The sequence below is a fragment of the Mustela lutreola genome, chromosome 10, assembly GCF_030435805.1.
Source record: "Mustela lutreola isolate mMusLut2 chromosome 10, mMusLut2.pri, whole genome shotgun sequence".
Taxonomy (NCBI): Eukaryota; Metazoa; Chordata; class Mammalia; order Carnivora; family Mustelidae; genus Mustela; species Mustela lutreola.
The window spans coordinates 75,383,178-75,455,266 of NC_081299.1; the positions used below are offsets into that span (position 1 = coordinate 75,383,178).

Here is a 72,089-nt window from a genome sequence, read left to right on the forward strand (position 1 = left end):
ATAATAAAAGTTTCCATTTTGAAAAATTTATGTCATTTCTTTCAAGTAGTATTATCTGAGTAATTCTGATGATCATGTATTGGTCATGTATTTATTAGAGAAGTATTTAATATGCACTGACTACATCCCATACTGTCACTCATGAGGGCTCAACTGGGCTCATTGAAGTTATTTGTTTTAAGTTAGGTCAGAAGGAAAAGCTGCCTGGAATGAGAGATAGTAGTGGCCTCCATGGTTTAGACAGAACCTGGACATTTGATATAGTTGCAGAGACAAAAGAAAAGATACTTTATCCTGGTGAGCAAATAAGGAGACAAAACTTCATAACAATAGGTAGGAACTGGAAGAAATTATTACTCTGTTATCCATGTGATAATTTATTTATTTATTTTTTTAACTTTTTATTTTTTATAAACATATATTTTTATCCCCAGGGGTACAGGTCTGTGAATCACCAGGTTTACACACTTCACAGCACTCACCAAAGCACATACCCTCCCCAATGTCCATAATCCCACCCCCTTCTCCCAAACCCCCTCCCCCTAGCAACCCTCAGTTTGTTTTGTGAGATTAAGAGCCACTTATGGTTTGTCTCCCTCCCATGTGATAATTTAAATTGAGCAATTTCTGCATCATTTTTTTTAACTTTATGATACATCTTGGAGATTATCTCATGATAGTTAAAATGGTGTTTTCTTTTTTATTTTAATGATTGTAGAGTGTCCATTATACATCTGTCCCATGGTTTACATTACCAGTGCCTGATGGATGGACTTCAGAGTTGTTTCAGTCTTTTGCCATTACCGCAATGCTGCAAAACGTATCCTAGTACGTTTGTCATTTTCCGCTCTGGCAAAGTTATCTATAGGATAGTCTTAAAGTCAACTTGCTGGGTCAGAGGTTTTTGTGCACTTAAAATTTTGATATATAATTGTGGCAGCCCCAAACCCTTGCTGACCTGATGTCCCAACAAACATGTCATCTCTTGCTGCTTTTATTTATTTTATGTTTTTTTTAAATTTAAATTCAGTTAATTAACATATAGTATATTCTTAGTTTCAGAGGTAAAAGTCAGTGATTCATCAGTTGCATATAACACCCAGTGCTCATTACATCACGCGCCTTCCTTAATGTCCATCATCCAGTTACCCCATCCCCCCCATCTTGCTGCTTTTAGAAGTCAGATAACTTATAGTTCTAATTTGCACATCTCCTTATCACCCCTGCAGCTTTATTTTCTTCTACTATTTTAGCCCAGTTTTTCATGCAATTGTTCTTTTTCTTAGTTTTATGAGGGTGTCCTTAGAGCGTGAAGAAATGATCTCCTTATCTGTTATAAATTGCAGTTTCTTCCATCTTGTCAGTTGTCTTTGTTTTGCTTATATATTTTTAATAAATAATTTCACTATTTTTATATAGGTAAATTTATTAATTTTTATTTTATGTCTTTCCTTCATGTAACATTTAAAAAGGACCTCTTTGGGGTGCCTGGATGTCAGTCAAGAGGCTGACTTTTGGTTCTGGCTCAGGTCATGGTCTCAGAGTCTTGGAATCAAGCCCCTTGCCAGGCTCAGTGCTCAGTGCTCAGTATGGAGTTGGTTTGAGGATTCTCTCTCCTTCTCCCTCTGTCCCCCCTGCCCCCACTGGTGCCTCAAGCTCTCTCTCTGTAAAATAAATAAGTAAATCTCAAAAAAAAAAAAATGAAAAAAATAGAAAGGACCTCTTTATTATAGTACTTTTTAAATTTTTTTAAATATATTTACTTATTAATTTTTATTTATTTAATTTGAGAGGGAGAGCATGTGAGTGGAGGGGAGGGGCAGAGAGAAGGGAAGAGAGAATCTTAAGCAGGCTCCAAGCCCAGATTGGAGCCCAACACGGGACTGGATCTCACGACGCTGAGATCATGACCTGAGCCAAAATCAAGAGCCAGGTGCTTAACTGACTGAGCCACCCAGGTGCCACTACAGTATTATTTTTTAAAGCTCAAATATATTACCTAGGATTTTAGTTGAATTTTTCATGTTTCAACTTGATTCATCTGAAATTTATTTTGTTAAAGGCATAAGGGAACTCAAACTTTTTTGCATATGGCTACCCTATAGTCCAAATACCATTTACTGAAAAATCCATATCATTTCATTAATGTAAAACACCAAATTCACCATATGTTGATTTTCAGTATTAATATGAGTCTATTTTTAAGCTTTCAAGACTGTCTTATTGATGTTTAAATATTCAGGGGTCAGTACCAGTGTAGAAATTGTTGGGATGTTTTAACATATGATTACAGTGAGTCCGCTTTCCCCCATCATTTACAAACATTTCCCCCCAGAATTGCATTCTTACTTTTGCTTTTTACATATATACCTTAAGGTAAATTTTTCTACGTCCCAAAAATCCTTTTTGCCATATTCATTTGAATCCTATTAAAAGTATACATTAACTCAAAAGATTGATATTTTAATTTCTAATCCTCTTTTACAACTTTTTTTCTCTCTCAATATTTGAACAATTCTTCATATAACATTATATATGTCTTGATTTTATTCTATAGTATTTTATTTATTTCAATGATATACGAACTTGGTCTGTCTTCCATTACATCTTCTGACTTGTTTCCCATTTATTTAAGTGAATTATTTCAAAAAACTTGCAATTTGTTTTCTGATTACGGGTTCTGATATTCTTTCGAAAATATTTTTATTTTTAAAACTTTTATTGAATAAGGGAAGCATAACATATATTTCAAAAGTGAGCCACAGCATTATGCTACCAAACCAGAAAGAAGCCTCATTTTGTAATCTCCTTAACAGAAGTTCTAAAAGCCTCTTTGATTTACGGGCTCAGAGTTTTCTTCCCTATACCATATAGCCTTGTCATCTCATAGTGAACACATTACCAGCTGCATCAGGAACTGTGAAACCCTCGGCTTTCATTGCTTTTAGTTGTCTCAGTCTCTTTTCAGTTGATTTATCTCTTTATTTACTCCTCAGATTTCTTTTTTAAATCCTTTATCAAGCGGTTCTTCTTGGGCTTCTCAAAGAGAAAAGGAATTCACTTCTGAAAAATCCCCAATTATCACGGTATGGGTTTTGTATTTACCGACTTCCACAGCTTAAGCAAGTGTGTCTGTTTCTCTACCACCTGAGTATTCTTTTATGAGTGTGTCTAATATTTTCATACATTGGGATCTAGATGCCAAGAATATTCACAGTGTGAATCTTCTGAAGATTCCCCACCAGGAAAGCTCACCCAAGCCTTGGTGTTTAGCAATTCTACTGTGAGAGACAACCATGGGTAGACATGTAGACCTCATGTAGCTGTTCTCAGTTACTCAGACTGAGCCCCCCCCCTTTTTTCCCTGATGCCCCTTTAGAAGTCAAATTGATTCAGTGTAGATTAAGACCCACACCATAAATCACATTATCAGCATAAACAATCTGGCAGTTTATGTGATAGTCCAAAACATAGACAAAACATTTTATTTCTTTATTATTTTTTTTAATTTACTAATTTAATTTTTATTTTTTCAGTGTTCCAAGATTCATTATTTATGTACCATACTCAGTGCTCTGTGCAAAACGTGCACTCCTTAATACCCACCGTCAGGCTTACCATCCCCCCACCACCCTCCCCTCCAAAACCCTCAGTTTGTTTCTCAGAGTCCACAGTCTCTCATGCTTTGTCTCCCCCTCTGATTTCCCCCATTTCACTTTTCCTTTCCTTCTTCTAGTGTCCTCCATATTATTCCTTATGCTCCACAAGTAAGTGAAACCATATGATAATTGACTCTGTCTGCTTGACTTATTCCACTCAGCATAATCTCCTTCAGTCCAGCCCATGTTGATACAAAAGTTGGGTATTCATCCTTTTGGATGGAGGCATAATACTCTGTTGTATTATCTTCTTTATCCATATCTTCTTATCGTATCTTCATATCATATCCATATCTTATTTGTCCATTAGTCTGTTGAAGGGCATCTTGGCTCTTTCCAGTTTGGCAACTGTGGCCATTGCTGCTTTGAACACTACATCTGTATATTTGGGGTAAATACCCTGTAGTGCAATTGCAGGGTCATAATGTAGCTCTATTTTTAATTTAAGGAATCTCCACACTTTTCCAAAGTGGCGGCACCAACTTGCATTCTCACCAACAGTGTAAGAGGGTTCTCCTCTCTCCACATCCTCTCCAACACTTTCTTATTGTCTTGTTAATCTTTGCCATTCTAACTGGTGTAAGGTGGTATCTCAGTGTGGTTTTGATTTGAATCTCCCTGATGGCTAACGATGTCAAACATTTTTTCATTTGTCTGTTAGCCATTTGTATGTCTTCTCTGCAGAAGTTAGGCAAAACATTTTAATAAGGCAAGATATTCCATGGGCTTATATATTTTCTTCCAGGAGCCAGTAAAAGGCTAGACCTTTCTTTGGAATGTGAAGGTACCCCAGACCTGAGTTAACCTTTATTAGACAGGCTATAAGAGTGAGGGTGGTATCATGAGAAAGGTAAAATGAAGTATTTGATCATATTATTGGAAGATGCCAATGTTCTATTATTGGCCTTTTAAAGTATAAGAATTATTCTTTCTCTGAAATGTATGACTCTCCAGGTATTACTAAAATATGCTATGTAATATATTTTTAAAGTTAGGTCATTTTATTTCATTGTGATGTTGTAGTTAATAACTTCCAATCTGATTAGCGCTTTTTCTTTCCTTTTTTAAAAAATATTTTATTTATTTATTTAACAGAGAGAGATCACAAGTAGGCAGAGAGGCAAGCAGAGAGAGAGGGAGAGAGAGAAGGAAGCAGGCTCCTGCCGAGCAGAGAGCCCGATACAGGACTTGATCCCAGGACCCTGAGATTATGACCTGAGCTGAAGGCAGAGACTTAACCCACTGAGCCACCCAGGTACCCCTGATTAGCACTTTTTCTTACCAAATATAGGAAGAGCATTTGATAAGGAAGATAATTAGTGAACCTTGAGAAGTTATAGCATTAATTGTAATCTGGACATTTTTTTCATGGCCCAGATTGGTCCAAAATCCTTTGGTCCAATATTGGGTTGACTGAGATTATTATTAAAAATTTTTAAACTCTTTTAGAAGTAAAGGAAGCCAAAAATATATTCTTCAGTTTATTTAATGTAAAATAGGGAGAAATGAATCATCTCACCTAATACTGTAAAAGCAAAATACCAAAAAATGGCCTTATTTACAGTGTTTCTCATGAGTCCATTTCAGGCTTTATAGAAATCAGTCAAGTGGTAATCCTCAAAACTCTGGAGATTTGGACTAAAATTTTTGTGAATGTTCCTGTTGTAACTGAAGATTTCTATAGATTATTTAAATAGATTATTTCACTGAGACCTTATGCTTCAAATTCCTACTTCCAAACCCATCACCCTCAAGCACTGTAACTGGTAGTTCTCATTGATTCTGAGGCAATAGTTTAGATGTCTTTTCCTCCAGGATGCTTATTCTAGCCTGGACTCTTGCTGGATGGGAATATGGGGAGAAGTGAAGAGATCTTTTTAAATTCCAGTTTTTTGAATCTCAGAAAAAGGCTGTGGCTCTTGCATCTAACTTCTTCTTTCTTCTGAAGATGCTTGAATCTCAACGAATTCAAGTGATCTCAGCAGCAAGTCTAATAGGAACTGTTCCAAGAGGAACATCAACTTTACATTTTTTGTCAGTCTCACCCATATTGAAGTAACCCAGTCTGAGAACACTGCCTTAGGATCAGAGCAGAGGAAGAGCATTGGTAGGTGGTGCTACTGCTGCTTCTGTGTTCACAGTTTTTGCCCATGAGACCCAGTAAGCTGCTTCTGTTTTTCCTTAATATTTTAGTAGGCCTGGCGGCACCTGCTCTTTATCCAGAATCTTACTCATGGACTTGGTGATATTTAGATATGCCAACCTGCAGTGATATTTAGATATGCCAACCACTGCAGTCAGTCAGCAGCAACAAGACACAGTGCCCTAATCAGATTTTTCATAGTTAGGTAAAGCCACAAACATTCTGATAACAGTGGGCCAAGATACAAGTATTACAGTTGTAGAAGTCTTTGTTGAATGCCTACTATGTTTCATATTTGTTCTTACTGCTGGAAATCGAGCAGATGAAAAGCCAGATAAACATTCTTACCATAAATATTTATGTCTTACTATGAGAAGACAGTAAATAAGTAAAGATATAGTTGAACAGAATTTAATACTGTGTTTAGGAATGAAACAAACAAAAAAGATGAGATAAAAAGAGGAGGGGCAGGATGAGACAAGATGGTGAGGGAAGACCTGTTTGAGAACTACATTTGTACAGAGGCTTGAAGAGAAGGAGCAGGTGGGTAAAGAATCAGGAGGCATTGCAGGTGTAAGACTGGGGTTGATCATTTCTTTTATTGTGAACATGATGACTTTCAAAAGAAAAACTCAGGTGTTATTTGATTTATAAGTTTGACTTTCAGAAGAGTATTAAGGCAGGAAATATCAATGTGGGATCAGAATAAAGGTAGCATAAGTCTGTGGATTATATGAGATCACGTCAAAAGAGGATATAAATAGAAGAGAATAAAGATCCCAGAACCAGGTCCCAGAAGGACTCACAATTCAGATGCCTGGAAGAAAAGTTGGAACCTCATAAAGTGACTGAAGAGATGATGGGAAGAAACCCTGAAGAATATGATGCCACAGAGGCCAAGTAAGGAAAAAAGCAGAGGTGAGGAGCAGGGGTAAGTCATCTATGAGATATGATTCCAGGCAGGGGACCAAGATGAATAGTAAGAGACATCCATTTATTCAGACAAAATGGAAGTCATTGGCAGCTATAACAAGAGCAGTTTAGTGGAGTATCAGGGTTGAAAGCCAGAAAGCCGTCAACTAAAATAAGAGGTGGGAAGAAAAGAAGTGAAAAGAGGAAATAGAAACAATATACTTTTGCCTTGAAGAGGAGTAAAAAGAAAAGAAAGGAGGTGTGTATAGTCATTCTTTCTAGGGACAAAAGAAATTAAGATTGAAAATTTTTTTTTTAAGATTTTATTTATTTATTTGAAGAGAGAGATCACAAGTAGGCAGAGACGCAGGCATAGAGAGAGGAGGAAGCAGGCTCCCCGCTGAGCAGAGAGCCCGATGCGGGGCTCGATCCCAGGACACTGAGATCATGACCTGAGCCGAAGGCAGCGGCTTAATCCACTGAGCCACCCAGGCGCCCCAAGATTGAAATTTTGCTGGTGAGAACTGGAATTAAAAGGTTTGTCTAATCTGAAATGTGGAGTCTCTTCCCTCAGGACGTCACTCACCAAGGATCTTTCCAAGCAGTTCATCAAACAGGATTATCTAGTATGACACACTTCTGCCCTAACCACAACCACCACAGCCTAGAAAATCTTCTCTTTTTAAAAAATTTTAAAAAGATTTTATTTATGTATCTGACAAAGATCACAAGTAGGCAGAGAGGCAGGCAGAGAGAGAGAGGGAAGCAGGCTCCCCGCTGAGTAGAGTGCCTGATGCGGGGCTCGATCCCAGGACCCTGGGATCATGACCTGAGCTGAAGGCAGAGGCTTTAACCCACTGAGCAACCCAGGTGCCCCACCTGGAAAATCTTGTAGAGAATCTTTTAGGCTTTCTGGTTCACAACAGATGCTCAGTCTTCTTTTACACCAGACATAGGAGGGTCCTAATCATGGATTTAGATATCATGGTAGCATGCGCAACCAGAACAACTTCCCAGGAAAAATAAAATCACAAGTCCATGTTATGCCTCAGGGTTATCCAAAGCACAGGTACACCAGTTGAGGTCTGGTGGGCCTTCTGTATTTTTCTGTGGCACAAAATTGTAGGCTAGTTGGTAAACAGCAGAGGACTTCCTCCATCTTTCTCCAATTCTCTGATGATGTCAGTGATGAAATGCAGGGTATTATCAATCTCCATTGATTATCTCCCATCATAAAAATAAAATTGAAATAATGCTTATTATGTATTGAGTGTCTACTGTATGCTAAGTTCTATAGTGTGTTCCTTCCATACCTGACCTCACTGGTATTTACAAGAACTTTGCAAGTTAGGGCATATTATACCCACTTTGCGAATTGGTGATTGAAGTTCAGAAAGGCTGAGTGCCATCCCCAGAATTATAGTTAGTAAGTGGTAGACCCAGAATTTGAAAACTGGATGATTTGTTTCACTGTGCCTTGCTTTGCTGCTGCTTCACTGGCAGAATAACCCTTTAAAACATTGATTATCCCATGTACTCCTTGATCAATAAACTACAGGGACTTTCTTTTGATACTCGTATACCAACAGCATGCTCTCTAATCAATAATGTGACCATAAGGGCTCCATTTATTTTTACAGAGTCTCTCATCCCACAAATTCAGCAGCTCCTTGCATGGCTAGTCCCTCATCAGGAGCCCCAGTTCATCTCATATTTTCAAAAGTATTGTTTTCATGTTTTGATACTGGACTTTAAACTTGCCAAGTATATTCATTCTTGTCTTCCTAAATTCTATTCTAGGCCTAATGATTTTCTTTTTTAAAAGAATTAATTTATAAATCATATGTATATAAAGAAAAGTAACTGAATTATATTCTTACTATAGATAATTTTCAAAAAGTAGCTATGTTCTTCTACCATAACCAAAGTCAAGCAATAGATTATTACCAAAACTCCCAAATAGCCTTGTCTAGCAACTCCCAAATTTCAACTCCTTCTGTTCTCCCACAAGAAACTATAGGCAGCTTTTGACAATGATCTATGCTTTCCAGTATTTAAACCTTTATGTAAGTCTCTCCTGAGTGTGGGCTTAAATTAGTTATCTTTAACTCTATCCTAACAAACAGAAGATGGCAAAAGTGATGGAGTGTCCTTTCATGATTACAAAGGACTGATTTCCATTTCTCTAGCACTCTCTCTCTCTTTTGTTTTCTTTTCTTGCTCACTTTGATGAAGCAAGTTGCTACAGTGGACAGGCCCAAATGGTAAGTGTTGAGATTAGTCTTCAGGCAGCAGCCAGTGTGGAACTTCGGCCTTCAGTCCAACAGCCCATGATGAAATGAATTTTACCAAAAACCACGTGATTGAGCTTGGAAAGGTGATCCTTCTTCTTTGAGCCTTGAGATGACGAGGCTCCCAGGAAGCACTCTGATTGTAATTTGTGAGAGATCTTGAAGCAGAGAACCAGTCTAAACCATGCCTAGATTCCTGGTTTCTAGAAACTCTGAAGTGGTAAGATTTGCTTGGGGAAGTTTGTGTGTAGTAATAGATAACTAATACACAAACTTTAATCTGACTTATAGCACCATATGTTACTATTGCCTGTTTGTATCTTCACATAAATTGAATTATACAGGATGATTTGTTTTATGTTGGCTTCTTCAACATTATGATTTATAATTTGTTCAAGTTGTTGGTTTCAGTAATAATTTATTCATATGTTTTGCAGTTTAGTATTTCATTTGATGAAGGTACTGCAATTATGTTCTCATTCTACTGCTGATGAGAACTTGGGGTGTCATTTATGGCACTCAGTACATATATAAGCATCTCAGTTGGACATTTATCTAAGACTGAAATTAGTTGATCCTGTAGTGTTCATTTGTTCATTTTATGATAGATAATATCCAACAATTTTTCAATATAAATGTCCCAATTTATACTCTCACCAGCATTGTATAAATTTCCAGTGCTCCATAGCCTCGCCATTGTGTAGAAATGCCAGACTTTAAAATTTTAGTCATTTTGGTGAGTTTGTAGTTTTAAATCAGGTTTAATTTACTTTTCTTTAATAGTGATAAGTAGGAGGTTGATTCATATCTGTTATTTATTGGGATAGCCTTTGCCTTGCATATTTTTCTAATGGTTTGTGTGTCTTTTTTTTTTTCCTTTGATGTGATGACTGCTTTATTTTCTTAAAGATTTTATTTATTTTAGAGAGAGAGTGAGAGAGCAAGAGAGTGAGAGCTGGGGGAGGGGCAGTGGGAGGGAGAAAGAGAATCTCAAGCTGACTCCAAGCTGGGCTTGATCTCATTTTTACATGGTTTGTAGATCTAAATGTGAATGACAATACAATAAAGTTTAGAAAATATTACAGAGATAATTCTGTAATAATAATCTTTATTACAGTCCTCCTGGTTTGGAAATAGGACACAAAAGCACTACCTATAGGTGAGATCATGACCTGAGCCAAAAATTTTCAGATGCTTAACCTACTGAGCCACCCAGGGGTGCCTGTGACAGCTTTGTATATTCTGAGGTTGAGTTTGTGTGTGTTTGTATTTGTGTACATATATACATATATAATAATGAATATATATACACACACAGATGTGTACATATCCATACATGTATATACTAGAAGTCTTTGGTTGGCCTTTTCTTTCTTTCACGATGTCTTTGGATGAACAGGAGATCTTAATTTTAAGTAGTTAAAATTTTTAATTATTTCATTTCAATTATTTATTTTTTAAAATTTTATTTATTTTAGAGAAAGCAAGAGTATACAAGTGGGAGGAGGGGCAGAGAGAGAGGGAGAATGGAAGCAGATTTCCCCGCTGAATGGGGAGCCCAATATGGGGCTTGATGTCAAGACCCTGAAATCATGACCTGAGCTGAAACCAAGAGTCCATGGGCAACTGACTGAGCCACCAGGTACCCCTGAATTTTTAATTTATAGGTAGTGCTTTTGTGTCCTATTTCCAAACCAGGAGGACTGTAATAAAGATTATTACTACAGAATTATCTCTGTAATATTTTCTAAACTTTATTGTATTGTCATTCACATTTAGATCTACAAACCATGTAAAAATGACTTTTGTGAATAGTGGGATATAGGAATCAAATTTAACATTTTTTAATGGATATAACATTGGCCTAACACCATCTGCTGGAAAGACTATAGTATTCCTAGTAGTTGACATGAAGCACCTCTCTGTCCCCATGTCAGTATGTCTCTGAGCTCTCTAGCTTGTTGCTTCTATCCGTTCCTTTATGCTGCATATTATTCCTGCATATTCCTGTGTAATTATTCCTTTGTGTCCCATGCCTACCTTACGTATTGTAACTTTATAAGTTTCTATATAGATAGAGCAACTTCTTTCATTTTGTTCTTCAAAATGGCCTTGCCTGTATTTGGCTTTTTTTGCATTTCCATATAGAAGTTAGAATAAGCTTGCCTTTTTTTACAAATAGATCTTTGGGAATTTGGAGTTACATTGATTCTCTAGATAAATTTGGGGATCAAGAAATAATGAGTCTTCCATGCTCTTTCTATGTTCCGCCATTGATTAGGCCTTTTAAAATCTCTCAGTAGGGGTGCCTGGGTGGCTCAGTCACTTGAGTGTCTGCCTTTGGCTCAAGTCATAGTCACAGGACTCTGGGATCTGTCTCCCTACTCAGCGGGCAGTCTGCTTCACCCTCCCTCTTTCTCTCCCTGCCTGTGCTCTTTAAAACCTTTAAAAAAAATAAAAAAGTAAAATCTCTCAGTAATATTCTACTCTTCAATGTATAGTTCTTTTTAAAAATTTTTTATTTTTTTTAATTTTTTATAATCATATAATATATTTTTATCCCCAGGGGTATAGGTCTGTGAATCGCCCGGTTTACACACTTCACAGCACTCACCAAAGCACATACCCTCCCCAATGTCCATAACCCCACCGCCCTTCTCCCAACCCCCCTCCCCCCCACAACCCTCAGTTTGTTTTGTGAGATTAAGAGTCACTTATGGTTTGTCTCCCTCCCAATCCCATCTTGTTTCATTTATTCTTCTCCTACCCACTTAAGCCCCCATGTTGCATCACCACTTCCTCATATCAGGGAGATCATATGATAGTTGTCTTTCTCTGCTTGACTTATTTCACTAAGCATGGTATGCTCTAGTTCCATCCACGTTGTCACAAATGGCAAGATTTCATTTCTCTTGATGGCTGCATAGTATTCTGTTGTGTATATATACCACATCTTCTTGATCCATTCATCTGTTGATGTACATCTAGGTTCTTTCCATAGTTTGGCTATTGTGGATATTGCTGCTATAAACATTCGGGTGCACGTGCCCCTTTGGATCACTACGTTTGTATCTTTAGGGTAAATACCCAGTAGTGCTATTGCTGGGTCATAGGGTAGTTCTATTTTCAACATTTTGAGGAACCTCCAAGTTGTTTTCCAGAGAGGTTGCACCAGCTTGCATTCCCACCAACAGTGTAGGAGGGTTCCCCTTTCTCCGCATCCTCGCCAGCATCTGTCATTTCCTGACTTGTTGATTTTAGTCATTCTGACTGGTGTGAGGTGATATCTCATTGTGGTTTTGATTTGTATTTCCCTGATGCTGAGTGATATGGAGCACTTTTTCATGTGTCTGTTGGCCATCTGGATGTCTTCTTTGCAGAAATGTCTGTTCATGTCTTGTGCCCATTTCTTGATTGGATTATTTGTTCTTTGGGTGTTGAGTTTGCTAAGTTCTTTATAGATTCTGGACACTAGTCCTTTATCTGATATGTCATTTGCAAATATCTTCTCCCATTCTGTCAGTTGTCTTTTGGTTTTGTTAACTGTTTCCTTTGCTGTGCAAAAGCTTTTGATCTTGATGAAATCCCAATAGTTCATTTTTGCCCTTGCTTCCCTTGCGTTTGGCAATGTTCCTAGGAAGATGTTGCTGCGGTTGAGATTGAAGAGGTTGCTGCCTGTGTTCTCCTCAAGGATTTTGATGGAGTCCTTTATCACATTGAGGTCCTTCATCCATTTTGAGTCTATTTTCATGTGTGGTGTAAGGAAATGGTCCAATTTCATTTTTCTGCATGTGGCTGTCCAATTTTCCCAACACCATTTATTGAAGAGGCTATCTTTTTTCCATTGGACATTCTTTCCTGCTTTGTCGAAGATTAGTTGACCATAGAGTTGAGGGTCTATGTATAGTTCTTAAATATGTTTGTTAGTTTGATCCCCAGATATGTTTTAAATAATCTTCTTGAGCATAAATATATATATGGAAAAGTGCATACCTTGTAAACATTTGTACACGTATGAATTTTTCAAACTAAGCACATCCACATCAACAGCCCCCAAATACAAATAATCGCACCATGACAGGACTCCCAAAAACATCCTGCCAGTCTGCTGTGTCACCTCCCACCTCTCCCAGCCAAGAATAACAACTATCCTGCTGTAGTACTATATTCAAGTTGAATCATAAACTGTGTAATTTTTAGTAGTATATTTTTTCAATATTACGCTTGTTGAGATTAGTCTATATTTTTGTGTGTAGCTGTTGATCATTTATTCTCATTGCCATTTAGTATTCCATTCTATGAATTGTCCATTTATTGACACAAGTATTGATAGACGTTTGAGCATTGTCTAGTTTTTTGACTATTAAGGATTTTTATTTAATATATCTTTTCATTTATGTGCACATTCTTCTTGTGTCTATACATAGAAAAAGATGGCTGTAAAGACATTCAAAATTAGAAGATACTACTAAATATTTTCATAGTCATACTGATTTCTCTTCGCACTAGCAACACAGCTCATTCCATGTTCTCTACATCCTCATCATCCTTGGTATTGTGGGCTTATCGTTCATTTGGCAGATGTGCATTGTTAACACATTGTGATTTTGATGCCTCATACAACTGAGTATCTTTTCATATGTCTATTGAATGTCTGATATCCTTTAGTGATTTTGTTACAAAAATGAAGTCATTTAGTATACACCTGTTTTTAATATTTTTTTTCACACAATTTTTTTGAGATCTTGTGTGTTAGTAAATGTATCCTTGAGTAGATTCTTTTTTTTTTTCCTTGAGTAGATTCTTAAATAGATTTGTATATAACTTTTGGATTTGATTGAAATCCACTTGAAAGACATTTAGTTGCTTTAATTTTTCAACCCTTTCAAAGACTACTCCTAGTTTTGGGCAGCACAAAATCTGTAGCTTATCTTCTAGTGCCAAGGGCCAATCTCATGCATGTAAGCCAGTCTCCAGGTCATTGTGTCTTGATGTTTTAGACATAGTGAAGAACTTAGAGCTGTCCAAGAATACGTGGCATGGACTTCCATTCCCTTCCCAAGGAATTCACTTTCAGAACTCTTTTTGTTTGCTAGTTCTTGTTAAACTTCTTCTCTCTGCTAAGGTCATTTATTGGAATAAAAACCCATTTATGTAATTCAAAACTACTGGCTCAAATTATACAAACTCCCAAAGGGGAAAGCATATTAAGGAGTGATTCCCTTTATTTTGCTGTAAGGTTTGGGTAGTTTCAAGGGCTATCAGAGACCACACTGGGTCATTGTCTGATTCTTGGCAGCATAATTTTTGCCATCTTGGGGAAGCTGACATCTTTCCTTTTAGATAGTAATTCAATCAGAAAGCGAGCCCCACTGCCAAATGCAAGACTATCCATAAAGCTCATGTGAGTTGTAATAGATTTTATTAAAGATCAGGAAAGACGTTTTTCTTCCCTAAGATTTCTTTGCTTCTCACAGCTTGAAGGGAGCCATAAACATTTCACTTCACTGAAGCCCAGCCCCTTTCTACCTTGCTGGCTTTGCCTTCTTCTGCCTCTTCTATTCTTCTGTTTACTCTCTACCTTGCTTTTAGGAACAATTAAAACTTACCTAACAAAGCAATCTAGCACCATTTTTTATTGCGTTGTTTTCACATCCTTGCATTCACCCCCTCTGCTCCAATGGCACGTCAGTGAGTTTTTACAATGCACGTCTGTCTCTCTATCAAGAGGATCGGATGTTTAATAAATCCTTATCTTTTTATATTATCCTGTATCTGTTCTGTTACAAGAAAGGAGGGCGATGTGAGGAAGGCTCTGCTTTCAGATAGCACCCAGATACCTTTGTTTTGGAAACTCGGTAGCAAAATGTATCACAAAAGAAGAGAGCCCTGCAGTTTAAATTGAATACACGTTTTGGATTACACCACTCTGGGGTTTTGGTGAAGTTCCCAGCCAAGCAGCAGTCCTTTAGTTCATGAATTCCTTCTGGCCAGTGAAATGCAGGTAGCCTTAGAGGAAGACTATGGTGTCTAAAGAGAGCCCGCAAAAGCACATTTGGGACAGTGGTCTAACAGAACACTTCTAACACATTTTGCTAGAGATGTAGATGATCAAAAAAAATAGCCTCTTGTTTTGCACATACAGAAAGATACTTGGTTTCCTGGAAAGAAGTCTGTTATGAAAGTATCTCTTCGTTACTTTCAGTTGCAATCTGAATTATATTCACAGCAAATGCCATTTTGAAGGGCCTTAACAGATCTCAGAGATTATTTTTCTGGGTAAAAAAAACCCCTGAATATTAGAACCTTTTAAAACCTAATGGTATTCGCCTTAAACTTACAAGATGTTCTGTGTCAATTGCATTTTGCTAAAGCTCGGGAAAAAAAGTAGTGGCTGGAAGTGTGTGCAGTTTGGAGGGAGCAAGGGGGAAAACGTTATGGCTAAGAGTTCCTGCACCTCTCCTGCACTTAGGATTTCAAATCTTTTATAGAGAGCTAGTAATTTTAAAAAACCTATTTTTAGGACTGATAGCATGACCAGGGATCATTTTCAGTTTCAGTTCAGTTCATTTTCACCCAGTCATCACAGTGAGTTTTGTAAAAGAAGTAAGTCATGTCACTCTTCATATAACCTTGTGGTTGTCATTCTGGGACCACAATGTCCTCCAATCTGCATGCTGCTGGCTCCTCTTCCCATCACAATTCTCTCCACTTTAGGGCAAGGACTTTTATTTACATACCGAACACACCTGACTCTTGTGGAATCAGGAATTTTGCACACAAACCCTCCATCTGCCTGGAACTCCCTCCCCTCATTTCTTCCCTAATGCCGCTTTTAATGAAAAAATGAATCTTCCCTCATTTTGTCAGGATAAGACGGCTGTCTGACTAATCTAAATCGCGTCTCCCTTCTATATTTACTCAAGGCACCCAGGATTATTCCTTTACAGTGCTTCTCAGACATTCAAGAATTACATTTGTGGGTGTCACTTGTTTTAATGTCTGATTTCTAAACTAAAAAATGCATGAGCACAGGGACCATGGCTATTATGCCAACCCACAGAATGCCTTCCCAGTGCCTTCCACAGTGCCCAGCACGTAGTCAGTGCTCAGTACATCGTTACTGAGGGACTAAATGCAGTCCTTTTTAAAAGTGCCCACCTTGCTGTCAGTCAGGATTACACAGTGCCTTTTGCTCTCTGCAAAAAATATATGAAAAATCCAGGATCAGTCCACAGTACATGAACTGAGAAGGCTGAGCTCTTGTCAGCACTGTATTCGTTGCTGTCATCATCATGATCACTGTCACCTACATTAGGCTTGCTTTGATTGGTCTGGGACTCAGAAAAAAACCACTCTGTCCAAGAGGCAATATATCATACAAAACCCAGGCAGTTGAGGGATTTCGCTTAGATTTCTTTTGTGTTATTACTGAGAGTTTGGGATTTTTATTTTTATTTCAGTTATTTATGTAACATTATTCTGAATAAAAAATAACAGGACAAAATACTGAAAACATTTAATGAACTAGGGCATACTTCCTCACCCACTGGTAAAGCAACAACAAAGACCCAAAGAAGTACAGGAAGAATCAGTGGGTTGGATCATGTTACTTTTATTTTCTCTACAGAGAGGGTCTAATCTGCTTCTAAAGCCATCTTTTGAGTTTTTCAGAAAAATTACTCAATTTTCACTTTGGAATTTCTATAAGCTCATTTTCAAGTACATTATGTAATCTTGTAGTTCACCATTTCCTGCAAATATTTTGAAGTTTTTCTTTTCTTTATTTATTTTTAAGATTTTTTTTTTTTTAAATCAGGTTACTGATCATGACCTGAGCTGAAATCGAGTCAGATGCTTAACTGACTGAGCCACCTAGGCACCCCTGTCTTTTATTTCTTTAAGCATAGAGAATTTAAGCTTTTTTAATGTGCTTTTTTTTTTTTTAAGATTTTACTCATTTTATTGGAGAGAGAGAGAGAGAATATGTGAGCACAAGTGGGGGAGGGGGAGAGGGAGAAGTAGGCTCTCCACTGAGCAGGGAGCCCACTTGAGGCCCTATACCAGAATCTCAGGACCATGATCTGAACCAAAGGCAGCCACTTAAATGACTGTGCCACTCAGGTGCTCCTAATATGCTCTGTATAATTCTATGTCTAAAGAGTTTGAAGGTCTCTACTTGCTTTACTTTGTTTTTGCTACTTCCTATTCATAGTGCATCCTTATACTGTGAACTTAGTTAAGGGTGAGCTGCTTTTATTTTTTCTGTATCAATATTTTATGGGATTCTTTGAGTCTCAGTGAGGATTTTGCCAGGTTCTTCCAGGAACATATTGGTTCTCTTGTCCAGTCCCACTTTATTTCCTTATCATTTTTTTCTTTGGATGCATGTTTTTATTTCTCTTGGGTAAGTAACTTGAATTGAATTGTTGGGTGATAGAGTAAGTGTATGTTTAGTTTAAAAGAAACTGTTGTAATTTTTTCCAAGGAGAGGTAGTATGTTATGTTCCCACCAACAATATATAACAGTGCCACTTATTCCACAACCTCACCAACGTTTGGTAGTCTTTTCAATTTTAGCCCTTCTGATGGATATATATTCTTAGCTTATGGTAGTTTAACTTACATAAATATGTGAATATTTTTTCATGTTTTTATTGGTCATTTGTATATCTTCTTTTGTGGAGCATCTGTTCAAGAATTTTGCCCATGTTTTTTAATTAAAAAAATTAATTTAATTGCCCATGAGCTTTGTATTTTTTAGAGCAATTTTAGGTTCATAGCAATGTTGAGTGGAAAACACATGTAGTTTGTACCCAAAGACAAAGATTTCTTTCTTCTCTAATCTTTAGTGAGCGCTGTAGGGGCCTGGTTAGCCAGAGGGAGCCATTTGGTTGTAAACTTGCTCCTCCCAGAGGAACTTACTTGCAAACCCCGGATATAAGCGGGCCAGGCAGGATGGTGACATCCAATCAGTGGGGCGCACATATATTTACTGTGGTGAGTTGAAATCTCATTGGCCACCTGTGTGTGGGGGCCAGGCTCAACCACCTCTATAAAGGTTAGTCTGTGAGACTGGGGTAGGAGGAGTAGTAGAAGTTAGAATAGCCATTGGGATAGTCCTTAGACTATCTGTTGGGATAGCCATTAGAGTAGCCATTGGGATAGCTGTTAGGGTAGTCTTTGGAGTGATAGTCATTGGAAGCCATTAGGGTAGTCATGGGGTAATAGTTGTTGGGAGCAGCGTCTCTGGGAGTGGCCCACCGTGAGTGGCCTCGCCACCCCGAGCCGCGGCCCTGCCGTGAGCAGCCTCACCAGAGCGGCCTCGTCTGGGGAGCGGACTTGCAGGGGAGTGGCCTGGTCTGGGGAGTGGCCTCATCAGTGAGCAGCCTCGTCCAGAGCAGCCTTGTCCGGAGTGGTGTTGTCCGGGGAGTGGCCTTGTCAGAGTGGCATCATGGGGAAGAGAGTCTGTGTGGTCAGGGTTGTTGTCCTCCCCATCATCGTCGCCTCTTTGTTGTCAGGAGTAGCGTTGTCTGGGGAGCGGCCTTGCAGGGGAGTGGCCTCTTTGGAGCTGTGTTATCATCCTCGTCATCATCACCTCTTCGTCATCAGGAGTGGCGTCCTTGTCGTCATCGCCTCTTTGTAAGAGATGGCCCTGACTGGTCGGTTTGATTTTCGATGCTTGGAGTGAAATAAAGCTTTGTTTGATTTTTGCTTTGTGTCAGTCTCGTTCCTTTGATCATGGACCCTAACATTGGGGGCTCGTTCGGGATCAAATGAAGAGCGCTGAGCCAGCATTGGAATTTATGGGAAAAGCCTCCAGAGGTGTTGGGATCTTGTCTGTCTGGCTGGAGCTCCAGGGTATGGCCCACTGGGGAGAAGCTGGTTGCAGCCATGCTCCCCAGGGCTGGTGTGGATGTGGGGATGCCCCATCCCTCTGATGAGGGTTTTGAGTCCCCCTGGGTCGTCGGGGGGGGGGGGAGTTCAAGTCCCCCTAGATGGTCAGGGGGTTTGGGTCCCCCTGGGCAGTCAGGGGCCTGCCGGGGAGTTCGAGTCCCCCTGAGTGGTCTCCGGGGGTTTGAGTCCACCTATGTGGTCACCAGGGACCGAGAAAATCTCCACCAGCAACAGGTTCTGGGTAAGGACCACTGGGTCTGTGTTGTCTGTTGTGTTGCTTGTTGTGCTTGAAGGAATGGGGCAAGCAGAGAGTAATGGGAATCTGACTTTCATCTCTCCATTCCTCATAATAGATGTGGGGCTTCTCCCTCACTCATTTCATATGTTAAGGGCTATAACTGGAGCCAACTGGGGTTAGTCACTCAGGACAGAGACTTTAAGGAATATTCCCAATCAGCTGCTGAAACTCCCTTTGTTTCAGGGAATTCCTTGCCTTCTCTGGCCCAACATGGACTGCCTAGCCCCTCCCCCCTGCTGGTGGGAAAGCATGGCGTCTGAAGTGGAATAGGCCCAGGTGGAACATGAGGTCTGTTAGCAAAGAGATGACTGAACTGATGGTTAATTGTCTGTCTCAGGTTTTTAATGGGTAATTGTTAAAGTAGCTTTCTGAGTCTTTGGTAACCTGAAGCTTTGAAGTTTTGCTTGGATGACAAATGGGATGAAGTGCTAGGGCGCTGGTTGTTGGAACTAGGTTTGTGCTTTTGAAATCTGTTGGTAAACGTGTTTTGTGCTTAACTGATATTGTAACAGTTCACAATTGGTTAATATTTAGTCTTCACTAGAGATTGAGATGTTTCTAAGAAAATGTAAATGGTTTTCTTTGTCCACCCAGAATTGTAAATGAGATCTCTTTGACTCATAAGGCTTTTCCCTGATATGCAAAGTTACTCAGGAAATACTGCTAAATCAATGATAAACCTTGGGTTACATTTGGGTAAATGCTGTAACTACTCCAGAGGTTCGATACATTTCCTAAAGTTTTAATGTTTTGATAAGGGTCATCATTTGATATTTAACTATATCTATTCTGAGTTTTTTGTCATTTGTAATTGTTTTAATTCTCTTGTAAGATGAATTCTGCCTTAAAGGAAATTCATGTGGGAGACTTTCAGAACAAATACAGGTCTTTGATATGTTGAAATTCTGGAACTGAATTTCCAGAAGTAAAAGTTGCACTTGGACTAAACCAGAATTAGTATGGTGACTCAAGGTAAAAGTGAGTCCCCAAGAGCTTTCCTAGAAAGGCTAATTGAAGCCTATAAAATGTATAGCCCGATCGACCCTGAGGCACCCGAAAATCAGAGGGCAATGAATCTTGCGTTTGTCAGTCAGTCAGCCCCAGATATAAGGAGAAAACTTCAGAAAATTGATGGATTTGAAGGGAAGAATCTGACTGAGTTAGTGGAAATAGCAGAAAAGGTGTTTAACAACAGGGATGCACAAGACAGACAAAAAACTGGTTAAGGTTTTGGCATTACATGAGGCGGGAGGAGACAGGTAGGGGATAGTAAATGGAAGGAAAAGTCTAAGCACAGAGAGGGCAGGGGGTAAGACTTAGATCAGATCAGTGCTCTTACTGTAAGGAAAAAGGACCTTGGGCCAGGGAGTGCCCCCAAAAGAAGACGGCAATGCTGGCCACTGGAGTAAAAATTAAAGTTGAGGGGGAATCAGTTGATTTTTTGGTGGACACGGGAGCCCAATTTTCGTCATTACTTAAACCTGGAGAAAACCACTTGGAGAGGAAGTCTGGGTACAAGGAGCAAATGGCACAGAGAGACATAAGTGGACAACAGAAAGGACTTTAAATTTGGCCTTGGGAGTAGTTAAACATCAATTTTTGGTTCTCCCTAATGCCCCACATAACTTGATGAGAAGTGATCTCCTCCACAAGTTAAGAGATGGCATTCAGTTCTTAGAAGGAGACATAACTGTAACTTTGAGACAACCCACTGTACAGGTGCTTATGGCAGCAGTAGATGAATACCTCCTTTACATGCCAGTCTCAAAACCAGAGGAGACAAAGTGAGGTAGCCTTCTCCAAAGGCTCACTTTTACAGTTTCTTTCTTGGGGTCTGGGCAGAAGGGAAGCCCCCTGGCTTGGCCAGAGGACAACCTCCAGTGGTGGTACAATTAAAGGCAATAGCTACGGCTGTTCGCGTCTGGCAGTACCCCCTTCCCTGGGAAGCAAAGGAAGGGATCAGAAAACACATTAACCACCTCTGAGTAGACGGGATCCTAGTTCCTTGCAAATCTCCATGGAACACACCTTTGCTGCCCATGAAAAAGGCTGAGATAGGGATTACTGACCCGTTCAGGACTTGTGGGAAGTTAATAAATGGGTTGAAGATATCCACCCGACGATGCCTAACCCCTATACCCTACTGTCCCTCCTGGGCCCCAAAAGAACTGTGTATACCATCTTAGATCTCAAGGATGTATTTTTCTGCATATCTTTAGCAAGGGAGTCTCAGCCCCTTTTTGCATTTGAGTGGTCCGACCCACAGGAAGGGTTCCAAGGCCAGCTCACCTGGACAAGATTTTCCCAAGATTTCAAGAATTCACCCACCATTTATTGACGAGGTCCTACACAAGGATTTGCATGAGTACAGAACCTCCAACCGAGGAGTCACTCTGTTACAGTATGTTGATGACTTGCTACAGTATGTTGATGACCCCCCACTCTGTAGCCGCTGAGGACTATGAGTCATGTTTGCGGGGGACAAGAGCTCTCTTACAGACTCTGCAGGAAAAGGGGTATTGGGTGTCAGCAAAGAAAGCACAGCTTTGTCAGAGCCACATCACTTATCTAGGCTTTGATCTCCATGAGGTAGTGTGTTCACTGTCTGAGTCCAGGAAACAGGTGATCACCTGATATCCGTGCCCCACCACGTCCTGACAAATGAGGGAGCTTCTTGGACAGTGGGTTACTGGAGGCTCTGGATACCATGGTTTGCAGAGATTGCCTGACCTCTCTAAGAACTGGCAAAAGGGGGGCTCACTATGGTAGAGTAGACAGCTGAGGCAGAAGAATAATTTCAGGAATTACAAACAGCCTTACTAAGTGCCCCAGCATTGGCCATCCCAAATGTTACCAAGCCCTTCCACTTGTATGTAGATGAAAAGCAGGGGTTGCCAAAGGAGTTTTGACTCGGACTCTGGGGCCTTCACAAAGGCCAGTAGCCTATCTTAGCAAGAAACTAGATCCAGTAGCGGCTGGGTTTGCCTCTTGCCTCTGCATAATTGCTGCTATGGCCCTCTTGGTCAAGAATGCAAATAAATTGACTTTGGGTCAAAAATCTCATCTTGACCACCACCCTTGTTATCAAGGGCCTTCTCCAGACTCCACCAGACCAATGGATGAGAAACACCTGAGTGACGGAGTATCAGGCCCTCCTCCTCAATGAACCAAGAGTGACCTTCTAGACCCGGTAGTGCTAAATCTACCCACGCTGCTGCTGGAGGAACTGGCTGACCATCCACACAACTGCAGGAAGGTCCTAACCCAAGTTGCAGGAATAAGGCCAGATCTCAGAGACATTCCCCTCCCAGATGCCGAGATGACTCTGTTCACAGATGGGAGGAGCTACATGGTCAATGGAAATAGGTATGTGGGGGCTGTGGTAGTTTCCCTTGAGCAGGAACTCTGGACAGCAGCCTTGCCACATGGAACCTCGGTACAAAAAGCGGGACTGATTGCACTCACTAAGGCACAACATATGGCCAAAGGTAAAACCGTCAACATCTATAAGGATAGCAGGTATGATGCCTTTGCTACTCTCCATATAGATGGGGCTATTTATAAAGAAAGTGGTCTATTAACAGCAGAAGGAAAAGGAATTAAAAGCACAGGAGAAATATTGGCTCTCCTCCAGGCTATTTGGGAATCAAAAGAGGTGGCAGTTATTCATTGCCCAGGACACCAAAAGGGGACTGATCTGATTTCAAAAGGAAACTACTTAGCAGATCAAGCCTCAAAGCAAGCAGCCCGAGAAACAGTGCAAGAACTGGTTACACTCCTGGCTCCAGCCCTACCAGAAAAACTGAACTATTCAGAAGAAGATTTAAAGTATTTACAAAATGGGTTAAATTGGACTATGAAGGGGACTGGGCTAAGACTGAAACAGGAAAAATAATTCTTCCTTGAAGACTAGATAAAAAGTTGGTAGACCAGATACATCAGGGTACTCATTTGGGGACACACAAACTCAAGGAGCTTACAGGCAAGCAGTTCCAGGTTTCTAAATTAGGGCATATGGTTCAGGATGTAGTTGATAGATGTGTTCAATGCCAGGCAGTTAATGTGGGAAGAATTAGAAAGGGAAGAAGGAAAAGAGAAAGAGGTAAGGAACCAGGAATTTATTGGGAAATAGATTTTACAGAGATGAAACCCAGAAAATATGGGCACAAGTATATGTTAGTTTTTTAGATACCTTTTCAGGCTGGGTAGAGGCTTTTTCACCAAACACAAGACAGCAGGAGTGGTAGCCAAAAAGCCACTAGAAGAAATAATTCCCAGGTTTGGGCTGCCTCTCATGATCAGGTCAGACAATGGCCCTGCATTTGTGAGTTCAGTCTCACAGGCATTGGCCAAGGCCGTGGGCACTAATTGTAAACTACATTGTGTCTACCGGCCCCAGAGTTCTGGGCAAGTAGAGAGAATGAACCGGACTCTTAAAGAGACCTTGACAATGTTAATTCTGGAGACTGGCGGTGGATGGGTGGATCTCCTTCCTTTTGCCCTCCTCAGGGCATGATGTACACTTTATTTAAACAAGGTGGCCCCATTTGAAATAATGTTTGGTAGACTACCCCCACTCTGTTTTCGGCTACAAGAGGTTATCCTAGCCGAAATGACTGATCAGTCTGTACTCCAGTCACTGCAGACATTACAGTCTGTCTTTAAAAAAGCCCATGTAGGGATCTGGATTGCCCACACTGGGAAGGAGATGGAGGTGGAACCACAGGACTTGTGGAATCATAAGTCCTTACCAACCCGGGGACTTGGTTTGGATACATCTCTGTCAAGTAGGAAACTTGGAGCCTCGCTGGAAGGGGCAGTTTACTGTTATCCTGACCACCCCCATGGAAGTTAAAGTAGAAGGCATTTGGACCTGGATTTACATGGGTCACATCAAATGAGCCAAGGATGAAGACGCCCCCCAGAGATGGAAGCTGCAGCCCACAGACCCTGCTGACCATGGACTAAAGCTAAGACTAAAAAACTGTGAGTTTTTTGTTGCTCCTATTGTTACCTGTTCATGTAAAGTATAGGTGGGAAATTAGATGAAAGGAATTAGGAAAAATGGAAAAGATTATACAAAGCATTGAATGGCTAACTCATCAGCCGACTGTGCACTACTGTTACTTTTTGGCCCCTGCATTATAAGCGCCCTAATATCATTTGTACAAAAGAAAATTGGAGCATAAAAATGTTAGTCTTACATGCTCAATATAACCCCTTACAATAGGAAAACATAGAACTGGCTGAAAAGTCAAGGATTTGACTAAATTCCAAAGAAAAGGGGGGAATGTAGGGGCCTGGTTAGCCAGAGGGAGCTGTTTGGTTGTAAACATAGATTGACCCTGTCCCTCCCAGAGGAACTTACTTGCAAACCCCGGATATAGGGGCAGGCCAGGCTGGATGGAGACATTCAATCAGTGGGACGCACATATATTTACTGTGGTGAGTTGAAATCTCATTGGCCACCTGTGTGTGGGCCGAGCTCAACCATCTCTATAAAGATTAGTCTGTGAGGCTGGGGTGGGGGAAGTAGTAGGAGGAGTTAGAATAGCCATTGGGATAGCTGTTAGAATAGCTGTTGGGATAGCCATTAGAGTAGCCATTGGGATAGCTGGTAGGGTAGTCTGCGGAGTGATAGTCTTTGGGAGCCATTACCGTAGTCGACAGGTAATAGTTGTCGGGAGCAGCACTGCCAGGAGCAGCCCCACCGCGAGTGGCCTCGCTGCCCAGAGCCCAGCCGCACTGCGAGCAGCCATGCTGGAGTCGCCTCATCTTGGGAGTGGCCTTGTCAGTGAGCGGCCTCATCCGGAGCAGCAGCGTCCAGGGAGCAGCCTTGTCAGAGTGGCATCACGGGGAGCAGAGTCTCTGTCTTTGGGGTCATTGTCCTCACTGTCATTGTCACCTCGTCATTGTCAGGAGCGGCCTCGTCCGGGGAGCGGCCTCATCCTTCTGGGGATCTGCTTCGTTGGAGCGGCATTATCGTCCTGGTCATCATTGCCTCTTCGTCATCGGGAGTGGCGTCCTCTTTGTCATCGCCTCTTTGTAAGAGATGGCCCCGACCCGTTGGTTTGATTTTTGATGCTTGGAGTGAAATAAATCTTTGTTTGATTTTTGCTTTGTATCAGTCTCGTTCCTTTGATCATGGACTCTAACAGGGGTCTCTTTAGCTCTCTTATCTTCTCAACCAGGCCTTGACCTTGGTCCCTGTCCTTGGCTTGCCCATCCCAACTTTTTCGTTTTCTTTTTTTTAAAGTACGCTCCATGTGGGGCATGAATTCATGACCCTGAGATCAGGACCTGAACTGAGATCAGGAGTTGGATGCTCAATTGACTGAGTCACCCAGGTACCGCTAGCCCAACCTCAGTAGTAATCTTACCAAGTTAGTTTATTGAGATTTTACCATGCTTGCTATCTTAAGATTCCTCATCATCAGCTTTCAATAGCATGGATTAAATGCTTACATCCTCCCAAGAAAGAATTGCTTATCAAGAAAGGAGGTACTACTTTAAAAAATACCTAAAAACATGGTAGCAGCTTTGGAATTGGGTAATGGATAGAGGCTGGAAGAGTTTTGAAGTATGTTTTGAAGAAAATGCCATGATTGTTATGAAGAGAATTGGAAAGGTGATTCTAGTGAGAACTCAGACAGAGATGGGGAACATGCTATTGGGAACCGGAGGAAGGATGATCTTTTTCATAAAGTGACAATCTTACTGAATCCTGTTCACATTCTAGAACTTTGTAGAATGTGGATCATATTGGATATCTAACTGAAGAGATTCTAAGAAAAGTATTAAAGGATCAGCTTGGTTCCTTTTGACTGCTTATAGTAAAATGTGAGAAGGGTAAAGAAGTTGAACACTACTTGTTAAGCAGAAAGGAACCAGAACTTAAAGATCTGGAAAATTCTCAGAGTTTTCACACTACAAAAACATAAGAAAATGTTCTCAGAAGAGAACAGAAAAGGTGTGGTGGCAGATGGGCCATTTGATAAGGAAGTCAGTGTGGGTATGAACCACAAATGTAACCAGCCATCTCAATAAAAGGTAAGATCAGAGATGGGATTATACCAGCAGAAACCCTGTTAACTGGAACCAAATTTAACAGGATGAAATGAAGACAGACTCTCAGACTTCTTATACCCAACAGATGACCATAGCACTCTTCTCCTGCTAATGGGTGCTATTTTTCCAGACAAAAGGAGTAGGACCCTGAATTTGATTCAGAGACTATCAGGGTTGACACTCCCATTCCAGGCCCAGACTGCATGGGCCTGGGGGCAGCAGGGAACACATTTGCCTCTACCTTGATTTCAAAGGGTAGGAGCAATACTCTGTGAAGGGTCTGCAGAGATATGACCTCACTCTGTTGAACCACAGCCACACACTCCCTACAACCCTTGCGGAGTTGTAGAGGCAAGGCCACTGCCCCAGGGGATCCAGAAGGCAGATCATTAATAAGAAGAGGATTGTTCTGGAGACTTACGATGCCATAGAGTTTCCCTTGCTAGGTTTTAGATTCATACCTTTTTTTTTTTTTTTTTTCCTGTTTTTCCCTTTTGAAACAAAATGTCTATCTTTACCCTCTCCCACCATTGTGTGCTTCGTTTCCGTAGTGTAGTGGTTATCACGTTCGCCTCACCCTCTCCCACCATTATATTTTGGAAGCATATAACTTGTTTGGTTCCATAGGTTCACAGGTAGTGAGGGATTTTGCCTCAGGGTGGATCTTAACCTCAAATTTCCCTCATATCTGATTTAGATGATATTTAGGCAAAACTTTGGACTTCAGAATTTATGCTAGAATGCATTAAGACCTTTGAGACTATTGGAATGGAGTGAATGTATTTTGCACATGAGAAGGACATGACTTTGGGGGAGCCAGGGGTAGAATGTGATGGACTGAGTGTGTCTTCCCAAAATTCATATGTTGAAGCCTAAATCTCCAATGTGTAGCATTTGGGGGTGGGGATTTTGGGAGATAATTAGGTCATGAGAGTGGGACCTTAATGAATGGAATTAATGCCCTTTATAAACATTAGATGAAACAGAATCTCTCTCTGCTCTCTGCCATGTGATGATACAATAAAAAAACAACTATCTGTAAACTAGGAATCAAGCTCTTACCAGACATGGGAGCTGCTGACACCTTGGTCTTGGACTTACCAGGCTTCACAGCTATGAGAAATAAATTTCTGTTGTTTATGCATTGTCTGTGGTATTTATGTTATACCAGCTCAAAGTGGCTAAGACTCTTAATATCTAAGTCCTTTCTGTCTTTAACAAGGATCCTGTTAAGCCAGTTTGGCAAGACTCTCCCAGCCCTCATTACTTAGTCCCTTTCCATTTGTGGAACCTGTCCCTCTATTTGTCAGCTATATATTCCTAGCTGGCTTTGCTATATTTGGAATTGAGCTCAGTATTTCTCTTCTGTTGCAACAGCCTGGACACCTATTGCAATAGTCTTTAGTAAAGCCCTCCTTACCATTTTAATAAGTGTCAGAGTAATGTTTCTTTTATATTCTGGTGCTGCAACTCAGATAAAATCAACTTCATCATTGTCCCTCCAGCACGTTCAACTGAGACTCCAAAAACACATCTGTTAGACCTTTTCCCCCACTCCTGACTGACTGACCAGGGATCCATTGGTGAGTCTGACTTGTGATCCAGTGCTCCAGATGATAGTCCATTAAAGTATGGTTAGGATTAATTTTGATTCTTAAGGGTTTGAGTGTACTCTTGAAACTGGGTTAGAACCTCAGAATTCTTTTTTACCACTGATTTAGAACATGGTAGCTTTGCAGTAGACTGAAGACCCCCCCTCCTTGAATCCCTGATAACTACTTACACCATAGAGGAGCCCTAGAGCAAAAAGTTTCAAGGCCACTGATTCAGACCTTAAGACCCTTCTTCATCCTCTCCAAACACAGTCCCTTAGATCCCATCCTTTGGTGCCTCCATATTCTCACTTCGCCTTTTCCTTCCCCTCTTAAAATGCTCTCCTGGTCTTCAGTTTCCCTTGACTACTTAATTTGTTGGATCTCCGTCTTCTGTACATGATGTTCAAGCCACTCGCACAACCTAATCCTAACAAAGACCAAACTAAGGAAGTAACATATAAACCTTGGTTTTGGTTAAAGATTCTCCAAGTTCCCACCAAAGTAAGGGAAATCCAGGAGTGCCTAGGTGGCTCAGCCAGTTAAGTGTCTACCTTTGGCACAAGTCCTGATCCTAGAGCCCCTGCTGGGGCTACCTACTCAATGGGAAGACTGCTCCTTCCTCTGTCCCTTACTCTACTACTGTTCTTTCTTTTTCACTCTCTCTGTCTGTCTCTCAAATAAATAAATAAAATCTTTAAAAATTAAAAAAAGAAAGGGAAATCTACTGAACAGTTTAGGTCTTGGGTGCTTACTCTCTGAGACTCCCCAACCTATATAAACCTATCCATTTATTTGTGGGACCCAGAGATGCCCTTCTTTGGTTTAGGAAAGCTAAATGAAAGATCTTGGAAGATTTTAAGGTATCTCAAGCTACTGATGAGCTAGTCAGATAATGAAAAAACTAAGGAAAAACTACTTGAAGCCATTCTGAGTTTTATCCTATTAATTGGTCATGTATTCGAAATTGTAAATAACTGAAGGATGAAATTGTGACAAATTATCATCACCAATTAGAAACTACTTTGAAAAAGCACTCAGGGCTTGAACTTCATTAGCAAACAACCTTTGCTCTACCACAGGCTTTTGGAATGAACTGACTTGTGCTTCATAACACTATAAAAGAAAGGAAGGAAGGAAGGAAGGGAGGGAGGAAGGAAGGAAGGAAAGAAGGAAAGAAATTCTCCTGATAGAATGCTGAGATATTTGAATTTTAGACATTAGCTTAGCACGGTGAGAATAGTATTTTTTTGAGTCTCATGCTCGACCAACTAAGCTAGCTGGGCGCCTAAGAATAGTATTTTTCAAAAGTAGAAAATACACAACCCAAGCTCATGGATTTACAGTTAAAACAATTAGAAAAACCTAGGCCCCCAAAATATAGGCTTCCATTGACCAGGATGTTTGCTGATATTGTAAAGAAAAAGGCCATTGTGTTTGGAGATGACCAGCCCTCAAAAGGAGGGAGAAGACCCACATTCCTTCTTCACAGGAGGAATACTAACTCAGCTCTGAGGAAGTAGACCTTCCATGCCCTTAATTGTCTCTAAATTCACAAGGTTTTATTATCCTCATGAGTCAAAGGGCACCTACCACACTTCTCTTAATGATAGAGAACAAAATGAAGGTTGATGGAGGAAGAAAGATCGGATAGATAGGTGAAGGGTATTAAGCAGGGTACTTTTGGGAACAAACACTGGGTCTTGTTTGTAAGTGATGACTCACTGAATTCTCCAGAAACCAATATTGCACTGTTTTTAAGTAAGTACAGTTTAAATTAAAAAATTTTTTCCTCATAATTTTCCTCCCAGTCTCTCCATATCTTTATAGGATCTCTTAAGGATCAACACAATTTCCTTCTTAGCCTAACTATCCCAATAGTTTCATAAGATGGTATACTGAATTCATTGTGACCTTGAAGGACTCCCTTCACAAGTCCCCATATTCATCTCCCTCACACCTGTGTCCCTTAATGTCTTTGTCTGACCCCCTTAGTATTAGTACTCATCTTACTGAAAATTGAAACCAACCAGTGGACAGGATTTCTCCTTTTTGTGGGCAAGGAATTCTGATATCAGGCATTCATGGGATGTGGAAACCCATGATAGAACACCATAATAGGTAGAGATAGATCCATTCATGTCACTCCCCAGGATTCCACAATATAATTTATAACAGGGGCTTTAGAGCCCTGGCCAGTAATTCAGGAATTACTAAATAAGGGACTTCTGTTTCCTACTTATTGACCATTCAATACTTTCATTTTGGCTGTTAAAAGACCTGAAATCTATTAATATGTCACCCTTCAAAACTCCTACATACTCCAGCCTTCAATCCACTCATGTTAGACTTTTCCCTTCCCACACTGGCTCCTCCACTCTTGATAGTCACTCAACCTTAAGGTACCTTCCCTCCATTGGGGGCTCTTGAGGGACCCCAGAAGCAACTATCTGAGGCTGAGAAGACTAATTGTGAACAGTGGATATTTTACACAATTAGATATATTTTAAAAACATCCAGATACTTAGTGTCTCCTTGGTCCCTCTCCCAAAATTTAGTTCACACACTGTCAGATTACATAGGAAGGAAAATATTACAAGTCTCCTTCAACTTGCATTGCATTTCACAAATTTTGATAAGTTGTATTTTTATTTTCACTTTTTAAGTTTTTATTTTACTCTATGCTATTTTATTTGTTTATTTTTTTATTAAAATATAAAGTATTATTTGCCCCAGGGGTATAGCACATAACCTCCCCATGTCCATAACCTGGCCACCCTATCCCTACACCCGCCCCACCACCCAGCAACCCTCAGTTTGTTTCCTGAGATTAATATTTTATTTATTTATTTGTCAGAGAGAGAGGGGGAAATCACAGGCAGGGGAAACGGCAGGCAGAGAGAGAAGCAGGCTCCCCACTGAGCAAGGAGCCCGATGGGGAGCTCAAGCCCAGGACCCTGAAATCATGACCTGAGCTGAAGGCAGACGCTTAACTGACTGACCCACCCAGGCATCCCTAAAATTTGTATTTTAATAAACTGGTGCTCATCACCACAAGTGCACTCCTTAATCCCCATAGCCTGGTTCACCTAACCCGCCACAAACCTCCTCTCTGGTAACCATCAATGGTGTTCTCTAGAGTTAAGAGTCTGTTTCTTGGTTTGTCTCTCTCTCTGTCTTTTTCCCTTTGCTCATGTTTTGCTTCTTGAATTCCACGTATGAGTGAAATCAGATGGTATTTGTGTTACTCTGACTGACTTATTTAACTTAACATTATACTTTCTAGTTCCATCCATGTCATTGCAAATTGCAAGATTTCATTCTTGTTTATGGCTGAATAATATTTCATTTTATAAAATATAGTATATAAAATATTAATATGGTTATAATAACTAATATAACAATATTATAATATCATGATTATATTGATTCTGTTTTTGATGCCAATGTTATTATGTGATTTATTCATACACATTTATATATTATAAATATTATAAGTTATATTTACTTCTAACATCTTAAAATGTGTAACTCAAATAAAGGAAGCAGAGGCTAGTTTAGCTGAGACTTCAGAGGGCAACATGAAAGTTTATACCTTAGTTTTGAAGTAAATACAAGGGATTTAAAACCAATACCAAAATGAATATAAGATTAAGATGTGAATTTTATGTGTCGTGGTACTTTGATCTTAGTCTTAAACCCCCTCATTATTGAGTAGGCTAATGTCCTTTCTAGAAATAGTGAACAATTTCATTATCTCATAGCCAATTTTATATTCTTTTTATGATTATCATTATTGGCATTCTACTCCATATTTTCTGTTATTATAAAATGGTAATTCAAGATTTCTTTACAAAAATCAAAAGGTAAGATTATATAATGAAAAGGCTGTGTCCCTCCTACCCCTGATGCCATTCTGTTCTTCTCAGAAGGAACCAATGATACCAGTTTCAACAAATATTCCAGAGATATTTTATGTGTACATAGATAGGTATGATTGCATATAATATTTTTTTACAGTGAACACATTATACACACTGTTTTATTCCTTATCTCTTTGCTTTGTAATATAGCTTCAAGATTTCCTATATTTGTACAAATAGAGCTCTGCTCTATTTATTTATTGGCTCATAATATTCCAGTGTTCATACTAGCCCATGTTCAATTTATATTACCAATTTATATAGATAGTTACTTAAACAATCAAATTAAGCAATCTTTCATTATTTAAAGTGATGACTCAGTGGATTTTATAAATATTTATAATTTTGCACATATAAATTTACAGAAAATTTTTTTTTAAAGATTTTGTTTTATTTATTTGACAGATAGAGATCACAAGTAGGCAGAGAGGCAGGCAGAGAAAGAGGGAGGAGGAAGGACGCTCCCTGCCAAGCAGAGAGCCCAATGCGGGGCTCAATCCCAGGACCCAAAGGCAGAGAGGTTTTAACCCACTGAGCCACCCAGGTGCCCTAAATTTCCTAAAAGTTAACATGTTATATCAACTGTACATGAGTTTATTCTATCTAATGTGGACCAGGCATTAATATCCTCTTGTATGCACTTTTAATATATTTTTTTAAAGATTTTTATTTATTTATTTGACAGAGAGAGAGAGAGAGATCACAAGAGATCACAAGTAGGCCAGCAAAGGGGGGGGGGCATGCTCCCTGCTGAGCAGAGAGCCTGTTGTGGGGCTTGATCTCAGGACCTTGAGATCATGACCTGAGCTGAAGGCAGAGGCTTAACCCACTGGGCCACCCAGGCAGCCCCCCAAGCAATTTTTATATTTAAAACTTTGATGAATAGAAGTGAAAAACATGTGCATCAAGATTAGGTCACCATATATAGCCACATTCTTTAATTTCTTTAAAAGGAGAGCTAATTCTTTTTAAGTAGTGAGGTCACACCGCGCACAATATTATCAATATTATGTAACATTCTAACAGGAGAAATAAATATTGAAACAATCTCATTGCCAACTTTCTCCAAGACTTGTGAAAACCAGGGAGTATCATTATTTTTAGTAGCTTCAACCCTAGATTTCAACTGCTTTATCTCTTCATTCATCTCTTCAGATTTCTTTCTAAATCCTTCATTGAGCAGATCACGTTGAACCTAAACAGAAAGTGAGAAGTAAAAATTTAAAATTACCATATTTTTTTCAAGAATTGTACTTCATATATAAAAATGTGGTTAAACTATCTTTGTTTTAGTCCTAAAATTGTTTCTGCTGAATCTAGAAAGGAGAATTTTGTATTGAGGAATATTTCCTGACTTGGACCTAAACATTGAGAAGAAACATAATTTAAAAACTTACTGAAGTTCACACACCATTAAGGTTTTCCAGGATGCTAAGCCGATATGAGGACAAAGGTAACATGTTTCCGTAAAAAACAACAACAACAACAACAACAAAACAGTTGGAAGGTAGCCTTGGTTTGATATGGTCACCCAAATAGTAGAAATGATGGGAACTTATAAGCTCTTATAGAAATCTATCATAAACATGTCTTGAAAGATAATGAGAGAATTCCTCCCTATGCCATCTGATAACTTGAGTAAACCACCCACACCTGGACACAATATAGCAAATTTAGAAGCTGTCAATTCCCTGTGTTTTTAAGTCTGTACATTTCTGATAGTTAAATGTCAGCATAGATCTATCTTACAGTCTTTGGGCAGTCATAGTGTTTCTTATAATTGTCAGTGATCTTGATAAAGCATACCATTGCTGCTTGTATTAAATACATATGGATCTTCAGAATTTAAGAAACAAGTCAGAGGACCATAGGGGAAGAGAGGAAAAAATAAAACTATGAAACCAGAGAGGGAGACAAACCATAAGAGACTCTTAAACTTGGGAAAAAATTTTTTAATTAAAAAAAAATACATATGGTTGGAATATCTATTTACTCAAGCCTCATGAAACCATTTTAAAATCCCCCAAATAGCAATTCAAATGCTATCTATATTCTCCAAGAGCTTGGAGGTGCCCTACGCATCCTCAACTCTCTAGAGTCTACATATTTAGAGTGGAATTCAAAGGCTTTTTTAGAAAAGAAGGAGGAGGAGGAGGGGAAAGGGCAGGAAGAGGATGAGGAGGAGGAAGAGGAGAGGAAGGAGAGGCAGAAGGAAAGGGAGAGGGAGAAGAATTCAAAGAACTCAAGGTTTTAATAAGTCACAAGCAGTTAATGGCAAGAGTGCTTCCTTCTATGAGCTCCATACCTGTAACCTTCACCCATCCTTTCCTGAGGTACCAGAAGAAGGACCGCCAAGCATTACCAAGGCCATGGGCAGACCTACCTTCAGCTTATGCTCCAAAATCATATTCTGTTCTTTAATTAGGTTTTCTCTCTCCTTCTTCATCTTCTTTTCCAGTTGGACTATGTTTTCCTGGAGACTCCTCTGTTGCGCCTCCATCTGCTGTTGCTGCTCCAGTAGTTTCTGTTTTAGCATCTCCTGTTCTCTCTCAGCGGCCTCCTTGCTGAGCCGCTCCTCTGCCCCAAGGAAAGTTTAGAGAGGGAAGATAATTAAGCAAGGATTTATATCTATCTAAGCTCAGAGACAAAATCAAATTGGAAGGGAAAGTGGAAAATCTCTGAATCATTCATGTCCTCACTATTGGAACCACATTTCAGAATATTTTGGGAAAGTCCCTGTCTGGCTGCCAAACAATCATAACGTTCCTTGTTTTTAGACTTAGCAGAGTTGTTCCAAGAAGAGAAAGCTCCTTGTTTTGCCCTCACACCTGCCTGAGGGCTATACCCAACCCATTGTGAGCCAAGCCCTGCCCCATACCTGCTATGGCCTTCTCCCCATCAGTGAGGGCTTTATCTGCCTGCCAGATGGATTTCTCTATTGAAGCCTGTGACTGCAGAAAGCTCTGGAGGACCTCATTCGCCTGAGGAACCAAGAAGAAGCAAAGAACTTAGAGTTCCACTATGGAGATTAGTGCTGCAAAAACAAGTATGTCCATATGATTTTTGCTTCATGCTTAAAATTCTACAGTGGCTCACTACAAGGTGTCCAAGCTCCTTAGTGTGACCAGAGACTCTCCATAGCTCCTGCTTCCTGTCTCCCTCCAGGCTCTCCCCTCGTGCTACTTCCTTCTACGTACTCTAGGTTCCAGCCAGTCAGAAATATGTTCAGTTCTATAAATCCACAGACTCTGATTCTTTGATATATTTGGCTTCTCACTGGGAAATGCTGCCTCTAATTTGTGCTCTTGCTCTCCTCTGTCATTTGCTGGCTTACTTTAGGCAAGTTATTTTAACCTGCTTGTGCCTCTCATTTCAGATCTATAAAATGTTGACAATAAATATAGACATTTCTAATGTTGTTTGAAGGATTAAACTTAAGAGTCTAGGGAAACAGCTTTACATTATGCCTGTAAGAAATAAGAGTCCAATATATATTAGTTGCATTATTATTTAATTATTTTTATGTTTGTACCTCAACCTATGTAGCCCATTTTTCTTATTTATTCTTTATTATTATACTATTTTTAATTTGAGTATAGTTGACGCACAATGTTATGCTAGGTTGGGGTGTACAACATTGTGGTTCTAAAGTTCTCACATTATGCTATGTTCACCACAGGTGTAGCCACCATCCAGCTCACTATATCACTATCACAATTTGTTGATTGTATTCCTTGTGCTGTGCGTTTCATTCTCATGACTAATTCATTCCATAACTGGAAACCTGTATCTCTCACCACCCTTTACCCATTTTGTCCTTTCTACCAACCCATTCCCCTTGGCAACCACCTGTTTGTTCTCTGTGTTTATTGGTCTGATTCTTTTTGTTTGCTTATTCATTTGTGTGTGTGTGTGTGTGTGTGTTTTATTTTTCCACTTATGAGTGAAATCATATGGTATTTCTCTTTCTCAGTCTGACTTATTTCACTTAGCATAATATCCTTTAGGTCCATCTATGTTGTCTCAGATGGCACGATCACATTCTTTCTATGGCTGCATAATAGTGCACCATATGGAGACCATCGTCACAGGTTGATATGTGTTATAACTTTGTATGCAATTGTCCGTGTATTTACTTCCTCTCTTACATTTGATCATATACTTAAGTACAATGACTCTAACTTGTAAATTGTCAGCACTTGGAATAGTCAATGCTGTGTTGTTGGATGAAGAAATGAGTAATTTCTATTCCATCTCTTGTGGGTTTCAGAAATCCATACTCTTTTGGGGGGGAATAAGCATTTCCACTCTTCGCAGGAGTAAATAGTAAATAGTGGACCTCAGAAGCTAAAACTGTCATGATATCCCCATGCTGTTGTCACTCACAACAGGGGCTGTGCTCTCAGATTATTTGAAGACCCCTTAGACTCCATTATGTAGGCTCCCCATGCTCCCCTATTCCTCACCTTCACTCCTTTCCTGGGCACTTGTGAATATTTCCATTCAATACTTTCTTTTGCTTCCCTGTAGAGCTTGTATCCCCCAGGAACAGAGAAAGTTCCTGCTGAAATACTTTCCGTTAGGACCTGTGACATTTCATCAAGGATGGACTGGCAGTATTTAAGGGATGCCTCTTCATTCTGCTGCAAGAAATGCTCTTTCTTATCCTTTATGAGTTCCTACAAGGGGAAAGTAGAGAGATGTCACCTGAAGAAAGGAACAGAAACAATACCATTCCAAAGAATCTGGTAGAAGGATTGGTCTGTGGTCCTCATGAGAAAAGTGTTCTGTTGCAGAAGGACATGGAATAAAACAGGAATCCCAAGACTTGACTTAATCACAACCTTGAATGCTCTTTGCAAGACTCTGGGCAAGTTTCTTAAACTTCCTGGTTCTTCTGAAATGTTGGAGTTGTATTGCCTAATCTCTGGGGCTCCTTGCCATTGGAGCATTCAGTGATTTCATTGTCAATGATACAGTGATACAACAAGGAGCAATATAAGTTGAAAATGACCTGGAATGAGCATCTGATAAGAGAAAATTTGCTTTGTGATAATGGGAGTATGTTCCAGAAAGCAACCATGCTTAGGAATGACTTTTGGGTGTTGTGGGCAGGCTTGGAATTCATTGATGTATTTAAAGATCGGGAAGATATCTATACTTCAGAGATCAGAGAGATTACTAGATAACGTGCTTTAGTATAGGGAGTAAAAAAACAAAGAAATGTAGTCCTTTGAAACTATCTTTCACATAAGAATCCAGATTTCTTTATCCTTGAGTAAGATATGAGCCATGGGTCAATAAAAGCACTTCTAGGCTTCATTCTTCAAAAGGAAGAGTCCTGAAGAATAATTACTAAGACACATTACCACAAGAGACTTCTGGAACTCCTGCTTGTCATCCTTGAAGGAATGCTTCATGAACACTTCAATGGCTTCCTTCTCACAGTCTGCATGCACATCCAGCAGCTCCTGGAGCGTGTCTGTGGGGAGTGTCAGTCGCTGGGACATCTGCTCACTGTAGTGGTTGGCTGCCTTCTGCACGGCCTCAGAGTTCTCAAGCTGGGCTAGAGTTGTCACTGCATTCTCCACACAAGGCACTGCTCCAGTATTGATGGTATCCACATAGGTCACCACCAGAGTCTTCAGCCCTGAATGAACCAGGATATTGAAAGGATAAAGATCAAATTATTATCCCATAGGATTCCAGATTCTGAGACTACATTTCTGAAGTCACGTGTACTCGTACCTACCACCCTCTTCACCCCACCCTCTGCCACACAGCCCTGCCTCCTCCTATCTTCATCTTTGTTTTCCTATTGACTTTAAATTTTTATGGTCTGCAGGTCACATGGCTAAAAAAATTAAAAATTTACCTTTATCCAACATACTAAAAGGTATCTGGAAAACATAATTTCTGATTAAAAAATTAAAAGCAAATTAAATTATATATGTATACAGATGGGGAAGGGTAAATCAGATTATATTTGTTCCAAATTCTGAAGCTTCCAGTGGATTTTCACCAATTTATTGGATACTATTTATTTTTGTACTGCTCTACACACCCAAAATGTTTGTTTATTTATTTATTTATTTATTATTACAAATAAAGCTTATCAGATGGGACTTCTTTTGGGAAAAAAAGGAAATATATTCTGTTTTTATATTGTTAGTGATTTTTTTCTGATCAGTGGAAGTTTTTTTTTTTTCAGATAAGTCAATGACACAGATATCAGTGACAAAGTGTGCAGTTTTGGAGAGGAATTTGTAAACTCCTAAAAGTGAGATAATTATAAAACAAACACATCTCTTCATGGAGTGAGAATGTGTGTATACCTAGAATTCCATATAGAATCAACCAAAAATGTTGATATTATGCCCCACAGAAATGGGAAAAGGAGACTCACCATTTCCAGTGATTGTGACTCCCTCTCTGAGAGTCTTGGTCCTTGCCTGGGTGTGGATGTAAGAACAAAAATTGTTTGCTTGTGTCAGGAATTTAGGATCCAGTTGATGTTCAGGTATATTCTCAATATTAGCTAGGAGTTTTGTTTCATTTACTGGCCGGTCAAAGACAAAACACTTCCGTTTTGGAAAGAAATGCCTGATGCACTCTCTGGGTAGATTGGATGCTTGGATTCTAGCGTTGTTGCCTGAAGGATAGGAACAACAGATTACCTTGGGAACAGTCTTGAGACAAGGGAGCTAATGGTTTTTATGATTGGGATTTTGATTCTTTTCTGTCTCCTGTGCTTGAAACACCTTTAACACAGACATTCAATACTTTCTTGAACTCATACCAATGGTAGCATTTTGGAAAGAAATTAGGGGAGACATCAGTCCAGGTAATTAAAGCCTATGGCTTAGAAGTCCAGACTTAAAAATGGTGGTAGAGTTGTTCATTAGATGTTTACTGAACGAATGGCAAAAAAAAAAAAAAAAGAAAAAAAAAAGAAAAAAAAAATCAAGAGTCAAATGTAACTTCTTGGTCTAAGGTAGAAACTGAGCTTGGGACCAAGTGCCACAATCAAGGGATAATGGAGCAGGTTTAGGAACAACAGTATTAAGCATATTCATACACTGGTTATTGAAGGAAAACTTCTTTGATGCTAGAAATAATTTGCACAATGTTAGCTATTTTATTTCACAAAAACCTCAGAAGAGTAAATGTAACTAAAATGTAATTCTAGGATGTCACCACTACTCTGCAAACTCCTTGAGGTAAAGGGCTAGATTTGATTTAATAGCATTCCTCTTCGGCCTAGCCAGTTTCTCATTAAATGTTTTCAGAAACTCTAAGTAGAAAACTGAAAGCAAGAATGAATAAATCAGAATTGATCTTTCCCTCAAGGTTTAATGAGATCTATACCATTATAAATGTAACCCATTAAGATAATTTATTATTTCAAAATTATAACATGGACAAATATATGGGAATTAAGAGAAAACTATGATATATACAGTAAAATGAATGTTCTGATAATTATCAGAAATATTGAAAAGGTATAGATTGAAAAGGCATACTTCTTCAGGTTTACTTGGAACACATAGTCATTTTTTATGTGATATATCTATGCAGGTATTAGAAAATTATATCCTTCTTTGAGAAGATTAATATCTAACTGTAAAATACATTTTTATTGAAATATATTCTATATATAGTAATATGTTGATTTTCCATATAATTTCATGCCTAATGTGTTACAGTCAGTTGTTTTCTTCAACACAGAAGCCAAAGTAAGGAACATGTATCTGGTCTTTGGAAAGTTAAAGCACCCAGTGAAATCTGGTAGCTACATTAGCCATTGTTTAAAGAACAGATCAGTTTTGAATAATTTCATTCTGGCCTAGGCTCTGCTTTTCAACCTAAGCTCAAGTCACCATTTCAACAGACTTTAATCTAGTTTTGAATACAAATGCTATCCCAAAGATAACAGACTCTGTTCAGCAGCTCCCACCCTCTATTGTACCACCCACTGCCCAGGCCATGTTCTAATACCTGGTATCAGCTTCAAGGCATTCTCCAGGTACTCATCTTCTGTGATAGGATGATCATTTAACTTCAGCTCCAGAGTAAAATCCCGTACAGCCCAGATAAAGTCTGGAAAAAAACTCACAAACTCCGTAGAATCTTCTGTTCCATCCTTTTCTGGGGAGGACTTTGCCCTGATTAGTTCTGTGAGCTCTGTCACATAACTAGGACTCAAGTTAAGGAAAAGGAAGTTCCCACTCATCATTCCCACTTTCCTCTAACAAAAAATTATAAACTCTCTCCTTGGCCCTGGGTCCCTCTGCTCCACCAAAAGCAGCTAAGTGACAGGGAAGGAGAAACTAACTAGAACTCTATTCCCATCAACATACTGAGATGAGTGGTTTGGTCCCTGGAAGGATACTGCAGCTGCTCCAGGGCCTGGTGGTTGATGGTGCCCATGCTGTTGTAGACAAAGGTGCTGCACAGAAGCACAGCCAGTGCAAAGATCCATGAGTCATTCTTAGGGTCACCCTAGAAAGCACATTAGAGCAAGAGTTTTAGGAGTTTAGTCTTTAGAAATTCATTCAGACACTTCTTCTATCAGTCTTCTATTACTTTAGCTAACATTCTTGCCATGCAAAGAAATAAGTTTGAAGACAGACATATATACAGATATCAACTTTGACAATTATAAAGACATTTTTTGTGATTGTGAGTCTTCCATCTATAAAGAGATTCCAATATGGCATAGGTTTCTTTTTCCTCAATTGGATGAAATAAAGTAACATATATAGAAAAACTAGTACAGTACCTGGTGTGCAATGGTGAGTGATAGCATTTATTCATTCTATGTAGAGCTATATAAAATATACCAAAGTTGCTATAACTGGGAATTCAAATTATATTCAATTAAATTCCACAAATGTTTATAGGAAGCTACTGAGTGTATCCCACCGCTTTTTTATTTAAGAAGCGAACTTGAAAATGGCAATAGTTACTTTCAGGGTGACTGTTTTAAAGTGGTGACAAGCATCCATAACAATGAATGTAATAAAGATGACAATACCTATAAAGATATTAGTAATCTTATATTTTAGTAATGTCCATAAGCAGTGGAACCTATAGCTGTAATAGAAATGATGGAAGACCATTCCATGCTCTTGGATCAGAAGAATAAACATTGTTAAAATGTCTGTACTGCCTAGAGCAATCTATACTTTTAATGCTATTCCGATCAAAATTCCACTAGTATTCTTCAAGGAGCTGGAGCAAAGAATCCTAAAATTTGTATGGAATCAGAAGAGACCCCAAATCACTAAGGAAATGTTGAAAAACAAAAATAAAGCTGGGGGCATCACGTTACCTGATTTCAAGCTTTATTACAAAGCTGTGATCACCAAGACAGCATGGTACTGGCATAAAAACAGACACATAGACCAGTGGAACAGAGTAGAGAGCCCAGATATGGACCCTCAACTCTATGGTCAATTAATCTTCAACAAAACAGGAAAAAATACACAGTGGAAAAAAAGACAGTCTCTTCAATAAATGGTTCTGGGAAAACTGGACAGCTATATGTAGAAGAATGAAACTCGACCATTCTCTTACACCGTACACAAAGATAAACTCAAAATGGATAAAAGACCTCAACGTGAGACAGGAATCCATCAGAATCCTAGAGGAGAACATAGGCAGTAAGTAACCTCTTCGATATCAGCCACAGCAACTTCTTTCAAGATATGTCTCCAAAGGTAAAGGAAACAAAAGTGAAAATAAACTTTTGGGACTTCATCAAAATCAAAAGCTTCTGCACAGCAAAGGAAACAGTCAACAAAACAAAGAGGCAACCCACGGAATGGGAGAAGATAATTGCAAATGACAGTACAGACAAAAGGTTGATATCCAGGATCTATAATGAACTCCTCAACTCAACACACACGAAACAGGCAAACATATCAAAAAATGGGCAGAAGATATGAACAGACACTTCTCCAATGAAGACATACAAATGGCTATCAGACACATGAAAAAATGTTCATCATCACTAGCCCTCAGGGAGATTCAAATTAAAACCACATTGAGATATCACCTTACACCAGTTAGAATGGCCAAAATTAGCAATACAGGAGACAACATGTGTTGGAGAGGATGTGGAGAAAGGGGAACCCTCTTCCACTGTTGGTGGGAATGCAAGTTGGTGCAGCCACTTTGGAGAACAGTGTGGAGATTCCTCAAGAAATTAAAAATCGAACTTCCCTATGACCCGGCAATTGCACTCCTGGGTATTTACCCCAAAGATACTGATGGAATGAAAAGAAGGGCCATCTGTACCCCAATGTTTATAGCAGCAATGGCCACGGTCGCCAAACTGTGGAAAGAACCAAGATGCCCTTCAACAGACGAATGGATAAGGAAGATGTGGTCCATATACACTATGGAGTATTATGCCTCCATCAGAAAGGATGAATACACAACTTTTGTAGCAACATGGACAGGACTGGAAGAGCTTATGCTGAGTGAAATAAGTCAAGCAGAGAGAGTCAATTATCATATGGTTTCACTTATTTGTGGAGCATAACAAATATCATGGAGGACAAGGGGAGATGGAGAGGAGAAGGGAGTTGGGGGAAATTAGAAGGGGAGGTGTATCATGACAGACTATGGGCTCTGAAAAACAATCTGAGGGTTTTGAAGGGGCAAGGGGTAGGAGGTCGGGGTACCAGGTGGTGGGTATTATAGAGGGCACAGATTGCATGGAGCACTGGGTGTGGTGCAAAAATAATGAATACTGTTATGCTGAAAATAAAAAATAAATTTAAAAAAATAAAGAGAAATGAAGATTTAGAATTTTATCAAGGAAGGCCAGAACTGTGGAACTTAGAGAAAGAGTATATGTTATGAAGGCTTACTGGAAGTCTTGAGCTGAATTTCAAGAACTCGTCAAATACAGACATGAAGAAACACAGACTTCATTCTCAGCATGTCTCATGTGCATGTTGTTTCTTAATACATGTGTATTAATATATGTGTGTGTTTGTGGGTCTTTGATTCCACATATGAGTGAAATTATGAGGTATTTGTCTTTCTCAGTCTGACTTATTTCACTTAGGATAATACTCTCTAGGTCTCTCCATGCTGTTGGCAATGGCACAATCTCATCCTTTTTTATGTCTTTGTAATATTCCATTGTGTATTTATACCACATCTTCCTTATCCATTTGTCTACTAATGAACTCTTAGGTTGTTTCCATATCTTGGCTATTGTAAATAATGCTGCAGTAAACAGAGGGGTACATATACCTCTTTGGATTAGTGTTTTCCTCTTCTTTTGGTAAATAGTAATGGAATTATTGAAACGTATGGTATTTCTACTTTTAACTTCTTGAGAAACCTCCATACTGATTTCCACAAATTAAAAATTAATAGAAAAAGAAATAGATAATTTCTAACTCCTCTTTTGGAATAAATGGAGAGCTACAGAAATTTAAATACCATTTCCAAGTAAGTCTCAATGTAAGGCACATAAGGAGTAATCATTCATTTCACCCATTAGTAGCAAGTTAAAAAAAAAAAAATTCATCCGAAAATGTTTGTTATAGGACAAACACATGCTGTTGTTGCTGTTCAAAGACTTATTTACCTATTTGGGAGAAAGAGAGCCAGAGTGGGGAGGAGAAGGAGAGAGTCTTGAAGTAGAATAGACTCTGCCATGAGTGTGGAGCTGGGTGGGGCTGAATCTCACCACCCCAAGGTCACACCTAAGCCAAAACTGAGAGTCAGTGTACCAGCTGTGCCAGATCTGGTGCCCCCAAACACTTGCTTTTATAGAACCAGCACATTCAGAGGTATCTCAAAGTCTTCTGTAATGCTCTTTGGGTAGATGATGAATTTCACCATAAGAAATGTAAACATAATCTCTTAACTCCACACCTCTAATACACACTTCATCTGGAAGATAAATCAGAAATATTTCTTCTCCTAGGATGGAGTTGATGTTTCTCCTCTTTCCCATTAAGGCACCCTTATGTTTAACATAAGTGGTACAGACTATGTGTGCTGCCCATATCACTTTGTAAAATTGAAGGACTGATTCCCCCAGCTAGTGGGAGTGCTGATGGAAGAAAAATTATTCTGTTAATTAGAAAGGCTTCCAGAGTAGGCTTTCCATGATTTATCCGCACCCTTGTCCCAACTCAGGATAAAAATCATCCCAGCAAGAGAACTCCCATGGAAGTGACAGAAGTCAACAACTGCATTGTGATACAACTTTTTCCTCTCTCCAACTTGCTTCTTTCCCAGTCAAATTTTATTAAATCTGACTGCATTTGTGTGGTCTTCTCAACTGGACTGAAGATGCATTGAGGGTAGGACATTTATTGTAGTGACTGTCATCTAAAGTAGTAAGCCAGGAGACTTCAACTTAGCTATTCAATAATTATTTCTTAAATTTAATCAAATACTTCAGAGCCCCTTGGTGGTTCAGTCAGCTGAGCATCTGACTCTTGGTTTCAGCTCAACTCATGATCTGCAGGTCATGTGATCAAGCTCTAAATCAGGGTCTGTGCTCAGCAGGGAGTCTACTTGAGATTCTCTCTCTCTCACTCAGCCCCTCCAATGACTCACAGTCTTAATATATCTCACTATCTCTCAAATAAATAAATAAGTGTTTTAAAAAATATTTATAAAATAATTCAAATGATTCAACCAGTATCAAGAAATAAAAGATTTTATCTAATATACCATATCTTACCTAGAAGTGAACTTTAAAGAAACCAGAATGCCTTATTTATTATTATTGGATTTCTAGATTTTGCAAATAGATCACAACAGTTAAATTACAAAAATATCATGAAGAAGTAAGGAGCAAATACAGAATAAAAGGGGTTTACCTGTGACTGTCTTCTTACCTTTTCCACATCACCCAGGCCCTCGGTATCCAGAAGGACCAGGGTGTGGTTTGGCTTGCAGGGGTGAGGCACACACCATATCCAGATGCCCTTGGTTTTAGACTGCACTGTAGAGCCCAGAGGGAAACCTGCAAGGGGAGGGGAGAAGGCAACATACAGTGACAGGAGATTCATCTAAGCAGCCAGAGGGTACAAAGTCAGACTTTTTGGAATGTAAATAAGTACCCTAGCATACAAGATGGCTCTTTCTCAAATTCCTTAAGGATGTCCCATTTTGTGTCTTCTGATTCAAGGAGGGCAGTGATGCCAGGCAAGTGGTCAAGATGGAGGCAAAGAGCCATTATTGAAGGAAAAATAAATTTGAAAAATGGAAATCACTGATAACCATCAATGAGAATTTTGAGAGAATGTTGAGGCACAAAGTCAGAGAACAGTGAATAAAGAGAAACATGGGAAAAGAAAAAGTAGACAAAGGAAACTGAGATCACATTTTTTTCCAAAGTGATTAAAAAAGGGGGGAGGAAGGTTGTCAACTACAATAGGATGTGAAACCCAGGAAGGAATTTTAAGATGATAGATGTCCTGGGGTCCTTGAGCACAACAGTCAAAAAAGAATTCTTGAGATATTTCATAGTGCAACTTAGTAAGTTTATTCAAGTAGCATGGGGATAAGACCCATTGGCAAAAGAGCTACACTTTTTCTGTATGAAGCTGGTGGTTATATGCTTACAACTCAAGAGGAAGGGGATGTGTAGAGGTATTAGATCATAAATGTATCTTCGAATTTCTATTCATAAACTACTTTTGCAAGATTTCTCTGGTGCTTCTTATTCAGTTCAATAGCAGCTATTGGTGAGGTATACAGGCAGTCCTGAGACTCTTCAAGAATGTAGCAGCCAGCACATATTTGATCCTTATCAGAATTATGCAGGCTATAGGTCAGCCTTCTGGGCTTAAGGTGAACATTTTTCTATTTCTATCCCTCAATGTGTATTCAGACATCTTTATATGTTGATATCCCATAAAAAAGTAAATGTGTTCTAAGGGAGAAGAGATGCAATTATAAGAGCCCAGTACTCGATCAGGTTAAAGAAGGTAGGATCCTGAGCATTAGCAAGGAAGATTTTCCTTAGCAGCAGTAAAACAGCATGGTAACAGATTACATTAAGAGTAATTTAGTGGTGAGAATTAGAATCAGAAGGTTGGTTGATTGTGAGGAGTTTGGTTCTCCTTTCTTGTGACCAGGGAAAAAAAACTAAAGGCATGAGAGATATGGCTAGAGGTAACCAGTTGGCCCCAGGCTGAGTACAACACTCACCTCGGTTCTGTCCTGCAAGACGGTTCATCAAGTAGGATTTGCCGGTACGATACAGTCCTACAATGGCCACCACCACTACTGGTTGAGAAATCCTTTCAAGAATCTGTATAGCTGTCTGGTTCACTGACAGCTGCATATTGTTGTTTTCCACCAGACAAATGGGGGCTGTCATATGGGGTCCAGATGCCATGGCAACCTGCCAACCTAAAAAAGCCTCCTAGTAGAAATAAGATTACAAAGTCATTCTCTGACTTGGAGTTATCCAAAGCACCCATCGGTTTAGGACTAGGTGAAACTTCTGCACTTTCTATGAGACAAAATGTAATCTAGAGTTACAAGACCGCAGAGGGCTTCCTCTATTACTCCCCCAAATTTGTGATGATATTAGTGATGAAACATAGAATATTATCCTTCATAGTTTTGCTTCAATAGTAATAATAAAATTCAAGCAATTGTTACTGTCACTGAGAGCCTACAATATACCAGGCCCTGTGAAACATACCTTACATACTCAGCCTCATTGATACTTATAAGACCCTACAAATTAGAAATTATTGTACCCCTTGTACCCGCTTTACAAAAAAAATAAATGAGTCTAACAAAAGCTGAGTAAGACATAAAGCCAGGGTTAAGCCTAGACAACTGAGCAAACTGGCAAGCTAAGAAGTTCTAAGCTCTTATTTCCCTGAGGACATATAAAAAATAACCAAAATATTGGCTAGAATAATCTTACAGTAGTTCTGCAAAAAGAGTCAAATATCTAAAGCCACCAAGCAAACATCCAGTGAAGAAAAAGCCATATTAAAAATGGTAGGAAATTCTGTGGTATTTCTGCAAAAAGAATAAAGAAGGTGAAAGAAGTGTCTTCTGTGAAACATAACACCTTTCAAACACACTGGAGTTTATGTTAATGAGGTGATTTTGGAACCTACCCTGGATGACCACAGAGGGAAGCATGGTTGCCAAGGGAACCAACCATGTGATTAGAGGGTTCAGCCTCAATCCCAGCCCTGGGGCAGAGAGAAAAGCTGCAGGCTGAGTTAGTAACCAAAGGCCAATGATTTACTCAGTCATGCCTATTTAATGAGGACTACATTAGAAACCTTAACTGAAGGAGTTTAAAGAGCTTTTGGGTTGGTGAACATGTGCATGTACTCAGAGGGTGGTGTGCACAGAGAGAGGATGAGAGGATGGAAGCTCCACACCCTTTTTTTGATACCTTGCCTACACATCTATTATCTTGCTGTTTTGGGGTTATATCCTCTTTCTCTTTCTTTCTTTCTTTCTTTCTTTCTTTCTTTCTTTCTTTCTCTCTTATAAACCAATAGTCTAGTGAGTAAACTGTTTTTCATGAGTTCTGGAAGCTGTTCTAGCAAAGTACTGAATGTGGAGTACAGATGGAGAACATAGCCACTCAGAAGCACAGGTGACAAGCTGGAATTGAGATTGGCACCTGAAGTGGGGCTAGTCCTGTGGGGCTGTGTCCTTACTTTGTAGGGCAGGCACTAACTTCAGACTGTTTGTGTCAGAATTACTTACTGCGGAAGATTGCCCATATATGTGGTGACCAGAAGTGAGGTATTGAGAACAGTGTTGCGAGAAATAGAATTTTTTTCCCTTTTCAGGGTAGAGACAAACAATAGACCATCAAAGGCCCCAAGGAGATTTTCAGAGGGTAATTAAGACATTTAAAAGCAGCACGTATAGGGGGAGATTGAAAAAGCCACACATAAGCTCAGGTAGGATGCGTGCTCAGAAAAGCCCTAAAAAGACTTTTAAGGTTTCTCCCTAGGTTAAGCCTAAGGCTCAAGACCAAGACCCAGCTAATGAGCAAAGACTTCCTTAGTACAAAAGCTGTATACAAAGAATGGAAAAGGTGGCTGTTTCTATAAATGAGCAGTTTTCAACTGAAACAGCAAAAATCACAAGGCATGCAGAGAAATAAGAAAATGCAGCCCATTCAAAGGAAGTAAACAAATGTGGCAGGAAACATCCCTGAAGAAACACAAGCATTGCGTGTTCTAGGCAAAGACTAAAGTAATTTTCTTAACTATACTCAAAAAGCTAAAGGGAAACACAACAAAGTAAATCAGGAAAGTGATATATAAATAAAATCAGTCCAGTTGCAGTGTGTACTGGTGTAAAGATAGGCATATTGACCAATGGAATAGAACAGAGAGACCAGAAATAAATCCTCCCATACATGGCCAAATGATTTTTGACAAGCCTGCTGAGATTTTCCCAATGGGGAAAGCACAGTGTTTTCAAGAAGCGGTGCTGGGGAAATGTGATATTCACATGCAACAGGATGAAGTTGGACCATTATTTTAACACCATTTATAAAATTTATCTCAAAACATATCAAAGATTTAAACAGAAGAGATGAAACTACAAAAATTCATAGAAGCAAACACAGGAGAAAACCTTCGTGGTACTGGATTTGACAATGATATTTTTGGATAGGACACCAAAGGCGTGATCAAAATATGAAAAAATGTTAAATAGGACTTCATCAAAGTTAATAATTTTTGTTTATCAAAGAGCACCTTCAACAGAGTAACAAGGAAACTCATAGAATAAGAGAAGATAACTGATTTATCACATATCTGTTAACGGATTAATATCCAGAATCTTTAAGAACTCTTCCAACTCAGTAATAACAACAAAAACAATGCAATTCAAAAATGGGCAAAGGACTCAGACATTTCTCCCAAGAAGATACCTTTATGCAATAGATTCGTGAAAAGATGTTCAACATCACTAATCATTATGAGAATGCAAATCAAAACCACAGTGAGGTACAACTTCACACCCATTAGCATAGCCATTATCAAAAAAAAAAGAAAACAAAAACAAACTGAACAACTAGCACTGACCAAGATGTAGGAAAAATTGGAACCCTTGTGCATTGCTGGTAGGCATGGAAAATGTTACAACCACTGTGGAAACACTATGCTGGTTCCCCTCAGAGTCTACCATTTGATCCAGCAATTCTGTATCAGGGCATATGTAGAAAAATATCAAAAGTTTGACTCCAAACTCAACACCCAAAAAACAGAAAATCATGTCAAAAAAGAGGCAGATGACATGCACAGATACTTCTCCAAAGAAGACACACAAATGGCTAGCAGACACACGAAAAAATGTTCATCATCATTAGCCACCAGGGAGATTCAAATAAAAACCACATTGAGATACCACCCTATACCAGTTAGAATGGCAAAGATTAACAAGACAGGAAACAACAAATGTTGGAGAGGATGTGGAGAAAGGGGAACCCTCTAACATTGTTGGTGGGAATGCAAGTTGGTGCAGCCACTTTGGAAAACAGTGTGGAGATTCCTCAAAAAATTAAAAATAGAGCTACACTTTGACCCTGCAATTGCACTACTGGGTACTTGCCCCAAAGATACAGTTGTAGTGAAAAGAAGATCCATATGTACCCTAATATTCATGCAGCAGTGTCCACAATTGCCAAACTGTGGAAAGAGCCAAGATGCCCTTGAACAGGCAAATGGATAAAGATGTGGTCCATATATATAATGGATTATTAGGATTATTACTCAGCCATCAGGAAGGATGAATACTCAACTTTTATATCAACATGGATGAGACTGGAGGAGATTATGCTGAGTGAAATAAATCAAGCAGAGAAAGTCAATTATCACATGGTTTTACTTATGGAACATAAGGAATAACATAAGGACATTAGGAGAAGGAAAGGAAAAGTGAAGGGAGGGTTTGGGAGGGGGAGGTGAATCATGAGAGAATATGGATTCTGAGGAACAGAGGGTTTTAGAGGGGAGATGATGGGGGAATGGGTCGGCCTGGTGGTGAATATTAAGGAGGGCACGTTTTGCATGGAGCCCTGGGTGTGGTACATAAACAATGAATCTTGGAACACTGAAAAAATAAAACTAAATTGAAAAAAATTAAAAATAAAAGGAGGGACTCCAACAGATTTTGTACACCAGTATTCATAGCAACAGTATTCATAGTAGCCAAGAAGTGAAAATGTCCATGAAGGGATGAATGGATCAACCAAATGTGTCGTAATCATACAATGGAATATTTTTCAGCTGTAAAAAAGAATGAAATTCTGATACATGTTACAGCATTGATGAACACTGAAGACATTATTCTAAAGTGAAATAAGCCAGACACAGAGGACAAATATTTCATGATTTCACTTACAAGAAGTACCTAAAATAGTCAAAGGCATAGAGACAGAAAGTAGAATAGTGTTTACCATGGGCAAAAGGCAGGGGAATAGGGAGTTACTGTTCAAAGGGTACTGAGTTTCCATTTGAGATGAAAAAAATCTCTGGGGACAGATAGTGGTAATAGTTGTGCAACAGTGAGAATGTATTTAGTGTCACTGAACTATACTCTTAAAATGGCTAAAATGGTAAATTTTATGTTACACATATTTTTTATTACAATTTTAAAGCATTTTTTTAAAAAAACAACAACAACTGGATAATCCATTTCTCTGTCATATGCTACTGCAGCCACTTAGTGGACAGAATGTTCTTCCTTAAAGACATTGATCATCCTGTCAGTTCCTTTATCAGTAGATTAACCTATGTAGCTTCTCTTCATAATCACATATCACATTGTGCTCTCTAGTATTAGAGAGCTGTGAACATGTGAACCCTGCGCTCATCTTTGTCTGCAGGTTGACAAGTACTGGGAATGGGAGTGGTAAGTGGAATGAGGTCAGTCTAAAGAATGTAGCCTCCCTTTCAAACAGGGACGGCAGGAGAATGTCCTGAATCTTGAGATACTACATGCTGAAGTACTTAGCTGAGATGGTCAATTTTTCTGCAAATTACTGCTATGAATGGAAACTATATATATATTTATATATATAACTATATATATATGAGTGTGTGTGTGTATGCAAATATCATTTTATATTATGTAGGGAGACATACACATATATCTAGAGAGATAAAGCAAATCTAGCAAAATGTCACCAGTCGAGAAATCTAGGTGAATAAATAGTATTTGAGATTTTCTTGTAAATGTTTTTTAAATTAAATTTTAATATAAAAAATTAAGTACTTAAGGTAAAATTGTGGTCTCCTGACACATTTTTGATTGCATTATATTAAAATGGTTTTCTAATATTGTGGAGTTACATAACATTTTTGACATAAGAGACTCCATTTTGAAGCTCCATTTTCTTTTCCAAAGAATGAGCTCTTTAACTGGACCAGAGTGGTAACAGTTTCAAGCAATTGCTCATAAAATATCAGCAGAGCAACTGACATGTAGATCATATGAGGACAGTAAAGTTAATGCATACGAGGGACAGCTTCATTTGATAGCACCAGTAACATCATCAACAAGATGGTAATCAGAAGAGCTCCACCAGTCAGCATTAAATCCGTGTTTTTTCTCTACTCTTTATCTAAATAAGAAGATTAGAAGACCCTTCCTTCTTTCTCGTAAAAACCCCATACTTTTCCCACATGAACAGGACACTTTTCTGTTCACCTTAGAATCTGGCTCCCCAAATTACAATTCTGAGACCCCAATAAAGGCCTTTGCTCATCTTCAATTTTACCTCCTTTTCTCGGTTCACAATATGTATTTTTCATAATCAGAATATGTAAACATGCTATTATATTCAAATGTTTCCAATATGCAGTTTTATATTTATATGTCACATATTCAAAAAGTGTCTAACACCAGCTCTATTATTTACTGCTCATGGCCCCTTAAACAATGAGCCTTACCTAGCTAAACCCAAGATTTTAAAGATAATTATAAGGGTAATGTGGATAAAATTATAGGTCCAACCTGGAGGATATTTTGATAATTAAATTAGATACCATAAGCTTTTGTCTAAGCATAGCATGCAGCACAAAATAGGATTTCGGTGTATGTTGAATAAATGGAGATTTATCTGCCAACAATTGCATTGAACAATTTGGTCCTTTGGGCTGCATTTCAACCCACTCCACAAACTACAGATTTCTAAGAAACAAGATCTACAAATAAATTCTTTGTCAGATCAGAACAGTAAGCAAGTTAAGACACATGCTCCTGTCCCACCCTCTTCTGTCTGATTCTTCAGTGTGGGGAGCAATGAACGTGCAGGTAAAACAGAAGCCTTGAACAGCTACGTTGTAATGCCTGAAGGTGCACGGTCCCCTCCTTACAGAGAAGATTAGAAGAAGCTGAGGGAGATGTGACAGGAACAACTGAACAGCTTTATGAAAACAGGTCTGCGGTTTCCTAGCTGTGAATGAGCCACAGAGCTTTTTACTTCAAATGAGCAAAGCGCAACTGTTTGATCCTGTTCAGGACTGGCTTTCAACATTTGAACTGCCCAAGAATCATCCAAAGAAATTGTTAAACCCAGATTCTATACATTTAACAACCGGTGCAGGTGATTCTGATGTTCCTATGAAAAAATCAACAAACACCAGAGGGGGGCAAGGAGACAGAGACAGAGAGAGTGACAACATAGTTATTTTTAACTAATAAAGATCAGTGATGTGGGAACTAAATTTATTTCTACATGGAGATTTACAGAACTCTCAATTTGAAGCTTTCTTAAGTTTGACTAATAGAAAGATCAGAAAGAAACTATCTCTTTAGATTATCATTGCCTGTAAGCTCCTTGATGGACACTGTCTTGTTCTATGAATTCTAATGTCTGCCACAGAGCCTGGTAAGAGTAAGTTAGTAAATTAGTCCCATGGGGACTCCTTCCACTCTAGTTTCTGCTTTCCTGAGCTGACACTGTTCCTGAAGCAGCATATCCAGGGAGACATGGTGTGCTTGGCTGTTCCTTTGCAGCTGATACCGTTTCAGAGGCAGAGCTGAGCTTCCCTAAAACTAAAGCCAGCCAAGACCCTGATGGGTCAGACAAAAGGCAACCTGCCCCTCCTGCCATTCCTCAGTTGTCACTTTCAATCAGAGATCAAGTCCAGTTCAAGACCATGTTGCATATAAAAGGTGCACTTACCTACTATGTAGCACAGCAGGTTCGAGAACAGTCTTAGCTGCTCACTGCTTGCTCACTTGCTCCTTCCACCTTTTAGCTTCCTCGTATAAAAGCTTAAAAAAAAAAAAACAAAAAAAAAAACTAAGGAAGTTAGAAACTTCTACCATTTAAATCATGTGTTAAAATTGAAATTGAAAGTAGAAGTAATTCAGGCAACATGAATCACCAGACTAGACCGTACATGTGGATGTTCAGTTCAGGATGAGATGAAATGAGGGCAAGCCCACAGTACTCAAGAGTCAGATCTTAGTAAACACACTCCCTCAGCTTTCTTTTGTCTTCCCCACCTTTGAGGACTTTGCTGGCCTCTCTTGTTCATATGTCTCTCTCAGTGGGCTTAAGTTTCCTTAACACACAGGAAAAATAGAAAATTCTTGGCACAAATATAAGGAAAGTTGTATAAAGCAAGATTTATTTCAACTATTTTTCTTCTAGTGGGAATTCCTGAGTTCATTTGTCAGTGGAGAGCTTTAAGATTTTAAATATGGTCCCTATTATATAGTGCCAAGGAAAATTGAATGAGCTCTTTAGAATTTTTTTTCTGGACTAATGTATGTTTATTTTTACTTAATTTTTAAAATTTTAATTCCAATGTAGTAAACATACAGTGTTATATTAGTGTCATGTGTACAATATAGTGATTCAGCAATTCCATATATTACTTAGTGCTCATCAAGATAAGGGTACTCTTAATCCCCTTCACCTATTTCACCCAATCCCCATCCACCTCCCCTCTGCTAACCATTAGTTTTTCCTCTATAGTTAAGAGTCTGTTTTGGGGTTGTATCTTTTTTTTCCCTTTATTTGTTTTATTTCCACATATGTTCTCTGGCTTATTTTACTTAGCATTAAATTAAATACTGACGTATTTCTCATTCTCTGGCTTATTTTACTTAGCATTATACTCTCAAGATGCATACGTATTGTTGCCAATGGCAATATTTCATTCTTTTTATGGCTGAATAATATTCCATTATAAATATACCGCCTCTTCTTAACCCATTCATCTATTTTTGGACATTTGGTCTGCTTCCATAATTTAGCTATGTAAATAATACTGCAACAAACATAGTGGTGCATGTATCCTTTTGAGTCATTGTTCTTGTGTTCTTTGGGTAATACCCAGTAGCGCAATTACTGGATCATTTGGAATATATTTTAACTTTTCAGGGTATATCCATACTTTCTTACACAGTGGCTGCACCAGTTTGCATTTCTATCAACACACACAAGCTTTCCTTTTTCTCCATATCCTCACCAACATTTCTTTCTTGTGTCTTTTATTTTAGCCATTCTGACAGATGTGAGGTGATATCTCATTGTGGTTTTGATTCGCATTTCCCTGATGATGAGTGATGTTGAACCTCTTTTCATGTGTCTATTGGCCATCTGTGTGTGGTCTTTGGGGAAATGTATATTTGCGTCTTCCGCCCATTTTTTAATTGAACTTTTTTTTTTTTTTTGCTGTTGTAAAAATTCTTCATGTGTTTTGGATGCTAACCTTTATTCGACATATCATTAGCAAATATTCTCTTCCATTCAGTAGGTTGTCTTTTAGTTTTCTTGGTTATTTCTTTTACTTGCAGAAGATTTTTATTTTGATGTAGTCCCAATAGTGTCTTTTTGCTTTTGTTTCCCTTGCATTAAGAGAGACATCTAGAAAGAGGTTGCTACAGCCAGTGTCAGAGAAATTACTGCTTGTGCTCTCTTCTTTGATTTTTATAGTTTCAGGTCTCACATTTAGGTCCTTAATCCATTCTGAGTTTATTTTTGTGTAGGGTATAAGAAAGTGGCCCAGTTTCTTTCTTTGGCATGTTGCTCTCCAGTTTTCCCAGCACTGTTTGTTGAAGAGACTTTTTCCTATTCTACATTCTTGCCTCCTTTTTTGAAGATAACTGAGTATATAATAATGAGTTTATTTCTGGACTCCCTATTCTGTTCTGTTGATTATCAATTTTTGTACCAGTACCATACTGTTTTGATTACTACAGCTTTGTAATATAATTTCAAGTCCAGAATTTTGATAGTCCAGAATTGTGAAGTCCAGCTTCGTTTTTCTTTTTCAAGATTGCCATGGTCTTTTGTAGTTCCATACAAATTTTAGGATTGTTTTAGTTCTGTGAAAAATACTGTTGTTATTTTGATAGGAATAACATTAAATGTGTAGATTGCGTTAAGTGGTATTGACATTTTAATAATATTTGATTTTTCAATACATGGACATTTAATGTCTTCCCATTTATTCGTGCTGTCTTCAGTTTCTTTCATCGATGTCTTGTAGTTTTCAGAGTACAGATCTTTTACCTCCTCGGCTAAGTTTGTCCCTCAGTGTTTTTTCTTTTTGGGCAATTGTAAATGTGATTATTTCTTAATTTCTCTTTTTGTTGCTTCATCATTGGTGTATAGAAATGCAACATATTGGGCCACCTGGGTGGCTCAGTGGGCTAAGACTCTGCCTTCAGCTCAAGTCATGATCTCAGGGTCCTGGGATGGAGCCCTGCATTGGGCTCTCTGATCAGCAGGGAGCCTCCTTCCTTCTCCCTCTCTCTCTCTCTCTCTCTCTCTCTCTGCTTGCCTCTCTACCTACTGGTGATCTCTCTGTCAAATAAATAAATAAAATCTTAAAAAAAAAAAGAAATGCAACATATTTTTGGAGATTGGTTTTGTATCCTGTAATATTACTGAATTTATTTATTAGTTCCAGTAGTATTTTGGTGGAGTCTTTTGAGTTTTCTATGTATAATATCATGTCAAAAAGTGAAAGTTTTGCTTCTTCCTTTCCAATTTGGATGCCTTTTATTCCTTTCTTTTGTCAGATTGCTGTGACTAGGACTTCTAGGACTTCCAGTATCATGTTACATAGGAACAATGAAAGTGGACATCCTTAACTTCATCCTGTCCTTAGGGAAAAAACTCTCAGTTTTTCACCCTTGAGGGTGATGTTAGCTATGGGATTTTCATACACAGCCTTCATTATGTTGAGGTATGTTTCCTCTAAGCCTGCTTTGTTGATGATTTTTATCATGAATGGATGTTGTACTTTGTCAAATGCTTTTTCTACGTCTACTGAAATGATCCTGTGGTTCTTATCCTTTCTCTTACTAATGTGATGTATCACCCTGATTGATTTGTAAATATTAAAGTACCCTTAAAACCCAGGAATAAATCCCACTTGATATTGGTGAAAGATTTTTTAATAAGGTATTGTTGGATTTGTTTTGGTAATATTTTTCCATCTATGTTCATCAGATATTGGCCTATAATTCTCTTTTTCTGTGGTGTCTTTGTCTGGATTTGGTGTCAGGGTAATAATGCTGGCCTTACAGAATGGTTTTGGAAGTATTCCTTCCTCTTCTATTTTTTTTTTTTTTTTTTAATTGTTGTAGAAGAACTGGTATTGACTCTTCTTTAAAGGTTTGGTAAATTTAATCTGCGAAGCCATCTGGTCTTGTACTTCTGTTTTTTGGAAATTTTTTGATGTTTTTGGGAGTTCTTTGATTACTGACTGAATTTCATTGCTGATAATTGGTCTGTTTAAATTTTTCTATTTCTATTTTTCTATTTCTTTTTTTTTTTCAGTGTAACAGTATTCATTATTTTTGCACCACAACTGGTGCTCCATGCAATCCATGCCCTCTCCAATACCCACCACCTGGTTCCCCCAACCTCCCACCCCCTGCCCCTTCAAAACCCTCAGATTGTTTTTCAGAGTCCATAGTCTCTCGTGATGCACCTCCCCTTCCAATTTACCCCAACCCCCTTCTCCTCTCTAACACCCCTTGTCCTCCATGATATTTGTTATGCTCCACAAATAAGTGAAACCATATGATAATTGACTCTCTCTGCTTGACTTATTTCACTCAGCATAATCTCTTCCAGTCTCATCCATGTTGATACAAAAGTTGGGCATTCATCCTTTCTGATGGAGGTGTAATACTCCATAGTGTATATGGACCACATCTTCCTTATCCATTCGTCTGTTGAAGGGCATCTTGGTTCTTTCCACAGTTTGGCAACCGAGGCCATTGCTGCTATAAACATTGGGGTACAGATGGCTCTTCTTTTCACTACGTCTGTATCTTTGGGGTAAATACCCAGTAGTGTAATTGCAGGGTCATAGAGAAGCTCTATTTTTAATTTCTTGAGGAATCTCCAGCCACTGTTCTCCAAAGTGGCTGCACCAACTTGCATTCCCACCAACAGTGTAAGAGGGTTCTCTTTTCTCCACATCCTCTCCAACACATGTTGTCTCTTGTCTTGCTAATTTTGGCCATTCTAACTGGTGTAAGGTGATATCTCAATGTGGTTTTAATTTGAATCTCCCTGATGGCTAGTGATGATGAACATTTTTTCATGTGTCTGATAGCCATTTGTATGTCTTCATTGGAGAAGTGTCTGTTCATATCTTCTGCCCATTTTTTGATATGATTGTCTGTTTTGTGTGTGTTGAGTTTGAGGAGTTCTTTATAGATCCTGGATATCAACCTTTTGTCTGTACTGTCATTTGCAAATATCTTCTCCCATTCCGTGGGTTGCCTCTTTGTTTTGTTGACTGTTTCCTTTGCTGTGCAGAAGCTTTTGATCTTGATGAAGTCCCAAAAGTTCATCTTTGCTTTTGTTTCCTTTGCCTTTGGAGACATATCTTGAATGAAGTTGCTGTGGCTGATATCAAAAAGATTACTGCCTATGTTCTCCTCTAGGATTCTGATGGATTCCTGTCTCACGTTGAGGTCTTTTATCCATTCTGAGTTTATCTTTGTGTACGGTGTAAGAGAATGGTCGAGTTTCATTCTTCTGCATATAGCTGTCCAGTTTTCCCAGCACTATTTACTGAAGAGACTGTCTTTGACAAAACAGGAAAAATATTTTTCTATTTCTATTTCTATTTCTATTTCTATTTTTCTATTTCTTCCTAATAGAGTTGTAAGACATTAAATGTTTCTATAAATTTATCCATTTATTCTATAGTCTAACTTTTTGCATATAATTTTTCATCATATTCTGTCACAGTTGTTTGTGTTTCTGTAGTTTCAGTTGTTGTTTGTCCTCTTATTTCAAATTCTGTTTATTTTAGTCCTTTGTTTAATGAGTCTGGCTAAAGGTTTATTAATTTTGTTGATCTTTTCAAAGAACCAGCTCCTAGTTTCATTGATCTAGTCTGTTGATGTTTTTAGTCTCTATTTTGTTTATTTTTGCTCTAATCTTTATTGTTTCCTTCTGCTTGTTTTGGGTTTGTCTGTTGCTTTTTTTTTTTTTTTTTTTAATCTCCTTTAGGTGTAAGGTTAGGTGGTTTGAGATTTCTCTTGCTTCTTGAGAAAGGCCTGTATTACTATGTCTCCCTTAAAGCCACTTTTGTTGCATCCCAAAGATTTTGAAGCATTATGTTTTCATTTTCATTTGTCTCCATTTGTATTTTATTTCCTCTTTGATTTCTTGGCTTAGTAGGATGTTATCTAACCTCTATGTATTTGTACTCTCTCCAGATTTTTTCTTGTGATTTTAATGTCTTAATTAATTTAATTTCTTAGTGTTGTGTCAGAAAAGTTGCATGGTCTGACTTCGATCTTTTTGAGTCTGTTGAAATTTATTTTATGTGATCTATTTTGGAGAACGTTCTGTGTGCATTTGAAAAGAATGCGTATTCTGCTGTTTTAGGATGGAATATTCTAAATATACCTGTTAAATCCATCTGATCAAAAATGTCACTCAAACTTACTGTTTCCTTGTTGATTTTCTGTCTGGATGATCTGTCCATTGATGTAAGTGTGGTGGTAAATTCCCCTACTCATATTATATTCCTATTAATTAATTTCTTTGTTTCTTATTAACTGCTTTGCATATTTAGATGCTCTCATGGTGGGTGGATAAATAGTTGGAAGTTGTTATATCATCTTGTTGGATTGTCCTTTTTATGATTGTATAGTGTCCTTCTTGGTCTCTTGTTATAGTCTTTGTTATTAAGGCTATTTTTTTCTGATACAAGTACTGCTACCTCAGCTTTCATATCATTTCCATTTGTGTAATAAGCATTTCCCCATCCCCTCACTTTTGATCTGTATAGGTCTTTAGGTCTGAAAAGAGTTTCTTGTTGGTAGCTTTAGGTTGGTCTTGGGTTTTATTTGGTTTTGTTTTGTTTTGTTTTTTATATACATTCCATCACCCTATGTCTTTTGACTGGAGAGTTTAGTTGGTCTACATTCAAACTAACTTTAAAAAATTTTTTATTTATTTATTTAATTTCTTTTCAGTGTTCCAGAATTCATTGTTTATGTACCATACCCAGTGCTCCATGCAGTATGTGCCTTCCATAATACCTACCACCAGACTCACCCAACCTCCTAACCCCTGCCCCTCCAAAACCCTCAGATTGTTTTTCAGAGTCCATAGTCTCTCATGGTTCATCTCCCCCTCCAATTTCCCCCAACTCCCCCTTCTCCTCTCCATCTCCCCATGTCCTCTGTGTTATTTCTTATGGTCCACAAATAAGTGAAACCATATGATAATTGACTCTCTCTGCTTGACTTATTTCACTCAGCATAATCTCTTCCAGTCCCATCCATGTTGATATGAAAATTGGGTATTGATCTTTTCTGATGTAGGCATAATACTTCATAGTGTATATGGACCACATCTTCCTTATCCATTTGTCTGTTGAAGGGCATCTTGGTTTTTTCCACAGTTTGGCAACTGTGGCCATTGTTGCTATGTACATTGGGGGTACAAATGGCCCTTCTTTTCACTACATCTGCATTTTTGAGGTAAATACCCAGTAGTGCAATTGCAGGGTCATAGGGAAGCTCTATTTTTAATTTCTTGAGGAATCTCCGCACTGTTTTCCAAAGTGGCTGTATCAACTTGCATTATCACCAACAGTGTAAGATGGTTCCCCTTTCTCCAACACGCATTGTTTACTGTCTTGTTAATTTTGGCCATTCTAACTGGTGTAAGGTGTTATCTCAACAAAGAGAAGTAAAAGGTATTCAAATTGGCAATGAAGAAGTCAAACTCTCTCTCTCTTTGCAAATGACATGATAATTTTTTTAAAAAAGATTTTATTTATTTGACAGACAAAGATCACAAGTAGGCAGAGAATCAGGCAGAGAGAGAGGAGGAAGCAGGCTCCCTGCTGAGCAGAGAGCCTGATGGGGGGCTCGATCCCAGGATGCTGGGATCATGACCTGAACTGAAGGCAGAGGCTTTAACCCACTGAGCCACCCAGGTGCCCCTGACATGATACTTTGTATGGAAAAGCCAAAAGACTCCACCCCCAAACTACTAGAACTCATTCAGCAATTCAGTGATGTGGCAGGATACAAAATCAATGTACAGAAATCAGTTGCTTTCTCATACACTAACAATGAAAATACAGAAAGGGAAAATAGAGAATTGATTCCATTTACTACAGCACCAAGAACCATAAGATACATGGGAATAAACCTAAACAAAGGGATAAAGATTTGTACTCAAGGAACTACAGAACACTCATGAAAGAAATTGAAGGCACAAAAGAATGGAAGAGCATTCCATGCTCATGGATCAGAAGAATAAATATTGTTAAAATGTCTATACTGCCTAGAGCAATCTATACTTTCACTGACATTCTGATCAAAATTCTACCAGCATTTTTCAAAGTGCTGGAGCAAACAATTCTAAAACTTGTGTGGAATCAGAAAAGACCCTGAATTGCTAAGGAAATGTTGAAAAAGAAAAACAAAACTGAGGGCATCACGTTGCCTTATTTCAAGCTTTACTACAAAGATGTGATCACCAAGACAGCATGGTACTGGCATAAAAACAAACACATAGACCAGTGGAACAGAGTAGAGAGCCCACATATGGACCCTCAACTCTATGGTCAAATAATCTTTGACAAAACAGGAAAAAATATATAGTGGAGAAAAGACAGTCTTTTCAATAAGTGGTTCTGGGAAAATTGGACAGCTCTGTGTAGAAGAATGAAACTTAACCATTCTCTTACACCATACACAAAGATAAACTTGAAATGGATAAAAGGCCTCAATGTGAGGCAGGAATCCATCAGAATCCTAGAGGAGAACATAGACAGTAACCTCTTTGACATCGACCACAGCAACTTCATTCAAGATATGTCTCCAAAGGCAAAGGAAAGAAAAGCAAAAATGAATTTTTGGGACTTCATCAAGACCAAAAGCATTTTAACAGCAAAGGAAATAGTCAACAAAACAAAGAGGCAACCCACAGAATGGGAGAAGATATTCTTTTTTTTTTTTTTTTTTTTTTTTTTTTTTTTTTTTCTAATTTTTTCATCATTTTTAATATATGCTTTCTGGACTCAGGATAGAAACAAGGTTCACATCTTGAACTTAGTTTATTATAGTCTTTCAAACCTTTTTTTTAAGCTATAGATTGTCCCTCTATTTTTTTCTTTTTGTTTCACACATTTGTAAATGTAAACACTACTTTTTTTTTTTTTAAACATATATGGTTCCAAATCTTAGTCCAGTCCTGGTCATGGTATTTATTTTGATAAGTATGGTGTTTGATGAATTACTTGGTTGGATAAAAATGAGGTGTGTGAACAAGAAATCGCAGAGAGGAAATATCTAAAGAAATAAAACTTAAAAGTAGTCTTGATTTCTCTGATCTCATATTTCTATAGTCTCCTCTGAAGAGGAGGAGAAAATTTATTTGATACACAACATATGCGTGATTTTGAGGGAAATAGTATCATTCTTTGAAAATCTCTAAGAATTTGATTCACCCTTGAATTCTTTTTTTTTTTTTTTTTTTTTTATTTTTTATTTTTTATTTTTTATAAACATATATTTTTTATATACATATATTTTTATCCCCAGGTCTGTGAATCACCAGGTTTACACACTTCACAGCACTCACCAAATCACATACCCTCCCCAATGTCCATAATCCCACCCCCTTCTCCCCAACCCCCTCCCCCCGGCAACCCTCAGTTTGTTTTGTGAGATTAAGAGTCACTTATGGTTTGTCTCCCTCCCAATCCCATCTTGTTTCATTTATTCTTCTACCCACTTAAGCCTCCATGTTGCATCACCACTTCCTCATATCAGGGAGATCATATGATAGTTGTCTTTCTCTGCTTGACTTATTTCGCTAAGCATGATACGCTCTAGTTCCATCCATGTTGTTGCAAATGGCAAGATTTCATTTCTTTTGATGGCTGCATAGTATTCCATTGTGTATATATACCACATCTTCTTGATCCATTCATCTGTTGATGGACATCTAGGTTCTTTCCATAGTTTGGCTATTGTGGACATTGCTGCTATAAACATTCGGGTGCATGTGTCCCTTTGGATCACTACATTTGTATCTTTAGGGTAAATACCCAATAGTGCAATTGCTGGGTCATAGGGCAGTTCTATTTTCAACATTTTGAGGAACCTCCATGCTGTTTTCCAGAGTGGCTGCACCAGCTTGCATTCCCACCAACAGTGTAGGAGGGTTCCCCTTTCTCCGCATCCTCGCCAGCATCTGTCATTTCCTGACTTGTTGATTTTAGCCATTCTGACTGGTGTGAGGTGATATCTCATTGTGGTTTTGATTTGTATTTCCCTGATGCCAAGTGATATGGAGCACTTTTTCATGTGTCTGTTGGCCATCTGGATGTCTTCTTTGCAGAAATGTCTGTTCATGTCTTCTGCCCATTTCTTGATTGGATTATTTGTTCTTTGGGTGTTGAGTTTGCTAAGTTCTTTATAGATTCTGGACACTAGTCCTTTATCTGATATGTCGTTTGCAAATATCTTCTCCCATTCTGTCAGTTGTCTTTTGATTTTGTTAACTGTTTCCTTTGCTGTGCAAAAGCTTTTGATCTTGATGAAATCCCAGTAGTTCATTTTTTCCCTTGCTTCCCTTGCCTTTTGCGTTGTTCCTAGAAAGATGTTGCTGCGGCAGAGGTCGAAGAGGTTGCTGCCCGTGTTCTCCTCAAGGATTTTGATGGATTCCTTTCGTACATTGAGGTCCTTCATCCATTTTGAGTCTATTTTTGTGTGTGGTGTAAGGAAATGGTCCAATTTCATTTTTCTGCATGTGGCTGTCCAATTTTCCCAGCACCATTTATTGAAAAGGCTGTCTTTTTTCCATTGGACATTCTTTCCTGCTTTGTCGAAGATTAGTTGACCATAGAGTTGAGGGTCTATTTCTGGGCTCTCTATTCTGTTCCATTGATCTATGTGTCTGTTTTTGTGCCAGTACCATGCTGTCTTGATGATGACAGCTTTGTAATAGAGCTTGAAGTCCGGAATTGTGATGCCACCAACGTTGGCTTTCTTTTTCAATATCCCTTTGGCTATTCGAGGTCTTTTCTGGTTCCATATAAATTTTAGAATTATTTGTTCCATTTCTTTGAAAAAGATGGATGGTACTTTGATAGGAATTGCATTAAATGTGTAGATTGCTTTAGGTAGCATAGACATTTTCACAATATTTATTCTTCCAATCCAGGAGCATGGAACATTTTTCCATTTCTTTGTGTCTTCCTCAATTTCTTTCATGAGTACTTTATAGTTTTCTGAGTATAGATTCTGTGTCTCTTTGGTTAGGTTTATTCCTAGGTATCTTATGGTTTTGGATGCAATTGTAAATGGGATTGACTCCTTAATATCTCTTTCTTCTGTCTTGCTTTTGGTGTAGAGAAATGCAACTGATTTCTGTGCATTGATTTTATATCCTGACACTTTACTGAATTCCTGTATAAGTTCTAGCAGTTTTGGAGTGGAGTCTTTTGGGTTTTCCACATATAGTATCATATCATCTGCGAAGAGTGATAATTTGACTTCTTCTTTGCCGATTTGGATGCCTTTAATTTCCTTTTGTTGTCTGATTGCTGAGGCTAGGACCTCTAGTACGATGTTGAATAGCAGTGGTGATAATGGACATCCCTGCCGTGTTCCTGACCTTAGCGGAAAAGCTTTCAGTTTTTCTCCATTGAGAATGATATTTGCGGTGGGTTTTTCATAGATGGCTTTGATGATATTGAGGTATGTGCCCTCTATCCCTACACTTTGAAGAGTTTTGATCAGGAAGGGATGTTGTACTTTGTCAAATGCTTTTTCAGCATCTATTGAGAGTATCATATGGTTCTTGTTCTTACTTTTATTGATGTGTTGTATCACATTGACTGATTTGCGGATGTTGAACCAACCTTGCAGCCCTGGAATAAATCCCACTTGGTCGTGGTGAATAATCTTTTTAATGTACTGTTGAATCCGATTGGCTAGTATTTTGTTGAGTATTTTCGCATCTGTGTTCATCAAGGATATCGGTCTATAGCTCTCTTTTTTGGTGGGATCCTTGTCTGGTTTTGGGATCAAGGTGATGCTGGCCTCATAAAATGAGTTTGGAAGTTTTCCTTCCATTTCTATTTTTTGGAACAGTTTCAGGAGAATAGGAATTAGTTCTTCTTTAAATGTTTGGTAGAATTCCCCCGGGAAGCCGTCTGGCCCTGGGCTTTTGTTTGTTTGGAGATTTTTAATGACTGTTTCAATCTCCTTACTGGTTATGGGTCTGTTCAGGCTTTCTATTTCTTCATGGTTCAGTTGTGGTAGTTTATATGTTTCTAGGAATGCATCCATTTCTTCCAGATTGTCAAATTTATTGCCGTAGAGTTGCTCATAGTATGTTCTTATAATAGTTTGTATTTCCTTGGTGTTAGTTGTGATCTCTCCTCTTTCATTCATTATTTTATTTATTTGGGTCCTTTCTCTTTTCTTTTTGATAAGTCGGGCCAGGGGTTTATCAATTTTATTAATTCTTTCAAAGAACCAGCTCCTAGTTTCGTTGATTTGTTCTATTGTTTTTTTGGTTTCTATTTCATTGATTTCTGCTCTGATCTTTATGATTTCTCTTCTCCTGCTGGGCTTAGGGTTTCTTTCTTGTTCCTTCTCCAGCTCCTTTAGGTGTAGGGTTAGGTTGTGTACCTGAGACCTTTCTTGTTTCTTGAGAAAGGCTTGTACCGCTATATATTTTCCTCTCAGGACTGCCTTTGTTGTGTCCCACAGATTTTGAACCGTTGTATTTTCATTATCATTTGTTTCCATGATTTTTTTCGGGAGAAGATATTCTCAAATGACAATACAGACAAAAGGCTGATATCCAGGATCTATAAAGAACTCCTCAAAGTCAACACACACAAAACAGATAATCATGTCAAAAAATGGGCAGAAGACATGAACAGACATTTCTCCAATGAAGACATACAAATGGCTATCAGACACATGAAAAAATGTTCATCATCACTAGCCATCAAGGAGATTCAAAGTAATTTTTGATAGGTATGAATTATTGCCATTTTGTTATTTGTTTTATGGTTATTTTTATAGTTTTTTATTCCTTTTTTCCCTTGCTCTCTTCTTTCATGATAAGGTGACTTTCTTTAATGAGATACTTGGATTCCTTTCTCTTTATTTTTTGCATATCTTTTTTAATCAGGTTTTTCATTTTGGTTATTATTAGGTTTATTTATAACATCTTCTGTATATAGAAATCTATGTTAATTTGATGGTTGCCTGAATTTGAACTGATTCATTACTCCTCACCCCTCCCCACTTATGTTTTAGGTTTATGGTGTCATAATTTATATTCTTTTATTTTATAATCCTTTGACTGATTTTTATAGATACACTTATTTTTTTTAAATGAACAGGTGAATTTTTTTTAAGATTTTATTTATTTATTTGACAGAGAGATCACAAGTAGGCAGAGAGGCAGGCAGAGAGAGAGGAGGAAGCAGGATCCCTGCTGGACAGAGATCCTGATGCGGGGCTTGAACCCAGGACCCTGGGATCATGACCTGAGCCAAAGGCAGAGGCTTTAAACCACTGAGCCACCCAGGTGCCCTCAGATATACTTATTTTTATTGCTTATTTTTTTTATTGCTTTTGTGCTTCCTACTTCCTACTTTTCTAACTCTTATTTATGATCTTTCCTTCCTCAAAGAGTCCCCATTAATATCTTGTAGGGCTGATTTGTGGTCATGAATTCCTTTAACCTTTGTCTGGGAAACTATTTCTTCTTCTATTTTGAATGATACCCTGCTAGGTAGAGTATTCTTGTCCTTTCAGAACTTTGAATGTATCATGCCACCCACTTCTGACATCACAGCTTCTATTGAAAAATCTGCTGATAGTCTTATGGGATCCCTTTATGTAACAGTTTCCTTTTCTCTTGCCACTTTCAAAATTCTTTCTTTATCATTACTTGTGCCATTTTAATTACTATGCATCTTGGTGTGGACTTCGTTGGGCTGATTTTGTTTGGGGTATCTATATGCCTCTTGGATCTGTTTTCTGTTTCCTTCCTCAGATTTGGAAATTTTTCAGATATTTTTTCTTTAATAAAGAGTCTGTCCCTTTTTCTGTGTCTTCTGCTTCTGGCATCCCTATAATATGAATGTTACTACATTTGATGGAGTCACTGAGTTTCCTAAGTCTATTCTTATTTTGCATAATTTTTTTCTCCTACCTACTCAGCTTGATTACTTTCCATTACTCTGTCTTCCCGGTCATTGATTGGTTCTTCTGCTTTCTCTAGTCTACTATTTATTCCATCTAGTGTATTTTAATTTCATTTATCATCTTCTTCATCCCTGATTTGTTCCTTTTAATCTATTTGTTGACGGTCTCCCTGATGTCCTCTGTTCTTTTATCAAGTCTAGTGAGTATTTTTATGATCATTACTTTAAATTCTCTATCATGAATATTGCTTATCTCTGTTTTGCTTAGGTCTTTTGCTGTCATTCTATCCTGTTCTTTGATTTGGGATGTATTCCTCTGTCTCCTCATTTTACGTAACTCTCTGTGTCTGTTTCCTTGTGTTAGGAAATTCAGCTACATCTCCCTATTCTGAAAAGTAGTGACCTTATGAAAAAAACTTCCTATAGTGCCCTGCAGTGCAATGTTCCCTATTATCAGAACTTGACACATCATGAGTGTCTCATTCTGCCATTGTGGCTGAGTCATCTTCATTATGTCTCTTTGCCTGTAATGGGCAGTGTTTGGTCCCTGTGGTGTTAGTAGGACAGTCTAAGGATGCCAGAGGTTTGAGGCAAGTCAGACCAGGCATTTGCCATAAATGTAATCGCACCAAAATGCAAGGCACTTTTCATAGGTTATACCCTGAGAAATTTTCACTGGTGAGCTGTTCCTTCAATCTACCAGCTCTCTCCCGGCAGCCCACTGTCAGGGCCTCAGTAGGACTGGTATGTGGGGGTTATCTTTCCCTCTCCCCAGGGCAGGAGTCACTTCGGAGTGGTGGTGGCCCCTGGTGGGGCATCTTGCACAGTGAGAGGTTTATGGCCCTGGTTTGGATGCGCTTTGGCCAAGGGCATGTTAGAGGAGGTAGATCCACAAAGCACTCAGGGATAGGGCATGCAGTTTTAACAAGATTTGGGTGGGTAGATGCAGTGTTGTCAAGATTTGCACCAGTATTATGGGGAGAGTACCTGCAGCACTGAGACTGAGGTAGAGCTATCTCTGGAAGGAGCAGATTCACCCAAATTCGGGGCAGTGGGCAGAGGGGTGGAGATCTAGGTGCATGGTTATCAGGTAGGAGTATGGGCATTGCTTTGATTCCCATAGGTGGCTATGTGTTTATGCTAGGGTTAGGGGAAGGAGATGGTTCCTACCTACTCCTTAGTTCCTAGAGGAGTCTCTTAGGGATGTCCCTCCAGGATGTGCTCTGAGATTAGTAAACATCCCACCCTCCTGTATGACACAGGTGTTTTTCAACCTGTAATTTCTATGCTGTACCACAGAAGGGTTGTTTGTTCTGCTGTCTCTTTAAAGGCAAGGACTCAGTTTCCTCTGGCCCTCCTGGGTCTCCCAGAGCTGAGCCTGCCGATTTTAAAAAAGTCTCTTTCGTTGTAAGAACTTGGGAAATTCAGCCCCTCTGGTTTTCAAAGCCAAGTGTTATGGGGATTTATCTTCCCCACATGGGCTCCCTAATATGATAGTCTTGTTTCTTTCCACTCCCATGGACAGACCTGTGGTCCTTAAGCTCCTGATGGTTTGTCCATCTTCCCTACCTTCTTTGATGTGGCCTATTTTGTACATTTAGTTGTGGAGTTTGTTCTGCCAGTCTTCAGGTGGTTTTCAGGTTTACACTAATGTGGCTGTTACCTAGTTGTATCCATGGGCCAAGGTTTACTTAGAGTCCTTCTCTGCTATCTTCCCAGCAATCCCTAGAATTTATTTTGAAAAGGAGGAAAGGGCACCTGGGTGGTTCAGTCAGTTAAGTGTCTGCCTTCACTTCAGGTCATGATCCCAGGGTCCTGAGATCAAACACCATCTTGGGCTTCCTGCTCAGCAGGAAGTCTGATTCTTCCTCTCATTCTGCCCTGCCTCCAGCTCTACATTCTTTCTCTCTCTCTCTCTCTCTCTCTCTCTCTGTCTGTCTCTCAACTAAATAAATTAAAAATTAAAAAAAAAAAAAAAACGTTGCATACCAGCCCAATTAGGACAGCTGCCTGGGATACACAATCTTCATAAACAACAGTGTGCTGGCAAAGGAACATTAAGTGCAGGGTTGTCTATATTTTTTATATAAAAAGTTACAAATTATTAGATAAAAAATAATTCATAAAGTTGTAGGCCTTAAGTTTCTAGTATATGCTGGTCTGTATGACTTAAAGCTAATGAGAACTAAGAAAGTTTCTTTTTCTTCTCTTTTATGTTCAGAAAGTTCCTTTTTGATTATTTTCTCTAATGAAGCAGATGTACAATGTGTGCTTGGGGCAGAAATAGAGCCCATGCTTTAGGTTTTGACAAGTCATTTTGACCTTGGCAAATGTTAAGTACAATTTCCCTGGGAGCCAAGACACAGGGCTTACAAATATTAAAGCTGAAAATTACTTTATCAATAGATAAGGAAAGAAGTGGAACAAGTGTTCAACAGTAAATGAGAGGCAGTGGGGAAATTCCTGTGAAAGTCAGGCTGTGTGAGTTCAGGGGAGTACTTAGCCTTTCTCCTCCATTTGCCTCACCATCCTCCTTGTCTATGGAGACTTTCTTATAAGGAGTCAGCTGGTAAATATTTTAGAATTTTCCAGCCATTGGGTTTTCATCAGAGCTACTCAGTGAGAGCACCCATAGAGAGTAGGTAAACAAATGGGTGTGGCTATATTCCACAAAGACATATTTTACCTATGACCCATGGTGTGCTCACCCTTGGTTTAGGTAAATGTGGTGTTTCTAAGTGCTGGGGTTATCATGGAGTGGTCACCCCATGTACCATTGTCTTATAAACAAGTTGTAGTTCCAGAATCCCAATTTGAGTATCTCCTATGGATATTTGGTTCAAATGGTATATAAAAACTTGTATTGTTTTGGAAGACAGATACAGAAAAGGAGCATATTTACTCCATTTGTCTCAGCATCATCCAAGTGAGCTTGCCTGGGTGCCTAGGCCATGCATCCACATGTCTGGACAACTAGTTATCTAACTCTCAACAAATAGCACTGTCAGTAGTTCCTAGATAGGTCAAACAGGAAAAAAAAAAAAAAAAAAAAAAGAAGTGGTGATGGAATATATCACTGGTAATAAAGAAGAAGCTAATTTGGTTGGGTAGGTGGGGAGATGTGTCCAGCTCTACAGGCCCCTATGAGTGAGTGAGGTAGCCTAACATTTGGATATGTGACAAGGTTATTTCAGCTAGCCCAAGGAAGCTGGGCATTGGTGAAGATTATAAAGACATTTCAGGGGTTTTCTGCCCACATTTGCTAGGCATGGCATGCTCATCCCAGGCATGGATTAAGAAATACAATTCCTTTGGATGCAGTACAAGGTCATTCCTAAGATAAAAAACCTGCAGACACTGCCATCATGTGGTTACTCAAAATCAGAGATTATCCAGAGATGCCTCTCTGTGGTATAAGAAAGCTAAATGAAAGATCTTGAAAGACCTTAAGGGATTTCAAACTTAACTGAGAGAGTTAAAAATTTAAGGAAACTGAGAGAGTAAAAAATTTCAGGAAAAATGACTTGAAGCCATTCTGAGTTTTATGCTATTAAAAATGATTTGTCATGTATTCAGAATTGTAAACAATAAAGGATGAAATTGTGGCAAATTATCATCACCCATTAGAAACTACTTTAAAAAAAAAAAAAAAGCACTCAGGTCTTGAACTTAATTACCAAAGAACCTTGACTCTACCACAGGCTCTCAGAATGATCTAAGACTTGTGCTTCATAACATTACAAAAAAACAAACAAACAAACAAACAAAAAAAAAACTCCTGATAAAATGGTGAGATAGCTGAAATTCAGACATTAGTCCAGCACTGTAAGAATATTATTTTGAGAAAGTTGAAAATATACAATCCAAATTCATGGCTTTACAGTTAAAATAATTAGAAGAACTTACCAGGACCTGATGGATTGCCTGGGGAATTCTACCAAACTTTCAAAGAAGAAATAACACCTATTCTCCTGAAGCTGTTTCAAAAAAATGAAGCAGAAGGAAGACTTCCAGACTCTTTTTATGAAGCCAGCATTACCCTGATCCCCAAGCCAGGCAAAGACCATAACAAAAAGGAGAATTTCAGACCAAGATCACTGATGAATATGGATACTAAGATTCTCAACAAGATCCTAGCACACAGGATCCAACAGCACATCAAAAAGATTATCTACCAGGTGGGATTCATCCCTGGGCTACAAGGATGGTTCAACATTTGCAAATCAATCAATGGGATAGAACAAATTAATAAGAGAAGAGGGAAGAACCACATGGTCCTCTCAATTGATGCAGAAAAAGCATTTGACAAAATCCAGCATCCGTTCCTGATTAAAATGCTTCAAAGTATAGAGATAGAGGGAACATTCCTGAACTTCATAAAATCTATATATGAAAGACCCACAGGAAATATCACCCTCATTGGGAAAAATCTTGCAGCCTTCCCGTTGAGATCAAGAACACAACAAGGATGCCCACTCTCATCATTCTTGTTCAACATAGTATTAGAAGTCCTGACAACAGCAATTAGACAAAAAAGAGAAGTAAAAGGTATCCAAATTGGCAATGAAGAAGTCAAACCCTCTCTCTTCGCAGATGACAGGATTCTTTATATGGAAAACCCAAAAGACTTTACCCTCAAACTACTAGAACTCATACAGTAATTCAGCAATGTGGCAGGATATAAAGTCAATGTAAAGAAATCAGTGGCTTTCTCAAACACTAACAATGAAAGTACAGAAAGGGAAATTAGAGAATCGATTCCTTTTACTATAGCACCAAGAACCATAAGATACCTGGGAATAAACCTAACCAAAGAGGTAAAGAAACTGTACTCAAGGAATTATAGAACACTCATGAAATAAATTGAAGAAGACACAAAAAGATGGAAGACCATTCCATGCTCTTGGATTGGAAGAATGAACATTGTTAAAATGTCTATACTGCCTAGAGCAATCTATACTTTTAATGTCATTCTGATCAAAATTACACTGGTATTTTTCAAAGAGCTGGAGCAAATAATCCTAAAATTTGTATGGAATCAGAAGAGACCCCGAATCACTAAGGAAATGTTGAAAAACAAAAATAAAGCTGGGGGAATCATGCTACCTGATTTCAAGCTTTACTACAAAGCTGTGATCACCAAGACAGCATGGTACTGGCATAAAAACAAACACATATACCAGTGGAGCAGAGTAGGGAGCCCACATATGGACCCTGAACTCTATGGTCAAATAATCTTCGACAAAGCATGAAAAAATATATAGTGGAAAAAAGACACTCTTCAATAAATGGTGCTGGGGAAACTGGACAGCTATGTGTAGAAGAATGAAACTCAACCATTCTCTTATACCATACACAAAGATAAAATCAAAATGGATAAAAGACCTCAACGTGAGACAGGAATCCATCAGAATTCTAGAGGAGAACATAGGCAGTAATCTTTTCGATATCAGCCACAGCAACTTCATTCAAGATATGTCTCCAAGGCAAAGGAAACAAAAGTGAAGATGAACTTTTGGGACTTCATCAAGATCAAAAGCTTCTGCACAGCAAAGGAAACAGTCAACAAAACAAAGAGGCAACCCACGGAATGGGAGAAGAGATTTGCAAATGGAAGT

General features: G+C 38.7%; 1 protein-coding gene across 1 annotated transcript; it reads right to left on the reverse strand.

Moving 5' to 3' along the window:
• Positions 1-32,187: 32,187 nt before the first annotated feature.
• Positions 32,188-53,199, reverse strand: GBP6 (guanylate binding protein family member 6). Its single transcript, XM_059136269.1, has 12 exons — positions 53,182-53,199; positions 52,962-53,053; positions 45,980-46,196; positions 44,662-44,789; positions 40,176-40,285; positions 39,782-39,978; positions 38,190-38,435; positions 37,153-37,433; positions 36,250-36,462; positions 34,662-34,764; positions 34,167-34,360; positions 32,188-32,978 (listed from the first exon to the last, which is right to left on the reverse strand). The coding sequence occupies exons 3-12, from the start codon at positions 46,167-46,169 to the stop codon at positions 32,742-32,744; spliced, it is 1,899 nt and encodes a 632-aa protein (XP_058992252.1). The 5' UTR covers positions 46,170-46,196; positions 52,962-53,053; positions 53,182-53,199; the 3' UTR covers positions 32,188-32,741.
• Between the last annotated feature and the right edge of the window lie 18,890 nt (positions 53,200-72,089).

What these genes read in the sequence shown, in the direction of transcription:
- GBP6 (XM_059136269.1), bottom strand. Translation starts at nt 46,169, where the DNA reads ATGGCATCTGGACCCCATATGACAGCCCCCATTTGTCTGGTGGAAAAC. An exon ending in TGGGGAGAAGGCCATAGCAG is followed by an intron (nt 34,361 to 34,661) that starts GTATGGGGCAGG and finishes TCCTTGGGGCAG; the next exon opens with AGGAGCGGCTCAGCAAGGAG. An exon ending in TTTTGGAGCATAAGCTGAAG is followed by an intron (nt 32,979 to 34,166) that starts GTAGGTCTGCCC and finishes CTTTCTGTTTAG; the next exon opens with GTTCAACGTGATCTGCTCAA.